The 72,089-nt window shown below is 46.3% G+C and overlaps 2 protein-coding genes across 5 annotated transcripts in view; both read right to left on the bottom strand.

The window, feature by feature from the left end:
- Positions 1-20,825: 20,825 nt before the first annotated feature.
- LOC141224290 (uncharacterized) lies at positions 20,826-53,710 on the bottom strand. Of its 3 annotated transcripts, none has more exons than XM_073666899.1 (7): positions 53,629-53,710; positions 31,568-31,717; positions 31,262-31,438; positions 31,060-31,180; positions 30,879-30,976; positions 29,032-29,122; positions 20,826-22,733 (listed from the first exon to the last, which is right to left on the bottom strand). In XM_073666899.1, the coding sequence occupies exons 2-7, from the start codon at positions 31,643-31,645 to the stop codon at positions 21,148-21,150; spliced, it is 2,151 nt and encodes a 716-aa protein (XP_073523000.1). In that variant the 5' UTR covers positions 31,646-31,717; positions 53,629-53,710; the 3' UTR covers positions 20,826-21,147. The 3 variants fall into 3 exon arrangements, with proteins under 3 accessions (XP_073523000.1, XP_073523002.1, XP_073522999.1); XM_073666901.1 differs by lacking the exon at positions 53,629-53,710 and adding an exon at positions 53,453-53,506; XM_073666898.1 differs by lacking the exon at positions 53,629-53,710 and adding an exon at positions 39,101-41,325 and having other exon boundaries at positions 20,827-22,733.
- Positions 53,711-70,163: 16,453 nt separating this feature from the next.
- Positions 70,164-72,089, bottom strand: part of LOC141224288 (uncharacterized) — a 24,743-nt gene continuing 22,817 nt past the window's right edge. Inside the window, exon 9 of one of the 2 annotated variants that reach the window (XM_073666896.1) lies at positions 70,164-70,639. In XM_073666896.1, the coding sequence (XP_073522997.1) occupies positions 70,294-70,639 (346 nt within the window). In that variant the 3' untranslated portion in view covers positions 70,164-70,293. The remainder of the gene's footprint in view (positions 70,640-72,089) is intronic. The other variant, XM_073666897.1, reaches the window with a different exon arrangement.

Here is a 72,089-nt window from a genome sequence, read left to right as displayed (position 1 = left end):
TGAGTGTACTTTAATGAGAAAAAAAATAAACTTTTTAGAATTTACCAAATGGCTGCAGTGAAACAAAGAGTGAAAAATTTAAAGGGGTCTGAATACTTTCCGTACTCACTGTAAATGTAGGCCAATATTTTCCACGTTCACTACAAATTTCTGGATTTTTATCGATGTAATATGGAAAGGATCTGGCTGTATTCTGCAGTGCCAACAAGCAAATGGAGCAGAAAAATGGGGTTCTCTGGATTGCTTTTTAAGCAAATAACCAGGATTAAGCTAAAAAAAAAAATTCCCTGGCCTCTGATATCTGGGGCTATGTCTACAAATATCTGTAAGAACAGCAGCAGCAGGAACATTCAATGGACCCTCTTGCACTATATGCACTGCAGTTTGCCACATAACTGCCTGCCTGCCTAGCACTGATTATATGCAACTGGATTAGTCCTCAGAAGGACTGTTAGTTCAGATGGGTATATATATATATACACACTGCTCAAAAAAATAAAGGGAACACTTAAACAACACAATGTGACTCCAAGTCAATAACACTTCTGTGAAATCTACCTGTCCAGTTATGAAGCAACACTGATTGTGAATCAATTTCTCCTGCTGTTGTGCAAATGGAACAAACAACTGGTAGAAATGATCGGCAATTAGCAAGATACCTCCTATAAAGGAATGGTTCTGCAGGTGGTGACCACAGACCATTTCTCTGTTCTCATCCGTTTTGGCTGTTGTTTTGGTCACTTTTTCATTTTGCCATTGCTCTCACCCCTAGAGGTACAGTAGCATGAGGCGGTGTCTACAGTACAACCCACCCACAGAAGTTGCTCAGGTAGTGCAGTTTATCCAGGATGGCACATCAGTGCGAGCTGTGCAAGAAGGTTAGCTGTGTCTGCCAGCACAGTGTCCAGAGCATGGAGCAGATACCAGGAGACAGGCCAGTACACCAGGAGATGTGGAGGGAGCCATAGGAGGGCAACAACCCAGCAGCAGGACCGTTACCTCCTCCTTTGTGCAAGGAGGAACACTGCCAGAGCCCTGCAAAATTACCTCCGGCAGGCCACAAATGTGCATGTGTCTGCAGAAATGGTTAGAAACCGACTCCATGAGGGTAGTATGAGGGCCCGATGTCCACAGATGGGGGTTGTGCTCACAGCCCAACACCATGCAGGACGCTTGGCATTTGCCACAGAACACCAGGATTGGCAAAGTCGCCACTGGCGCCCTGTTCTCTTCACAGATGAAAGCAGGTTCACACTGAGCACATGTGACAGAGTCTGGAGACGCCGTGGAGAGCGATCTGCTGCCTGCAACATCCTTCAGCATGACCGGTTTGGCAGTGGGTCAGTAATGGTGTGGGGTGGCATTTCTTTGGAGGGCCGCACAGTCTTCCATGTGCTCACCAGAGGTAGCCTGACTGCCATTAGGTGCCGAGATGAGATCCTCAGGCCCCTTGTGAGACCATATGCTGGTGCGGTTGGCCCTGGGTTCCTCCTAATGCAGGACAATGCCAGACCTCATGTGGTTGGAGTGTGTCAGCAGTTCCTGCAAGATGAAGGTATTGAAGCTATGGACTGGCCCGTTCCCCAGACCTGAATCCAATTGAGCACATCTGGGACATCATGTTTCACTCCATCCACCAACGTCACGTTGCACCACAGACTGTCCAGGAGTTGGCGGATGCTTTAGTCCAGGTCTGGGAGGAGATCCCACAGGAGACCATCCGCAACCTCATCAGGAGCAAGCCCAGGCATTGTAGGGAGGTCATACAGGCACGTGGAGGCCACACACCATACTGAGCCTCATTTTAACTTGTTTTAAGGACATTACATCAAAGTTGGATCAGCCTGTAGTGTGTTTTTCCACTTTAATTTTGGAGGTGACTCCAAATCCAGGCCTCCATTGGTTAATAAATTTGATTTCCATTGATGATTTTTGTGTGATTTTGTTGTCAACACATTCAACTTTGTACAGAACAAAGTATTCAATGAAAATATTTCATTCACTCAGATCTAGGATGCGTTATTTGAGTGTTCCCTTTATTTTTTTAGCAGTGTATATATACAACCCCTGGCAAAAATTATGGAATCACCGGGCTCAGAGGATGTTCATTCAGCTGTTTAATGTTGTTGAAAAAAGCAGATCACAGACATGGCACAAAACTAAAGTAATTTCAAATGGCAACTTTAAGGCTTTAAGAAACACTAAAAGAAATCAAGATTAAAAATGTGTTACTCAGTAAGGGTAATTTTTTTCAGACCAAGCAGAGGGAAAAATTATGGAATCACTCAATTCTGAGGAAAAAATTCTGGAATCACATTTACATTTCTAAAACTAACACCTGCATCAAATTAGATCTGCTCATTAGTATGCATCTAAAAAGGAGTTATCACACCTTGGAGAGCTATTGCACCAAGTGGACTGACATGAATCATGGCTCCAACACAAGAGATGTCAATTGAAATAAAGGAGAGGATTATCAAACTCTTAAAAGAAGGTAAATCATCACACAATGTTGCAAAAGATGTTGGTTGTTCACAGTCAGCTGTGTCTAAAATCTGGACCAAATACAAACAACATGGGAAGGTGTAACATACCTGGCGGCGTCCTTGCATAGTGGTCCATCTCCCACTGTGCAAGAGCGCGCACTTGATCTCCAGTCCAGAATGTCTCTCTGGCTTCCCTCCATGCTGTCTGTTTGTGTCTGTTTCTGCTGCTTAAAGGCGGCGCCCGATCACTTCCTGCTTTTTGTACCTGCTGCAGGCACACCCCTTGTGCGTCCTCAGCCTATTGCTATCTGTCACCTGGTATTTAACCCAGCTGCTCCAATGAATCCCTGCCTGAGCATTGTGTTTCATTCAGTGTGGTCTTTCACTCTGAATGTGCCAGGTCCCCTTCTGTGTTTGCTTGTCTGCCTATCCTGGAGGCTGTATTTCCAGGCCTGTCTGAACACGCTCCTTGCCTGTTCGTTTCGCCTTCTAGGGGCCGCATACCTAGACCCGCTCCTGTATCTTGTCTGTCCTGTCTGAACACGCTCCTAGCCTGTTCCTCCCGCCTTCTAGGGGCTGCATACCTAGACCCGTTCCTGTATCTTGCCTGTTCCTGTCTGAACACGCTCCTAGCCTGTTCCTTCCGCCTTCTAGGGGCCGCATACCTAGACCTCCTCCTGTATCTTGCTACTGTGTCTGTTCTTGTCTGTATATTCTTCTAGCCTGTTTCCTGTGTTTCTCTATGTCCGTACCTTTCCTTTTTCTGCAGAGTCTGAACTCGTACCTAACTCCTGCTCGTTGTCACGGTACTCCCGTTTGTGAGTTTGTGGTCCACTCGCTACTTCACTGCAAGTACCCTGTGGGTATCTGGTTCTGCCTTTCCCTTCCTGTCTGTTCCATGTGAACAGAGCCCTGTCCCCCCTGCTCTGCCTTTGCTCACCGCTCCGGCGGTTCTAGCCTGCTCTGCCTTTGCTCACCGCTCCGGCGGTTCTAGCCTGCTCTGCCTTTGCTCACCGCTCCGGCGGTTCTAGCCTGCTCTGCCTTTGCTCACCGCTCCGGCGGTTCTAGCCTGCTCTGCCTTTGCTCACCGCTCCGGCGGTTCTAGCCTGATCTGCCTTTGCTCACCGCTCCAGCGGTTCTAGCCTGCTCTGCCTTGCTCACCGCTCCGGCGGTTATAGCCTGCTCTGCCTTTGCTCACCGCTCCAGACGGCCTTGTCCTGCTCTACTCTTGCTCACCGCTCCAGGCGGCCTCGTCCTGCTCTACTCTTGCTCACCGCTCCAGGTGGCCTCGTCCTGCTCTACTCTTGCTCACTGCTCCAGGCGGCCTCGTCCTGCTCTACTCTTGCTCACCACTCCAGGCGGCCTCGTCCTGCTCTACTCTTGCTCACCGCTCCAGGCGGCCTCGTCCTGCTCTACTCTTGCTCACCGCTCCAGGCGGCCTCGTCCTGCTCTACTCTCGCTCACCGCTCCAGGCGGTCTCGTCCTGCTCTGCTCTCGCTCACCACTCTGGGCGGCCTTACTCTGCTGTGTTTGTCCGCCACATCTGTGGTTCTGTTCCTGAGTCCCAGTGTGTACTGGGTCCTATCCCGCCTGTGTTCCTACCTGCTAGTGCCTCCCTGTCTGCACTCTAGCCGTGCTTGCCTGTACCCCCCTGCCTGCATACCCGCCTGCCTGCATACCAGTCGTGCCTGCCTATACCCACCAGTCTGTGTGCTAGCCTAACCTGTCTGTTCCTGTATTCCCCTGTGTGGGTCAACAGCCGTGTCCGGGGTCTGTCCTGGAGTAGCACCTGGTCCCTCTGCTCGGTTCCTCCTTGGTGCACTGGCGTCGTATGCCGTCGTGCGACCCTGGTCGGATCGGGTGAATACCTAGTTACGCCCCTCCAGGCATTCACTCTCCGGCACGGTCCAGTGGAATCACACGCACACGCCGCTCAGCCCGGGCGTGTGCATTACAGCATGCTCAGGCCATGGTTCCCGTTGAGCCCCACGGCCTTCGCTCTCTGAGACGTTTTCCAGCGAACACGTGCATTAAAAATAAATAAATAATTTTTTTTTTCCTTAGCTGAGTTCCAGGCGAATTACGCACCCGTCCAGATGGATCTATCAGCTCTCGTTCCTGCGGATCCGCCACGTTACTATGGGGATCCAAGACAGAGTCGTGCATTTGTGGAGCAATGCATGCTACACTTCAAGTTCTACCCTGTATGTTTTCCCACAGATCGGGCTAAGGTGGGATTCATGATGTCTTACCTAGCGGGTGATGCCTTGAATTGGATCAACCCCCTATGGGAAGCACAGGATCCTATCGTCCTGGACATAATGGCCTTCCTGGTGGCCTTTCTAATGGTCTTCGATGATCCTAACCCAGAGGCTCCTGCTGAAGCTTCACTTCCCAATATCCCAGAGCAGCCCCGATGGGTAATGTGTGTGGGTAGCGCAATAGTCCTCCAGCCCAATGAGACTACTGCCCACCCAGAATCCTCACAGGGTGACTACGCTCTCTGGAATACTTCTCCCAACCTCAAGAGGCAGTCCAGATGTGCTAGACGTAGAGGCAAGCCGTCACGCCAGGGTCTGCCCTCCCTGAGACCTCCTGACCCCAACCTTGAAGTCCCTACTGAAGCTTCATCTCCCTGTATCCCGGAGAAGCCCCAACGGGTAATGTGCGTAGGTAGTGCACCAGTTCTCCTGCCCGAAGAGACTGCTGCCCACCCAGAATCCACACCGGAGGACCCCCTGTTGCCTCCTGAATCCCCCGGGTTACCACTTGATGACAATTGGAGAGCGACTTCCCTATACTCTGCACCTGATACCTCGCCCGCTTCGTCCAGTGAGTCCGACCTAGTGTTCTCCGAAGCAGAGGTTACCCCCGAGTCTCTACACCCCTCCGATCAGGCGGAGGATCTCCAGTTGTCTCCTGAACCGTTCTGGGTGCTACCTGGTAGCGAATGGACAGAGACTTTCCTATACTCGGTACCTGATACCTCGGCTGCTTCATCCAGTGAGTCAGACCTAGTGTACTTCGAAGCAGAGGTTACCCATGAGTCTCTTCACCCCTCCGACCTGGCGGAGGACCTCCAGTTGTCTCCTGAGCCCTTCGGAGTGCTACCTGGTAGCGAAAGGTCAGAGACTCTCCTATACTCTGTACCTGATACCTTGCTCGCTTCGTCCAGTGAGTCCAACCTAGTGTACTCCGAAGCAGAGGTTACTTCCGAGTCTCTACACCCCTCCGACCAGGCGGAGGACCTCCAGTTGTCTTCAGAACCCTTTGGGGTGCCACCTGGTGGTGAATGGACAGAGACTTTCCTATATCCTGGATCTGATACCTCGCTCGCTTCGCCTAGTGAGTCTAACCTAGTGTACTCTGAAGCAGAGGTTATTCATGAGTCTCTACACTCCTCCGACCAGGCGGAGGACCTCCAGTTGCCTCCAGAACCCTTCGGGGTGCCACCTGGTGGTGAATGGACAGAGACTTTCCTATACTCGGCACCCGATACCTCGCCTGCTTTGTCCAGTGAGTCCGACTTAGTGTTTTCTGAAGCAGAGGTTACCCCCGAGTCTCTGCACTCCTCTGACCCGGCAGAGGACCTCCAGGTGTCTCCTGAACCCTTCAGGGTGCTACTTGATAGCGAATGGACAGAGACTCTCCTATACTCGGTACCTGATACCTCGCCTGCTTCATCCAGTGAGTCTGAACAAGTGTACTCCGAAGTGGAGGTTACCCCCGAGTCTCTGCCCCCCTCCAACCTGGCGGAGGACTTCCAGTTGTCTCCTGAACCCTCTGGGGTGCTACCTGATAATAAGTGGAGAGAGACTTCCTTGTGTGCTGTTCCTGGTACTCCACCCGTTTCGTCTGTTGCTGAAGATGGCTGGATAGGAGGTAGCATCCTAGCTAACCAGATGAGACCAGTTTTTCCTGTGGACAGTGGAAGTGATCTCCTTGAAGTGAAGGATTGGCCCTCGAATTCCCTGCGGAAGATTCTGGCAGGCCTGAAGAAGAGGGGGGCGTAAGGGGGGGGGTACTGTAACATACCTGGCGGCGTCCTTGCATAGTGGTCCATCTCCCACTGTGCAAGAGCGCGCACTTGATCTCCAGTCCAGAATGTCTCTCTGGCTTCCCTCCATGCTGTCTGTTTGTGTCTGTTTCTGCTGCTTAAAGGCGGCGCCCGATCACTTCCTGCTTTTTGTACCTGCTGCAGGCACACCCCTTGTGCGTCCTCAGCCTATTGCTGTCTGTCACCTGGTATTTAACCCAGCTGCTCCAATGAATCCCTGCCTGAGCATTGTGTTTCATTCAGTGTGGTCTTTCACTCTGAATGTGCCAGGTCCCCTTCTGTGTTTGCTTGTCTGCCTATCCTGGAGGCTGTATTTCCAGGCCTGTCTGAACACGCTCCTTGCCTGTTCGTTTCGCCTTCTAGGGGCCGCATACCTATACCCGCTCCTGTATCTTGTCTGTCCTGTCTGAACACGCTCCTAGCCTGTTCCTCCCGCCTTCTAGGGGCTGCATACCTAGACCCGTTCCTGTATCTTGCCTGTTCCTGTCTGAACACGCTCCTAGCCTGTTCCTTCCGCCTTCTAGGGGCCGCATACCTAGACCTGCTCCTGTATCTTGCTACTGTGTCTGTTCTTATCTGTATATTCTTCTAGCCTGTTTCCTGTGTTTCTCTATGTCCGTACCTTTCCTTTTTCTGCAGAGTCTGAACTCGTACCTAACTCCTGCTCGTTGTCACGGTACTCCCGTTTGTGAGTTTGTGGTCCACTCGCTACTTCACTGCAAGTACCCTGTGGGTATCTGGTTCTGCCTTTCCCTTCCTGTCTGTTCCGTGTGAACAGAGCCCTGTCCCCCCTGCTCTGCCTTTGCTCACCGCTCCGGCGGTTCTAGCCTGCTCTGCCTTTTCTCACCGCTCCGGCGGTTCTAGCCTGCTCTGCCTTTGCTCACCGCTCCAGCGGTTCTAGCCTGCTCTGCCTTTGCTCACCGCTCCGGCGGTTCTAGCCTGCTCTGCCTTTGCTCACCGCTCCGGCGGTTCTAGCCTGCTCTGCCTTTGCTCACCGCTCCGGCGGTTCTACCCTGCTCTGCCTTTGCTCACCGCTCCGGCGGTTATAGCCTGCTCTGCCTTTGCTCACCGCTCCAGGCGGCCTCGTCCTGCTCTACTCTTGCTCACCGCTCCAGGCGGCCTCGTCCTGCTCTACTCTTGCTCACTGCTCCAGGCGGCCTCGTCCTGCTCTACTCTTGCTCACTGCTCCAGGCGGCCTCGTCCTGCTCTACTCTTGCTCACCGCTCCAGGCGGCCTAGTCCTGCTCTACTCTTGCTCACCGCTCCAGGCGGCCTCGTCCTGCTCTACTCTCGCTCACCGCTCCAGGCGGTCTCGTCCTGCTCTGCTCTCGCTCACCACTCTGGGCGGCCTTACTCTGCTGTGTTTGTCCGCCACATCTGTGGTTCTGTTCCTGAGTCCCAGTGTGTACTGGGTCCTATCCCGCCTGTGTTCCTACCTGCTAGTGCCTCCCTGTCTGCACTCTAGCCGTGCTTGCCTGTACCCCCCTGCCTACATACCCGCCTGCCTGCATACCAGTCGTGCCTGCCTATACCCACCAGTCTGTGTGCCAGCCTAACCTGTCTGTTCCTGTATTCCCCTGTGTGGGTCAACAGCCGTGTCCGGGGTCTGTCCTGGAGTAGCACCTGGTCCCTCTGCTCGGTTCCTCCTTGGTGCACTGGCGTCGTAGGCCGTCGTGCGACCCTGGTCGGATCGGGTGAATACCTAGTTACGCCCCTCCAGGCATTCACTCTCCGGCACGGTCCAGTGGAATCACACGCACACGCCGCTCAGCCCGGGCGTGTGCATTACAGAAGGTTGTTAAAGGCAAACATACTGGTAGACCAAGGAAGACATCAAAGCATCAAGACCGGAAACTTAAAGCAATATGTCTCCAAAACAGGAAATGCACAACAAAACAAATGAGGAACGAATGGGCTGAAACTGGAGTCAATGTCTGTGACCGAACTGTAAGAAACCGCCTAAAGGAACTGGGATTTACATACAGAAAAGCTAAACATAAGCCATCATTAACACCTAAACAGAAAAAAAACAAGGTTACAATGGGCTAAGGAAAAGCAATCGTGGACTGTGGATGACAGGATGAAAGTGATATTCAGTGATGAATCGTGAATCTGCATTGGGATGCGACCAATCAACAACTGGCGCAGCCCGGCCGCGAATTGGCGCCGGATTTGAAACACGCAGGCCACCGTCGGGAGATCAGCGGTGACGCAGCCGGGAGATGACCAGTGCTAGCCAGTCATCTCCCGGCTGCTCGCAGCAGAAGTACCCCGACCGGCGGCCTCGCTCCCTGGTTCTCCTTTCACATTTACCGTCGGGAGGGGCCCCAGGGGGATACGTTGGGGGATTAATTTAAAGTAGTGCACAACCCATTTAAACACTGCTTCGCTGATTAGTCGCGCCCGGTCGGCAGCATACATATTCTAGAATACCCGATGCGTTAGAATCGGGCCACCATCTAGTATATATATATATATATATACAGTACAGACCAAAAGTTTGGATACACCTTCTCATTTAAAGATTTTTCTGTATTTTCATGACTATGAAAATTGTACATTCACACTGAAGGCATCAAAACTATTGTTTACTTAACAAAAAAGTGTGAAACAACTGAAAATATGTCTTATATTCTAGGTTCTTCAAAGTAGCCACCTTTTGCTTTGATGACTGCTTTGCACACTCTTGGCATTCTCTTGGTGAGCTTCAAGAGGTAGTCACCAGAAATGGTTTTCACTTCACAGGTGTGCCCTGTCAGGTTTAATAAGTGGGATTTCTTGCCTTATAAATGGGATTGGGACCATCAGTTGTGCTGTGCAGAAGTCTGGTGGATACACAGCTGATAGTCCTACTGAATAGACTGTTAGGATTTGTATTATGGCAAGAAAAAAGCAGCTAAGTAAAGAAAAACGAGTGGCCATCATTACTTTAAGAAATGAAGGTCAGTCAGTCCGAAAAATTGGGAAAACTTTGAAAGTGTCCCCAAGTGCAGTTGCAAAAACCATCTAGCGCTACAAAGAAACTGGCTCACATGAGGACCGCCCCAGGAGAGGAAGAGCAAGAGTCACCTCTGCTTCTGAGGATAAGTGTAGCGTCGGCGTCCCTGCCTCCTGCTAGGCAGGGACGCTGTTCCCCTCACCTCTCCGCTCCGTGCCCGGCGTCCTCCTCCCGCTCTGCTGGCAGCGCGCGCTCCTTCCCGGCCACGGTGCTTAGGGCGCGCACGCGCGCGCTCCCCCTCTCTTACAGGGGCCGCGCGCGCCGTCCTAAGGAGTCCCCGGCCAATGGCCGGAGGACTTCACCATATATAAGGCATCTCCTCCAAAATGGAGGTGCCCGAGCAATGTTGTAGCACATTTCATCACTCTGCTTCAGCCCTCAGGTCCCGTTTCCAGTTACCTGCCAGTTTCCTGTCTGATACCTGCCAGTCTCGTGTCTACCTGCTACTATTCCTGCGGTCCGACAGTCTGCCTACCTGCTCTGCCAGTCTGTCTATGGATCCTTCTGCCCGCTCACCTGGGAGCGCATATCTGCTACCTGCCTGCTAGCCAACCTGGAGGCTCCGCCGTCACGTGCTGTGACCACCTGCCTGTCCAGAGACTCTTGCCCGCTCACCTGGGAGCGCTCACCTGCTACCTGTCTGCTAGCCTACCTGGAGGCTCCGCCGTCACGTGCTGTGACCACCTGCCTGCCCAGAGACTCTTGCCCGCTCACCTGGGAGCGCTCATCTGCTACCTGCCTGTTAGCCTACCTGGAGGCTTTGCCGTCACGTGCTGTGACCACCTGCCTGTCCAGAGACTCTTGCCCGCTCACCTGGGAGCGCTCACCTGCTACCTGCCTGTTAGCCTACCTGGAGGCTCTGCCGTCACGTGCTGTGATCACCTGCCTGTCCAGAGACTCTTGCTCGCTCACCTGGGAGCGTCCACCTGCTACCAGCCTGCTAGCCTACCTGGAGGCTCTGCCGTCACTTGCCGTGACCACCCGCCTGTCAAGAGACTGTCCCGGTCACTTGCTGTGACTCCCTGCCCGTTTACCCAGAGACTGTCCCGGTCACTTGCCGTGACCACCTGCCCGTTTACCCAGAGACTGTCCCGGTCACTTGCCGTGACCACCTGCCCGTTTACCCAGAGACTGTCCCTGTCACTTGCTGTGACTACCTGCCCGTCTTCCCTGGGTGCCACCCGCTTCCTTACAAGGACCGCCCCCTTGTATAGTTGCTCAGAGGTTCCGCCTCCCAGACCCGTTACAATAAGTTTATCTGAGTCACCAGCCTCAGAAATCGCAGGTTAACAGCAGCTCAGATTAGAGACCAGGTCAATGCCACACAGAGTTCTAGCAGCAGACACATCTCTACAACAACTGTTAAGAGGAGACTTTGTGCAGCAGGCCTTTATGGTAAAATAGCTGCTAGGAAACCACTGCTAAGGACAGACAACAGAAGAGACTTGTATGGGCTAAAGAACACAAGGGATGGACATTAGACCAGTAGAAATCTGTGATTTGGTCTGATGAGTCCGAATTTGAGATCTTTGGTTCCAACCACCGTGTCTTTGTGCGACGCAGAAAAGGTGAATGGATGGACTCTACATGCCTGGTTCCCACCGTGAAGCATGGAGAAGGAGGTGTGATGGTGTGGGGGTGCTTTGCTGGTGAAACTGTTGGGGATTTATTCAAAATTGAAGGCATGCTGAACCAGCATGGCTACCACAGCATCTTGTAGCGGCATGCTATTCCATCCGGTTTGCGTTTAGTTGGACCATCATTTATTTTTCAACAGGACAACGACCACAAACACACCTCCAGGCTGTGTAAGGGCTATTTGACCAAGAAGGAGAGTGATGGGGTGCTACGCCAGATGACCTGGCCTCCACAGTCACCAGACCTGAACCCAGTTGAGATGGTTTGGGGTGAGCTGGACCGCAGAGTGAAGGCAAAAGGGCCAACAAGTGCTAAGCATCTCTGGGAACTCCTTCAAGATTATTGGAAGACCATTTCCGGTGACTACCTCTTGAAACTCATCAAGAGAATGCCAAGAGTGTGCAAAGCAGTCATCAAAGCAAAAGGTGGCTACTTTGAAGAACCTAGAATATAAGACATATTTTCAGTTGTTTCACAGTTTTTTGTTAAGTATATAATTCCACATGTGTTAATTCATAGTTTTGATGCCTTCAGTGTGAATGTACAATTTTCATAGTCATGAAAAAACAGAAAAATCTTTAAATGAGAAGGTGTGTCCAAACTTTTGGTCTGCACTGTGTATATATATGTATGTTGTGGAATACCTATACTAACTCTAAACAAGCAAATCTCTCCCTGACACCTCTCCCTACTCTGCCTGATTCCGGAGTGACTGTGACGAGCATAACGGCGCCCGGTGTTATATACTGCTGATGACGCTGTGTGGCCAGTCAATCAGTGTAATGCCCACAACCAACATGGCTACGGCATTACAGTGTGTGGCAGGCAATCCCTGCATGTTCATTGGCTCTCTAAAGAGCGCCAAACATGCAGGGAGGAGACCCGAGCTCCCGCCCGAGCAACCCGGAAATACTTGTCGAGTTCCGAGCATCTCGAGCAGTGAGATGCTCGGGCGAGTACCGAGCAGTGGCGAACACGTTCGCTCATCACTATTAATAATATTTATTTATGGGTACAGTATATTTTTATTTATTTTTTTATTATTTTTTCATTATTTTTTTTTATATTTTTTTCACTTTCTTACACTTTTACATTTTGTCCCACTATGGGACTTTCATTTTTTGCAGGCTGATCACTTGCATAGCATAGTGATGCAGCAGCAGCATCCTTATGCTATGCAGGCTGTCAGCCCTGAAGACACAAGTTAGGTAGATCCTGCACTGTGCATGATATATCTAACTTCCTGATGCCTGGTGACCCGGAAGTCATCATGATGACATCGGGTCACCATGGCACGGGGTCTCCGATCCAAGGTAAGAGGGGGCTCTGCAGTATTTCCAGGTTAATGTACCGGGAGCGGTGCGGGACAGCTCCTGAAACATAGTACCGGATGTCCACTGTCACAATCAGCTGACACCTGGCGGCAATCGCTCCCACACAGCGGGCGATCGCCGGGGCATAATAATATGTACCTGATCAATAACGCCCAAGGCGCAGATACATATTATTACGCCCCACATCAGAAAGGGGTTAAAGCTTGCTTAAAAATGTGGGGGCTAGGTATCAGATTGTCTGGGGTAGTGCATTCCAGAGAACGGCGCAGCACGGGAGAAGTATTTAAGACTGAGGTGCGATGTTTGGATTATGGAGGAACGGAGGGCATGTGTAGAGTGATAGACAGATAGCCCCGTACACCTCGTACACACACTGCTATGCTCTGTACATTTCGTACACGCACGGCTCCGCTCCGTACACCTTGTTATAGCAGAAGATGAGGCCCCTCAAATTCAAAGACCCCATCTATGCTATATAAGTCTGAAAGTTACTTTAGGTCAAAATAACACAAGCTGTGAATGTTCCTGCTTGAATCAATAATGCGTCCTTGCTAGTCATCAGAATGTATCTGATTAAATGTGTCCGATTGAATGTTTCAACACAAGCACGAGAATAGAAATCAGTCTTTGTGTGCTAAAATTGTATAATCAAACCATATATGGTAAATCCGTTTCCTGCCTTCAGAGTGGATATAAAACCCATGCTTTGTAATAAAGTTTAGAGCTTGTTTGACACACATCCTGTCCTGTGTCTCAGTCTCTCCGAGCTCGTAATCCAAAGGATAGAAGACTCAGAATGCAGTGACCACAGCTGGCGCCCGAACAGGGACCTTGAGTTAATCTACCCAGGGGTGCTCGACCGGTCCGAGACGTGGGACGAGTGAAGCTCTCTGTTGGTGATATATACAGCGCTGAGGTAAGAATAACTGTTATATTCTACCTAATTATATCACTGCATAGAAGAGACTCCCTCACCCCCGAGCGGTCGGCTCCCCAGGTAATTCACAGATTGTTGTCTGGCTCAGGTCCCTTTGAACCAGTAGAATTCCCTCAGTTAAATTGACAGTCCTGCCTTCTATCCTTTGGAAAAACTTAAGAATGAAAGTATGGATCTGATGATTGTGTTGTGGGTGTGTCTCGGGATTGGTGTTTTTGGTCTGTTTTTCTGGTTGGCGTATAAGTCCTGGAAGGCTAGTAGTGGAATGGTTCAGAAACCTTTGTGGCCCATTGTCTAAGTGACCATTGTCTAAGTGACTGAGGAGTCTACTCTAAGTGAGGAGAACCCAAAAAAATGGGGAACCAAAATGCCAAGGAAGGCATTATAGCCAAAGACTTAGTGGTACGCAGAGAAGGGAAACAGGCACTGATTGGAATTGACAAAATATTGTGTAAAGCGGGAATGAATGAGAATGGAGAGATGAATGGAGAGAAATGGAAATCCTTCTTTAACTGCTATCATGGATGGCTGAAAGATAAGGGTCTGTTGAAGACAGTGGATGTATGGATGATTGCATGCGCTCATTTTAAAGGAAAAATTGAAGAATTAGGAGACGGACGTTACAGACTGACAAAAACCGGAGTGACAGATTTTTCTCTCTGTCCGCTCCCGACGTCACCCAGCTCACCCCCACCCCAGTACCAGAATTCTCAGGAACCCAATTGTTGGGTTTGCCCCAGATGTGGACAGCAGAACCCCTTGACAGTAGACATCTGTGTGCCATGTGGAGGACCGAGACCCCACCAAGCTAGTCTATTCCCAATGAGGACGGTAGTTGTGCCAGGAGCACCGGGAGCAGCAGCAGCAGCGGGGGGGGGGGGACGCAGTTGTTCCAGGTCAGGAAGCTCGCACAATGTTAATGTATAGACCATGGAGTCCTTCAGAGCAGTTGGCGTTGATCTCCCAGCTGCCAGACCCATCCCAGTCCCCTATGGGTTTCGCTAGAATGATCACCACCATACAGGATACGTACCATGCCACTAGAATAGATCTGCAAGGGGTAATTAAGGGGAAATTGGCAGATGAAGCTCAGTATGACAGACTGACGGACAAAACTTATAAACAATATGACAATAGAACAGGCCCTGATGTAGCGGAGGCTAATGATGCAGCAGCCGGGGTTCTGTACGTAAAAGCGTTGGTAAAAGCATGTAAAGACAGGCAAGCAGAAAAGCAAGTTACACTAGAAGATAGAGTGCAGGGGAAGGAGGAAGATCCTAAGGATTATTTCTATGCATTAAAGAAAACCTGGTCAGAAATGGGGTTCAACCCCAGAAATAAGACTAGTGAGAGGGTATTAGCAAGTGCTTTCATGAAGGAGAAGGAGATTGCAGAGAAGGTAAAAGCAAGAAGACCGGACTGGAGATCAGTGAAGGCAGAAGATTTAGCTAGAATAGCTCAGGGGGCACAGCATGACATAGGGCAGGCAAAAAGAGCTGCCAAAATACACATAGTAGAGACGACCCCCAGAAACAACAGAGGCAGAGGACGGACTGAAGGAGGAGGACAGAAACTGTGTTACGGATGTAAAAAGCCTGGACATTTTAGAAAGGACTGTAGGACCAACCCGTATCCAAATGCTCAGAGTACAGGTCCTCCAGCCAACCAAACAACGCCCCCATAGGATGAGGGTAGCTTGCACATGAACCCCTCATCTCCTTACCCCCAACTCCCAGTTGTATAGTGCAGGTGAACCTACCAGGGGGACATGAAATCGATTTCCAAGTAGATACGGGGGCCGACAATTCAGTAATAACGCAAGGTGATTGGCCATACACTGACACTGATTTTTCACATCATGTCATTGCCACCCCCTTCAATTCCCCATCTGTCCTGCTCCCTGTCACTAAGAGAATTCCCCTGCAAATTCAAGGAGCTACTGTACATAGCCAGCTCATGGTATCGCCCCGAGGCCAATGTAATCTATTGGGAAATGATGTGTTGTCCCAATTACAAGCACATATTGAGTATCATCCCGATGGCACTGTCACGATGACCCCAGGTTTAAAACCAAGTACCCTTTGCAAAATTATGTCACTAGATCTTGCCAGCATAGAAGAGACAAATGAGTTTCCCCCGATATTGGAGCATGCTGTGCCACATGATTTTTGGGCCTCAGACCAAACAGATGTTGGTAGGTTAAGAGTTCAACCAGTAATGGTAAAATTAAAACCAGGAGCAATCTTGCCTCAACAGAAGCAGTATCCCCTTAGCTCGGCTCAGGATAATGCCATAGCCCAGCAAGTCCAAAAATTACTACAGAGGGGAGTCCTAGTCAAAACCCAGTCCCCTTGCAACACTCCCCTGTTCCCAGTAAAGAAAAAGAGCGTGCCAGGACAACCAGCCGCATATAGAATGGTCCATGACCTCCGGTTGGTTAACAAAGCCACAGAACTTCTAACCCAGTTGTGCCCAACCCGCATACTCTTCTGTCACAGATACCTTCTAACTCTCTTTGCTTTTCAGTGGTCGATTTGGCAAATGCATTTTTCAGTGTACCATTACATCCTGACTGCCAGTACTTGTTTGCTTTCACATTCCAGGGCAGTCAATATACATGGACAGTGTTGCCACAGGGTGCCCAGAATTCACCCACAATGTACACTGCAAGTCTGCAGGAAATACTGGAGGGATGGTCTGAACCACATATCGTTGTTCTGCAATATGTCGATGACCTGCTCATTTGTGCCCCCTCCAGGAAACAATGTCATAGAGAAACAACATAAGCGATATAGTTGCACTATCACGCTGGCTGCAAGGCATCGAAAGAGAAGCTTCAGTTTTGTAAATCTTCAGTCACCTTTTTGGGACATTGCATTACACCAGGAGCCCGTCATTTAACAAATGCACGTAAACAAGCAGTACAGGCATTCACCATCCCCATTAATGTTGCAGCCCTCAGAACTTTTCTTGGACTGGTCTCCTATTGCAGACAGTGGATTCATGCCGTCTCTGTTTTAATGCAGCCCCTCTATGACTGTCTTACTCCAACACCTTTTGTACTAACACCAGAGGCAATAGACTGTTTTTATTCTCTCAAAAACCGTATGTTGGCCGCTCCAGCTTTGGGTACCCCTAATTATGAGCTCCCATTTACTCTGTATCTTCATGAACAAGCTGGACATGCAGCAGGAGTTTTAACTCAAACACACGGTGATAATCAGAGACCTGTTGCCTACTTTAGTGGCAGATTAGATGCGGTAGCCAGAGGTGCACCATCCTGTGTACGTGCTCTGCATGCTGTTGGACTATTACTCCATAAATCCGCAGACATTGTTCTTGACCACCCGCTCACCGTTCTAACACCTCATGATGTCTACACTATATTGAACCAAGTGCAACCCGCTCACCTCTCAGCAGCACGTCATCTCAGGTTACAATGTGCACTGTTAATGCCTCCCAATGTTTCTTTACAGAGGTGTACTACCCTGAATCCAGCAACTTTGTTACCTCTCTCGGATCTAAAGGAGGAGTCAGGCACTGTGCTTTATAAGGAAGATCCAAGAGAGGAAGTTCCTCATGACTGTGTACAAATGATGGCACAAGAAACGGCAGGTTTACCTACTGTATTTGAACATAAATTACAAAATGCAGATTTTGAATTTTTTGTAGATGGATCCCGTCATCAGGACGATTCAGGTACCTTCCATACTGGATATGCAGTTGTCTCCCTCAATGCAGTAATCAAGGCAGAACCAATGCTCCCACACCAATCGGCTCAAGAAGCTGAACTTAGGGCCCTAACCGAGGCCTGTAGACTAGCGGAAGGTAGTATTGTTAACATTTACACAGATTCTAGGTACGCATTCGGTATATCGCATGATTTTGGTCCAATATGGAAGTCAAGAGGTTTCCTGACAGCAGCAGGACACCCCATTAAGAATGCTGATGCGGTCCAGCAGTTAATTGATGCGCTACAACTACCCAAACAAGTAGCTGTCATAAAGGTAAGAGCACATACCAGACGCACCGACTAGGTAAGCAGAGGTAACGCGATGGCAGATGCAGCGGCAAAAACAGCAGCCTGTAAGCCGCAACAAGGGTCAACAGTACGTCAGTTAAGTGCCCCTAAAAACCCCTTTGTGTCGGAGGACATCTTATCCCAAATGCAGGCTCAGGCTCAAAAGGAGGAGGTTGATAAGTGGTTAAAGGAAGGTGCATGCCTGAATGAAGCAAATGGGGTATGGGGGAAAGGGACACGACGATGCCTTCCAAGGGCACTGTACCCAGCAGCAGCCCAGATACTACATGGGCCGACACACCAATCTAAAACGGGTGTGATGAGTGTGATGCAGAAACATTGGGTGGCACCAGGATTCTCCACCTGTATTGAAAGCCTGATACAAGGGTGCATGATATGTGCTACACATAATCAGGGTAGAGTAGTTAAAACACCACCCAAACACACCCCCCGGCCCCTCTATCCATTCCAGAGACTGCAAATTGATTATATTCAGCTGCCAAAGTCAGGATCATGGGAATATGTGTTAGTCTGTATTGATTTGTTCTCAGGATGGCCAGAGGCTTTCCTGATTGCCAATGCCACGGCTGCGGCAACTGCAAAGAAACTGCCTGCGGAGGTGGTCTGCAGGTATGGGGTACCAGAGGTAATTGAGAGTGACAGAGGTACACACTTCACAGGTGAAATAATGAATGAAGTTATGTCAGCTCTAGGAATTCAACAAGCATTCCACACCCCATATCACCCACAAAGTAGTGGTAAAGTGGAAAGACTGAATGAGACATTGAAATTAAAAATTCAGAAAGCCATGGCTGAGACAGGAAAACCATGGCCGGACTGTTTACCGCTTGCTCTGTTTTCAGTAAGATACACACCTAATAAAAATACTGGACTCTCTCCATATGAGATATTGTTTGGCAACGTACCCAGCCTAGGGTGTTTCTATCCGCAAGCATTAGAAATGAACAACCATGTGCTAAGTTCCTATGTGAGGGCTTTACACAAAAAGATTAAGCAAGTACATGATAATGTCTTCAGTTCTCTTCCAGATCAAGACTCTAGCAGCCATACGCTGCAACCTGGAGACTGGGTGGTTATAAAAAGACACGTGAGGAAAAGCCTAGATCCACGGTTTGACGGACCCTTTCAAGTTCTGCTGACCACAAGTACAGCCGTTAAGCTAGAGGGAAAAGAGACCTGGATCCACGCGTCCCATTGCAAAAAGATACTAGGAGAACCAGCGGACAAAGAATGAAGACATTGTTTATACTTACCTGCATCCTTACAACCACAGGTGCATGGACTAGGTTGAGCGCCACAGATGGAGACGACAATAGATTCATTAAACACCATCTTGCTCTAATCGATGGACTAAAGGAGCAAAACCAGACCATTGCTAACTGTTGGATATGTACACATGCCCCTGTGACGTCCACTAGCATACCCTTTCTCGCTGTCCCAGTCTCATGGGAAGAGATAAACTTTTGGGTGAACTGTTCAGATATTTGGGCCAATAATGCCACACAGAGACTGTGGAATACCACTGTTGGGATTCCCGTAGTAGGATGGACAGAATTTCTGTGGTGGCAAGGGAACCTGACGGGTCAAATAATTCCCAGGTTGTATTTAGCATTTAAAGGAGGGGAGTGGGTACCCCGAAACAAAACAAAAATTACTGATTTTGGTAAGATACCACAACAAGGGTTAAAAGTAAGTTTCAAGCCCACCTCAGACAGTAGTGATGCCTTTAAACCTTCCCTGTTAGAAAGATATCTACACACTTCTTATTGGGTGAATAATGTCCATTTTAAAAACGGGACAAGTGAAACCTGTGCCAAAATACCTGGCAATCTACAGTGTAATGAAAGCTCAAGTTATCAGAAAGGTGCACCTACGTGTGGCAATCCTGATGCTGGCTATTGTTCTCCCTTAGGTCAGCAGCCTGGATGGTGTATGATGTCAAATGTTTCTAAGTTTGTTGATTTAGTTCACCGTCTAATACTGCAACATTCAGCATTATGGAATCTCCCCGCATCCATGTATTGGGTATGTGGAGACAAGGCTTTCAAGTGGCTCCCAGTAGGAGTAACAGGAACTTGTACCTTAGCCAGATTGACCCCCGCAACTTATATTGTTACTCCAGACCAGCTAGATCCTTTGTCTATCCCAAAACATACACTGCATAAGCAATCAGCAGACAATAAAGAAAGACCAAGTGGGAGACTCCATATAGTTCAAATGGGAGGGGTAAACAAATTTTTCAGTGCATTGTTTATATACCCTATGTTGACACAAACGTGGGATAAATTAGTAGAAGCTACAGACTATCTTGATGACCAGATTTGGGATGTTTTAGAAGTAGTTAACGGATCTCTTGCAGTACAGAATCAATTGATTATTGTCACGAACCAACATACCCTTGTACTAGATTATTTAACAGCAGCACAAGGAGGGATGTGCCAGATAATAGGGCCCGCATGCTGTCATTACATAGACAATTCTAGTGTACTGACGCTGAAGCATAAGTTGGAAGATGTGGTAAAATTAAGGAGACTTTATGATGAGGCCAACCTCAAGAATCAGGATTTCTGGTGGGCAAACACCTTTTCCTTTCTAAATCCCGCAAATTGGTTTAAAGGTATTGGTGGGTGGTTGGCTGGTATAGTACAAGCTATTTTACAGGTTTTGCTAATGTGTCTTGCGGTTTATTTGGTTTTTAAGCTTTTTTTTAATGTGTATTCAGCGTTGTACTAAAAGAAAACATAGAGATTCGTATTGATAAATAAAGGAACAAAAGGATGGAATGTTATAGCAGAAGATGGAGTCCCTCAAGTTTAAAGGCCCCATCTATGCTATATAAGTCTGACAGTTATTTTAGGTGAAAACAACAGCTATGAATGTTCCTTCTTGTATTAATAGCGTGTCCTTGGGAGAAGATAAAGTATACTCCCTGGCCAGATGTTTCTTCTTGTAGCAATAATGTGTTCTTGCAGAAAGATGAAATGACCTTGCTAACTAGATAAGTCTAATTAAATATTTTAAAGCATACAGAAACTAGCTTTTTTCGCTTGTTCAGCTAATATATATGGCAAATCCGTTTCCTGCCTTTTAGGGTGTATATTAGCCCTGTGTTTTGTAATAAAGTTTTTAGAGTATGTTTAGACACAAACATCCTGTCCTGTGTCTTCATTCTCTCCGAGCTCTCCGAGCTCGTAATCCAAAGGATAGAAGACCCAAAATTCAGTGACGACAAGAGCATCCATGAAGGAGGATCTGACGGAGGCAATACTTTTTCTGAGGACAAATTTATAGTTTTCTTCTTATTAAATGCATAGCAGTGTTTATTGCATATTTACTTACAAGAGTTTAGAAAAGTTTATAAAAGTTATTGGCTATATTCTAATTGTATTCTAATAAATATAGATTTTGCTCTAAGTGGTCTGATTACTTATATGATGGTGAGAAACTGAATAAGCATGATGTTAATATTTTACAACAGTAAATTTATTGTTACGAATTGGCCATTTATGAAGGATTCGGAGTCGGAACCTGATAAAATCCAGGAGTCGGAGTCGCAACTGTGGCTTACCGACTCCACAGCCCTGTGTTCTCATGAGCTTAACCAAAACTGATTCACGGTAAAAACATTTCCCACATTGTGAACATGAAAAAGGCTTCTACCCTGTGTGAATTCTCTGGTGGTGAACAATAGCTGGTTTATTGTTAAAACATTTCCCACATTCAGAACATGAAAATGGCTTCTCCCCTGTGTGAGCTCTCTGGTGTCTAACAAGATCTGATTTCTGGTTAAAACATTTCTCACATTCAGAACAGGAAAAAGGCTTCTCCCCTGTGTGAATTCTCTGATGTCTAACAAGATCGAATTTCCGGTTAAAACATTTCCCACATTCTGAACATGAAAAAGGCTTCTCCCCTGTGTGGGTTCTCTGGTGAATAACCAAAGCTGATTTATGGTTAAAACATCTCCCACATTCTGAACATGAAAAAGGCTTCTTCCCTGTGTGGGTTCTCAGGTGCTTAACCAAAACTGATTTATGGTTAAAACATTTCCCACATTCTGAACATGAAAAAGGCTTCTTCTCCCCTGTGTGAATTATCTGATGTCTAACAAGATCGAATTTCCGGTTAAAACATTTCCCACATTCTGAACATGAAAAAGGCTTCTCCCCGGTGTGGATTCTCTGGTGAATAACCAAAACTGATTTATGGTTAAAACATCTCCCACATTCTGAACATGAAAAAGGCTTCTTCCCTGTGTGGGTTCTCAGGTGCTTAACCAAAACTGATTTATGGTTAAAACATTTCCCACATTCTGAACATGAGAAAGGCTTCTTCTCCCCAGTGTGAATTCTCTGATGTCTAACAAGATCGAATTTCCGGTTAAAACATTTCCCACATTCTGAACATGAAAAAGGCTTCTCCCCGGTGTGGGTTCTCTGGTGAATAACCAAAGCTGATTTATGGTTAAAACATCTCCCACATTCTGAACATGAAAAAGGCTTCTTCTCCCCTGTGTGAGATCTCTGGTGAATAACAAAATATGATTTCTGGTTAAAACATTTCCCACATTCTGAACATGAAAAAGGCTTCTTCTCTCCTGTGTGAATTATCTGATGTCTAACAAGATCGAATTTCTGGTTAAAACATTTCCCACATTCTGGACAGGAAAAAGGCTTCTCCCCGGTGTGGGTTCTCTGGTGAATAACCAAAACTGATTTATGGCTAAAACATCTCCCACATTCTGAACATGAAAAAGGCTTCTTCCCTGTGTGGGTTCTCAGGTGCTTAACCAGAACTGATTCATGGTTAAAACATTTCCCACATTCTGAACAGGAAAAAGGCTTCTCCCCGGTGTGGGTTCTCTGGTGAATAACCAAAGCTGATTTACAGTTAAAATATCTCCCACATTTGGAACAAGAAAATCTATTGTCCACTGTGTGTATTTTTTGACTTATAGACTTTTCGAGGGTAAAATTATTGCCATTTTCTGAAAGTGAAAATGTCTTCTTTGCTTTAGGAGCAGTTCGTTTTTCAATTCTTATTTTTTTATTTTGACTTTCCTTAGTAGTCGGTAATGAATCAGAAGACAGGACATGTTTCATAGGATCAGATGACAGATCTTTGCTGTGAAAGGATGATGGAATATCTGGAGTAATGGCATTCACTAAAATTGTATCCTGTGGGATCTCAAGATCATCTGATATAAAAATCTCCTGTCCCTCTGATCTCCTGGTACAGTCATCTGCCAAGAAAAAAAACAATTATTCATTTTAAATAAAACATCCTTGAAATTTATATTTTTGAACATTTCTACTTAAAATGTCTGTAGAAATCACAACTTATTGACAGAATGACAATTCACAGTCTAATAGAAAACTTCATAGGATGAACCATTGGATGGTGGTGTTCAACTGTTTGTGCATTCTGCCTCCAAAATATGGAATAAGAAGCCACCAAACAATGTTATGCAGATGAAAATGATACCAATAAAAACTTCTACTCATCCATAAACCAATCCAGCAATATCCGCTCTCCCAAAGTCAGATCTCCCCCTCTCTTCTGAGCCTTGCAGTGCGTCCAAACCACATTTATCATCCATGTATTTGGCATTACTATTGTGAGAAGAACCCTCTTCATTTACGGTGTGCGTCTCCCGGAGCACAATCTGGGCACTATGTGTTGGGCAATAAAATGGCCAATGGGCAATTTTTACTCTCCAACATCGACTGCGAGCTAATGTCCAGAAAGTGGCCGTGGAGTCAAAATAGTCACTACTCCTATAGATTAATTCATTGAGGGTTATAATTTCCAAAATGCAGTCACTTTATGGGGATTTCTATTGCTCTGGTTTTCTGCCATTTTGTCATGTTAAGGTTTCTGCAAATGTTGTGTCCCATCTCCTCTGGGATCTGCAAGATCTGCATTCAAATAGCTAAATGGTGCTCCTTCCCTTCTTACCCTGCCATGTGCCCAGACAGTAGTGTACAACCGTATAAAGGGGATTGTCACATTCAAGAGTAGTTGGAAATAATTTGTAAGGTCCATTTGTTTCCTATTATCCTTTGTGAAGAATTTCAAAGTTATCACCACATAAAGTGACACACGTCAGATTTGAAAAATGGAACCTGATTAGGAACATAAAACTGTCTGCGGGAAGAGGTTAAATCAGAGTATTTTGGGAACGAACTGCTGTAGTCAAAAACTGTGAGTATAGACAATAACACATCTACTGAAATGATCGAACTGAACAGTCTTCTCGGTAAATAGTGAGTAACTAGTGGTGAAGCCTCTCTGGGTAATTAGAGTCTGGGGCTCGGGGGCTCTTCATCATCTAAACTATCGTAAGGGACAATATTTTCTGTCAGATAAATTTCAAGAAGAAATATTAGACATTGAAGTAGAACTTTTTATAATAGTGCAGAGATGAGGGGTCTTAAATTTAGACCTCGGTATTGGGAAGACGTAATGGAGACCTTCTTTTAACCCCTTCAGGACCCAGCCTATTTTGACCCTAAAGACCTTGGCATTTTTGTCAATTCTGACCAGTGTCCCTTTACGAAGTAAAAACTCTGGAACACTTCAACGGATCCTAGCGATTCTGAGATTGTTTTTTCGTGACATATTGGGCTTCATGTTAGTATTAAATTTAGGTCGATAATATTTGCGTTTATTTGTGAAAAAATCAAAAATATGGGAAAAATTTTGAAAATTTTGCAATTTTCAAATTTTGAATTTTTATTCTGCTAAACTAGAGAGTGATGTGACACAAAATAGTTAATAAATAACATTTCCCACATGTCTACTTTACATCAGCACAATTTTTGAAAAAAAAAAAATTTTTGGTAGGAAGTTAGAAGGGTTCAAAGTTCATCAGCAAATTTTCTTTTTTCCAGCAAAATTTGCAAAGCCATTTTTTTTAGTGACCACATCACATTTGAAGTCCCTTTGAGGGGTGTACATGACAGAAAACACCCAAAAGTGACACCATTCCAAAAACTGCACCCCTCAAGCTACTCAAAACTACATTCAAGAAGATTATTAACCCTTCAGGTGCATCACAGGAACTAAAGCCACATGGAAGAAAAAAATGAACATTTTTATTTTTCTAACAAAAATTTTCTTTTAGCCTAAATTTTTTAATTTTCACATGGGTAACAGGATAAAATGCATCCTAAAATTTGTTGGTCAATTTCTCCTTAGTACACTGATACCTCATATGTGGTCATAAACCACTGTTTGGGCACACGGCAGGGCTCAGAAGGGAAGGAGCGCCATTTTACTTTTTGAATGGAAAATTAGCTCCAAAAGTCAAATTGCGCTCCTTCTCTTCTGAGCCCTGTCATGTGCCCAAACAGTGGTTTACGACCACATATGAGGTATCAGTGTACTCAGGAGAAATTGACCAATACATTTTAGGATGCATTTTATCCTGTTACCCATGTGAAAATTAAAAAATTTAGGCTAAAAGAAAATTTTTGTGAAAAAAAAAGTACTTTTTTGTTTTCACAGATCATTTTGTGAAGCACCTGGGGGTTCCAAGTGCTCACTATGCATCTAGATAGGTGCCTTGGGGGGTCTAGTTTCCAAAGTGGGGTCACTTGTGGGGGAGCTCCACTGTTTAGGCACATTAGGGGCTCTCCAAACGCAACATGGTGTCCGCTAACAATTTGAGCCGATTTTCCATTCAATTTGTTAGCGGACACCATGTCGCGTTTGGAGAGCCGCTGTGTGGCCAAACATTGGAGCTCCCCCACAAGTGACCCCATTTTGGAAACTAGACCCCCCAAGGCACCTATCTAGATGCACAGTGAGCACTTGGAACCCCCAGGTCATTCACAAATTAATCCGTAAAAATAAAAAAGTGTTTTTTTTTCCACTTTTTCATTTTTATGAATCAATTTGTGAAGCACCTGGGGGTTCCAAGTGCTCACTATGCATCTAGATAGGTGCCTTGGGGGGTCTAGTTTCCAAAATGGGGTCACTTGTGGGGGAGCTCCAATGTTTGGGCACACAGCGGCTCTCCAAAAGCAACATGGTGTCCGCTAACAAATTGTCGGCTCAAATTGTTAGAAGACACCATGTTGCGTTTGGAGAGCCGCTGTGTGGCCAAACATTGGAGCTCCCCCACAAGTGACCCCATTTTGGAAACTAGACCCCCCAAGGCACCTATCTAGATGCATAGTGAGCACTTGGAACCCCCAGGTCCTTCACAAATTAATCCGTAAAAATAAAAAAGTGTTTTTTTTTCCACTTTTTCATTTTTATGAATCAATTTGTGAAGCACCTGGGGGTTCCAAGTGCTCACTATGCATCTAGATAGGTGCCTTGGGGGGTCTAGTTTCCAAAATGGGGTCACTTGTTGGGGAGCTCCAATGTTTGGGCACACAGCGGCTCTCCAAAAGCAACATGGTGTCCGCTAACAAATTGTCGGCTCAAATTGTTAGAAGACACCATGTTGCGTTTGGAGAGCCGCTGTGTGGCCAAACATTGGAGCTCCCCCACAAGTGACCCCATTTTGGAAACTAGACCCCCCAAGGCACCTATCTAGATGCATAGTGAGCACTTGGAACCCCCAGGTCCTTCACAAATTAATCCGTAAAAATAAAAAAGTGTTTTTTTTTCCACTTTTTCATTTTTATGAATCAATTTGTGAAGCACCTGGGGGTTTCAAGTGCTCACTATGCATCTAGATAGGTGCCTTGGGGGGTCTAGTTTCCAAAATGGGGTCACTTGTTGGGGAGCTCCAATGTTTGGGCACACAGGGACTCTCCAAACGCAACATGGTTCCAATTTGTTAGTGGACACCATTGTGTAGTGTATGTCAGGTTGGTGTGCGGTGTGGTATATTGTAGTGTATACACCACACACACACACACACACTACAACACACACACCAACCTGACATAGCCTACTAAGCTGAGTACGCCCTAGACTGGGATGAGTGGGACGGGCGGGACATTTTGTGTGCTGTGTGCGTGTGTAAAAAAAAAAAAAAAAAATCGAAACTTTATTATAGTGTGAGTGTACGTGTGTGTGTGTGTGTGCTTGGTGTAACCTTCTGCAGTCACGTGTGGGGGCTGTCAGGCGTAGGGGGCTGTCAGGTGTAGGGGGCTGTCAGGCGTAGGGGGCTGTCAGGCGTAGGGGGGCTGTCAGGCGTAGGGGGGCTGTCAGGTGTACGGGGGCTGTCAGGCGTAGGGGGGGGGCTGAAGAGATGGAGGAGCCAGCAGCTGCAGCAAGGGGGGTGATCACTGGGGCAGGAGCCGGCAGTAGCAAGGGGGGTGATCACTGGGGCAGGAGCCGGCAGCAGCAAGGGGGGTGATCACTGGGGCAGGAGCCGGCAGCAGCAAGGGGGGTGATCACTGGGTTTGCGGGGGGGGGGATGATCACTGGGATGGGGGGGTGCACACTGGGGATGGGGAGTGAACACTGGAGACAGGGGGGGTGAACACTGGGGACAGGGGGGGTGAACACTGGGGGGGTGAACACTGGGGTCAGGGGGGGTGAACACTGGGGACAGGGGGGTGAACACTGGGGACAGGGGGGGTGAACACTGGGGACAGGGGGGGTGAACACTGGGGACAGGGGGGGTGAACACTGGGGGAGGGGTGATTATTGGGAGGTGGGGGGTGATATCACTGGGACTGGGGGATGGTGGGTTTGATCACAGGAGCAGGGCATTTACACTGAGCCTGCTGCTGCTGTGATCACAGTCCACCGGCTGTCAGAAGGAGAGCAGCAGCCGGTGGATGAAGACGTGGGAGAGGGAGCAGAGGGAGCGGAGGTCGGGGTGCAGGTATGAAAGTGGAGGGGGGGTCGGGGGTGGAGGGGGGGGCAGGGTGGAGTGGAGGGGGGGTCGGGGGGGAGCGGGGGCAATACTACCTGATGCAGATCAGCGGCGGCAGCAGGCGATCAGCGGCGGCAGCAGGCGATCCACGGGGGGGCAGCTGCAGAGGGTCCACGGGGGGGCAGCAGCAGAGGGTCCACAGGAGGCAGCAGCAGAGGGTCCACAACGGCCGGCACCCGATCCATGGACGGGCAGTTGCGGCCATCATTAAAAACTCCCTCCACATCTGATTGGGGCTAGTATCCATGTGACGCTAGCCCCCCAATCAGATCTGGGGGGAGGGGGGGACAGAGGTGACACTCCCCCCAGCCAATGGCTGATGCTGTAAGCATCAGGCCATGCCCAGATTTAAATATTACACCAATTTTCATTGGTGAAATATTTAATTCATACCGATTGGCAGTTTCATTAAAAGTGAAAATGAAACAGCCAATCGGAGGGGTCCCAGGCACGGGGGGGTTAATCCACCCCCCGGGGGGTCGACTTCAGGATGTCCAGTTGCAGTAGCAACTGTGACACCTGAGCGACCCCGCTCGCAGGCGCTGCAGGGGGTCTTTCCCTCCATGTCACAGACGCTGTGACATGGGTCGGGAACGAACTGTTTTCCATGTCACAAACGGTGTGACACGGGTCGGGAAGGGGTTAAAGACCACCATGGAGTTACAGAGACACATAAGTGAGTCAGGCCGATCCCACCACAATCAAACTATCATACAGAATGAACCTGTAAAAAAGACAGAATAAAAGATATGTTACATCCCCAACAACAACGTATATAAGGGAGACCTCCAACACTAAACCGGAGTCGCACTCATTTATGGTGGACCATTGGAGGTATGATGAGTCCTGACCAGAAGAGTAGAGAAAGTATTAGTGCCCCCATTTCAGGAGAGATTGTGCAGTAATCTGAATTCTTTAGGATTGAAAACATAATGGAATTTATGATGTGGAGTGAATCCAAGAAACCAGGGTTCGAGCCATGCCACCACATCTCCTGCAGGTGTGAATAGATGTATATTACAGCCATCAGCCACGCACAGCTTAGAGACATATCACCGCACAGGAGTAATGTTTTTTATGTAGTTTATCAAAATCCTGTTTGAAGATAGTTTGAAAAGTCGGGATAAAGGGAAACTCTGTTGTTATTGTACAAAAATTCACACTTGGCCCTCACTGCACATTTAATGTTGTCGATCATAAAAGTGAAGTTTGGCCAGAAAGACTGGACCTGGTCTTGTAGGGACCCTATGAGAACATTCAGCCGCACAGAAGGGAGAGAAGGTAGATTCATCCAATAAGATATCAGGGATCTAGGAAGCCAACAGCATCATTACCCTCCGCTTTCTCTTACAGGCTCATCAGAATATTTTTCTTCAAGTGATTTTCTCACTTGTCAGCACTTTCTACGTACGCTGTCATTTGGCTTTGTAATTTACAGATCTGGGCAGGTGACGGTCAGCGTCTACTAATCCCAGGGGGTAGGTGGATCCTCCAGGTTGTGAGTTCTATAGAAAAGGGCTTTTACAATTACACAAAGTAATGTGAACATTTTCAGATGGAGGAAAATGTTGTGGTCTAGCGGGAAAATGGTGATCACACGATTGTGATACGGCCAAACTACATGACCGGTAAACCAGCCACAGCCGGTGACTGAGAAGAATCTGTGACTTCTCTGCATTTAGTGGTCACTACTCACCTGGGTAGTCATATGTAGGAATCTCCTCTTTACACCACTCATCACCCCTCACATATGTCTCTGTAGTATTAGTATGGGTCAGATCTTCACCCTGAAACAAATATTATAAAAGTCACAGACAGATGGAGAAGTCACATCTATGATCAGCTCTAATCTTGTCATCTCCACCGTTCTCATTACACAAGTATAAAACATATAATACTGGTGGATAAAACAAGACCTTCACAGCCATCTACAGTCATGGCCAAAAGTATTGAGAATGAGACAAATAGTAATTTTTCCAAAGTTTACTGCTTCATTTTTTGTAATGGCAATTTGCATATACTCCTGAATGTCAAAGAGTGATCAGCTTAACAGCAATTACTGTACTTGCAAAGTCAATATTTGCCCAGAAAATGAACTTTAACCCCCAAAACACATTTCAACATCATTGCAGTCCTGCCTTAAAAGGAGCAGCTAACATCGTTTTAGTGATTGATCCATTAACACAGGTGTGGGTGTTGATGAGGACAGGGCTGGCGATCAATCAGTCATGATTAAGTAAGAATGACATCACTGGACACTTTAAAAGGAGGCTGGTTCTTGGTATCATTGTTTCTCTTCAGTTAACCATGGTTATCTCTAAAGAAACACGTGCAGCCATCATTGCACTGCACAAAAATGGCCTAACAGGGAAGAGTATCGCAGCTACAAAGATTGCACCTCAGACAACAATCTATCGCATCATCAAGAACTTCAAGGAGAGAGCTTCCATTGTTGTCAAAAAGGCTCCAGGGCACCCAAGAAAGACCAGCAAGCGCCAGGACCGTATCTTAAAACTGTTTCAGCTGCGGGATCGGACTACCAGCAGTGCCGAGCTTGCTTAGGAATGGCAGCAGGCTGGTGTGAGTGCTTCTGCACGTACTGTGAGGCGGAGACTCTTTGAGCAAGGGCTGGTTTCAAGGAGGGCAGCAAAGAAGCCACTTCTCTCCAGAAAAAACATCAGGGACCGACTGATATTCTGCAAAAGGTACAGGGAGTGGACGGCTGAGGACTGAGGCAAAGTCATTTTCTCTGATGAATCCCCTTTTCGATTGTTTGGGACATCTGGAAAACAGCTTATTCGGAGAAGAAGAGGTGAGCGCTACCACCAGTCTTGTCTCATGCCAACTGTAAAGCATCCTGAAACCATTCATGTGTGGGGTTGCTTCTCAGCCAAGGGAATCGGCTCACTCACAGTCTTGCCTAAAAACACAGCCATGAATAAAGAATGGTACCAGAATGTCCTCCAAGAGCAACTTCTCCCAACCGTCCAAGAGCAGTTTGGCGCCCAACAATGCCTTTTCCAGCATGATGGAGCACCATGCCATAAAGCAGAGGTGATAACTAAATGGCTCATGGAACAAAACAGAGATTTTGGGTCCATGGCCTGGAAACTCCCCAGATCTTAATCCCATTGAGAACTTGTGGTCAATCATCAAGAGACGGGTGGACAAACAAAAACCAACAAATTCTGGCAAAATGCAAGCATTGATTATGCAAGAATGGACTGCTATCAGTCAGGATTTGGTCCAAAAGTTGATTGAGAGCATGCCAGGGAGAATTACAGAGGTCTTGAAGAAGAAGGGGCAACACTGCAAATATTGACTTGCTGCATTAACTCATTCTAACTGTCAATATAACCTCTTGGTACTCATAATATGATTGCAATTATATTTCTGTATGTGATATAAACATCAGACAAACACTAATAAAAACCAGAGGCCAGCAGATCATGTGAAAATATAATTTTGGTGTCATTCTCAATACTTTTGGCCATGACTGTACACATCATAGGGGAGATCTCATGACACCTTCTCTCCATCTACCTGATGATCCTGAGGAACATTGGGATCTTCTTGTTTACAGTCCTGTGGAAGAAGAGGATGGGGACATCTCTCTGGTGTTGTCCTCTTACTGGATAGATCTGGAGGAAACACATACAGGGGCTGAATTCATTCTTTAAATACAGATAATTAGAGGCCGTGGGTATTTAGTCCTGACTATTACCTGGTGATGTGAGGGGCTGGGGAACCTCCATCATGATCTTGAACAGATCTTTGTGTCCTTCTAAATACTCCCACTCCTCCATGGAGAAATAGACGGCGACATCCTGACACCTTATAGGAACCTGACACAACAATGATACCGTCACCCCCCGATCCCTCCATAGCGTTACTGTATAATGTCCCAGCATTCCCAGCAGTGTCACCTCTCCAGTCAGCAGCTCAATCATCTTGTAGGCGAGTTCTAGGATCTGGTCATTGATGTCCTCGTGTATCAGGGGGTGAGGTGGAGGTCCTGTGATTGGGCTCAGGGGTCTGCCCCATCCCTCAGACACAGGGTCCTGACAGCGCTCACTAGAGGTCTTCTTTATTACTGTGTAATCCTGGTTATGGAGAGACACATTAATAAATCTCACTACAGACATTTCCAGAGTCCTCACCTCTCCAGTTCTGTCCATCTGTTATTCCTATAGATAAGAATGATGTAATGTGACGTCATCAGAATCTCTCACCTCTCCAGTAAGCCGGAAGAGGATCTCTAGGGTGAGGTGTAATATCCTCTCCGCCATCTTGTCTCTGTCCATGCCCATCCTTGATAGGAGATTCAAAAAATTCTCTTAATATAGAAGATCTTCACTGAGAGGATCTGATATTGTAGAAACCTGAATGAGAAGAAGATGAGCCGATGCAACATCATAAAGAATTCTGTGTAATAATACAATTACTGGAGACAATAAGGGAAATATATCAGGAGATAGAACGTGTAGATGTTGTGTTCTCTAGTTTTTTATGGACTGGAACATAAGTTGAATTGCTGACTTAGACATCTCCTCCATACTTCCAATCACTGGCTAAGTTGGCCACTGCTTCAGTAAGAATCACCCAGAAACCCAAGCAGCAATGGTATTTTTATTATTTTACAACATTCTGCTTTTGTCCCTGACGTACTAATAAAACCTTTATATTTTAGGCCACAGACAACAAGCAGTTTCTTCCTCGGAGTCGGCAGCTGAATACGTTTCTTATAGACTCATCTTCCATAACGCTAATTCTCGTCATATACATTACACATGGCATGAGAAATAACAACTTCATGATGAGGACGACATCTTCATCTTCTAATACGGCTCTAGAAACAAATTTGGCCAGAGTCCGTCACTGACTACATCATCACCGACCGTCTGTATGAATGTTTCCCGTCTTCCCCAGGTTGTAATCTTTTATCACGTTAGATCTCATTTATAAGAGCGTGTTTGTAAGAACAAGACAGTTATTTGATGCTAATGTCTCCATGTACAGTGGTTTTTTCCTGGATATTATGTTTCTTTTAGCATTTTCCTGTAGGCTTCCATATATTACATGAAAAACACCAAAAAAAGAAAACCAAGTGTTATACTGTATGTGGGGGGATGGTGGTAATGTGGGAATATTATACTGTATGTGGGGGGATGGTGGCACTGTGGGAACATTATACTGTATGTGGGGGGGATGGTGGTAATGTGGGAATATTATATTGAATGTGGGGGGATGGCGGTACTGTGGGAACATTATACTGTATGTGGGGGGGATGGCGGTACTGTGACAACATTATACTGTATGTGGGAAGATTGCAGAACTGTGAGAACATTATACTGTATGTGGGGGGGATGGTGGTACTGTGGGAACATTATACTGTATGTGGGAAGATTGCGGAACTGTGGGAACATTATACTGTATGTGGGGGGATGGTGGCACTGTGGGAACATTATACTGTATGTGGGGGGATGGCGGTACTGTGACAACATTATACTGTATGTGGGAAGATGGCGGTACTGTGGGAACATTATACTGTATGTGGGGGGATGGCGGTACTGTGAGAACATTATACTGTATGTGGGAAGATGGCGGTACTGTGAGAACATTATACTGTATGTGGGAAGATGGTGGTACTGTGAGAACATTATACTGTATGTGGGGGGATGGCGGTACTGTGAGAACATTATACTGTATGTGGGAAGATGGCGCGGTACTGTGAGAACATTATACTGTATGTGGGAAGATGGTGGTACTGTGGGAACATTATACTGTATGTGGGAAGATGGCGGTACTGTGGGAACATTATACTGTATGTGGAGGGATGGCGGTACTGTGAGAACATTATACTGTATGTGGGAAGATGGCGGTACTGTGGGAACATTATACTGTATGTGGGGGGATGGCGGTACTGTGACAATATTATACTGTATGTGGGAAGATGGCGGTACTGTGGGAACATTATACTGTATGTGGGGGGATGGCGGTACTGTGAGAACATTATACTGTATGTGGGAAGATGGCGGTACTGTGAGAACATTATACTGTATGTGGGGGGATGGCGGTACTGTGAGAACATTATACTGTATGTGGGGGGATGGTGGTAATGTGGGAACATTATACTGTATGTGGGGGGGATGATGGCACTGTGAGAACATTATACTGTATGTGGGGGGATGGTGGTAATGTGAGAACATTATACTGTATGTGGGGGGATGGCGGTACTGTGGGAACATTATACTGTATGTGGGGGGATGGCGGTACTGTGGGAACATTATACTGTATGTGGGGGGATGGCGGTACTGTGGGAACATTATACTGTATGTGGGGGGATGGCGGTACTGTGGGAACATTATACTGTATGTGGGGGGATGGCGGTACTGTGGGAACATTATACTGTATGTGGGGGGATGGCGGTACTGTGAGAACATTATACTGTATGTGGGAAGATGGCGGTACTGTGAGAACATTATACTGTATGTGGGGGGATGGCGGTACTGTGAGAACATTATACTGTATGTGGGGGGATGGTGGTAATGTGGGAACATTATACTGTATGTGGGGGGGATGATGGCACTGTGAGAACATTATACTGTATGTGGGGGGATGGTGGTAATGTGAGAACATTATACTGTATGTGGGGGGATGGCGGTACTGTGGGAACATTATACTGTATGTGGGGGGATGGCGGTACTGTGGGAACATTATACTGTATGTGGGGGGGATGATGGCACTGTGAGAACATTATACTGTATGTGGGGGGATGGTGGTAATGTGAGAACATTATACTGTATGTGGGGGGATGGCGGTACTGTGGGAACATTATACTGTATGTGGGGGGATGGCGGTACTGTGGGAACATTATACTGTATGTGGGGGGATGGCGGTACTGTGGGAACATTATACTGTATGTGGGGGGATGGCGGTACTGTGGGAACATTATACTGTATGTGGGGGGATGGCGGTACTGTGGGAACATTATACTGTATGTGGGGGGATGGCGGTACTGTGAGAACATTATACTGTATGTGGGAAGATGGCGGTACTGTGAGAACATTATACTGTATGTGGGGGGATGGCGGTACTGTGAGAACATTATACTGTATGTGGGGGGATGGTGGTAATGTGGGAACATTATACTGTATGTGGGGGGGATGATGGCACTGTGAGAACATTATACTGTATGTGGGGGGATGGTGGTAATGTGAGAACATTATACTGTATGTGGGGGGATGGCGGTACTGTGGGAACATTATACTGTATGTGGGGGGATGGCAGTACTGTGGGAACATTATACTGTATGTGGGGGGATGGTGGTACTGTGGGAACATTATACTGTATGTGGGGGGATGGCGGTACTGTGGGAACATTATACTGTATGTGGGGGGATGGCGGTACTGTGGGAACATTATACTGTATGTGGGGGGATGGCGGTACTGTGGGAACATTATACTGTATGTGGGGGGATGGCGGTACTGTGAGAACATTATACGGTGTGGGGAAATAGAGGTACTATGAGAGCATTATATTGAGAGGCTTAATGACCGCAGTGGCTCCTGCGACCGACCCCTACTTCAGCTGGATGTGTTCTCGGACTGACATTCAGCTGAAGTGCCACAATACACGCTGCTGACCAATCAGAGGCCAGCAGCTGACATCGGCATGTACGCCATTAGGGGGCGCATGGAAGTAACATCATGCTCTCCTGTCACTTGTAGCTGAAGTCAGCGGCAGCTCCAGAAAAAAGACACCGAGCGGCGAGGGAGCAGAGAGAAGGCGAGTATAATGTTCTGGTTTCTCTAAATCAGCGAGTACACGGTGCCCTTGGCCATAATACTACATGTAAGAGTGTGGGCTGTGCATTATACTACATGTATGAGTATGGGCTGTGCATTATACTACATGTATGAGTGTGGGCTGTGCATTATACTACATGTAAGAGTGTGGGCTGTGCATTATACTACATGTAAGAGTGTGGGCTGTGCATTATACTACATGTATGAGTATGGGCTGTGCATTATACTACATGTATGAGTGTGGGCTGTGCATTATACTACATGTATGGACTATGGGCTGTGCATTATACTACATGTATGACTGTGGGCTGTGCATTATACTACATGTATGAGTATGGGCTGTGCATTATACTACATGTATGAGTATGGGCTGTGCATTATACTACATGTATGAGTGTGGGCTGTGCATTATACTACATGTATGAGTATGGGCTGTGCATTATACTACATGTATGAGTGTGGGCTGTGCATTATACTACATGTATGGACTATGGGCTGTGCATTATACTACATGTATGACTGTGGGCTGTGCATTATACTACATGTATGGACTATGGGCTGTGCATTATACTACATGTATGTACTATGGGCTGTGCATTATACTACATGTATGACTATGGGCTGTGCATTATACTACATGTATGAGTGTGGGCTGTGCATTATACTACATGTAAGAGTATGGGCTGTGCATTATACTACATGGATTACTATGGGCTGTGCATTATACTACATGGATGGACTATGGGCTGTGCATTATACTACATGTATGACTATGGGCTGTGCATTATACTACATGTATGAGTGTGGGCTGTGCATTATACTACATGGATTACTATGGGCTGTGCATTATACTACATGGATGACTATGGGCTGTGCATTATACTACATGTATGACTATGGGCTGTGCATTATACTACATGTATGAGTGTGGGCTGTGCATTATACTACATGTAAGAGTGTGGGCTGTGCATTATACTACATGTAAGAGTGTGGGCTGTGCATTATACTACATGTAAGAGTGTGGGCTGTGCATTATACTACATGTATGGACTATGGGCTGTGCATTATCCTACATGTATGGACTATGGGCTGTGCATTATACTACATGTATGACTATGGGCTGTGCATTATACTACATGGATGACTATGCGCTGTGCATTATACTACATGTATGACTATGGGCTGTGCATTATACTACATGTATGACTATGGGCTGTGCATTATACTACATGTAAGAGTATGGGCTGTGCATTATACTACATGGATGACTATGGGCTGTGCATTATACTACATGGATGACTATGGGCTGTGCATTATATTACATGTACAGACTATGGGCTGTGCATTATACTACATGTATGAGTATGGGCTGTGCATTATACTACATGTATGAGTATGGGCTGTGCATTATACTACATGGATGACTATGGGCTGTGCATTATACTACATGTATGAGTATGGGCTGTGCATTATACTACATGGATGACTATGGGCTGTGCATTATACTACATGGATGACTATGGGCTGTGCATTATATTACATGTACAGACTATGGGCTGTGCATTATACTACATGGATGACTATGGGCTGTGCATTATACTACATGTATGAGTATGGGCTGTGCATTATACTACATGGATGACTATGGACTGTGCATTATACTACATGGATGACTATGGGCTGTGCATTATACTACATGGATGACTATGGGCTGTGCATTATACTACATGGATGACTATGGGCTGTGCATTATACTACATGTAAGAGTGTGGGCTGTGCATTATACTACATGTATGGACTATGCGCTGTGCATTATACTACATGGATGACTATGGGCTGTGCATTATACTGCATGTATGGACTATGGGCTGTGCATTATACTACATGTATGGACTATGGGCTGTGCATTATACTACATGTATGGACTATGGGCTGTGCATTATACTACATGGATGACTATGGGCTGTGCATTATACTACATGTATGGACTATGGACAGTGCATTATACTACATGTATGGACTATGGGCTGTGCATTATACTACATGGATGACTATAGGCTGTGCATTATACTACATGTATGACTATGGGCTGTGCATTATACTACATGGATGACTATGGGCTGTGCATTATACTACATGGATGACTATGGGCTGTGCATTATACTACATGGATGACTATGGGCTGTGCATTATACTACATGTATGACTATGGGCTGTGCATTATACTACATGTATGACTATGGGCTGTGCATTATACTACATGGATGACTATGGGCTGTGCATTATACTACATGGATGACTATGGGCTGTGCATTATACTACATGTAAGAGTGTGGGCTGTGCATTATACTACATGGATGACTATGGGCTGTGCATTATACTACATGGATGACTATGGGCTGTGCATTATACTACATGTAAGAGTGTGGGCTGTGCATTATACTACATGGATGAGTATGGGCTGTGCATTATACTACATGTATGGACTATGGGCTGTGCATTATACTACATGTATGGACTACGCGCTGTGCATTATACTACATGGATGACTATGGGCTGTGCATTATACTATATGTATGACTATGGGCTGTGCATTATACTACATGTATGAGTATGGGCTGTGCATTATACTACATGTAAGAGTGTGGGCTGTGCATTATACTACATGGATGAGTATGGGCTGTGCATTATACTACATGTATGACTATGGGCTGTGCATTATACTACATGTAAGAGTGTGGGCTGTGCATTATACTACATGTAAGAGTGTGGGCTGTGCATTATACTACATGTATGACTATGGGCTGTGCATTATACTACATGTATGAGTGTGAGCTGTGCATTATACTACATGTATGAGTGTGGGCTGTGCATTATACTACATGTACGGACTATGGGCTGTGCATTATACTACATGTATGAGTGTGAGCTGTGCATTATACTACATGTATGAGTATGGGCTGTGCATTATACTACATGGATGACTATGGACTGTGCATTATACTACATGGATGACTATGGGCTGTGCATTATACTACATGGATGACTATGGGCTGTGCATTATACTACATGTAAGAGTGTGGGCTGTGCATTATACTACATGTATGTCTATGGGCTGTGCATTATACTACATGTACGGACTATGGGCGGTGCATTATACTACATGGATGACTGTGGGCTGTGCAGGGCGGCACGGTGGCGCAGTGGTTAGCACTGCAGCCTTGCAGCGCTGGGGTCCTGGGTTCAAATCCCACCAAGGACAACATCTGCAAGGAGTTTGTATGTTCTCCCCATGTTTGCTTGGGTTTCCTCCGGGTTCTCCGGTTTCCTCCCACACTCCAAAGACATACTGATAGGGAATCTAGATTGTGAGCCCCGATGGGGACAGCGACGATAATGTATGTAAAGCGCTGCAGAATATGCTAGCGCTATATAAAAATAAAGATTATTATTTATTATTATGTATGAGTATGGGCAGTGCATTATACTACATGTATGACTATGGGCTGTGCATTATACTACATGTACAGACTATGGGCTGTGCATTATACTACATGTACGGACTATGGGCTGTGCATTATACTACATGTATGTGACTCGCCCCCTGGGCCGTGGGGCACTCGGAACCGGGCGATAGGGAGACGATGGGGGTAGTAGTGGCGACCCGGTCCCGTGGCTCAGGGTGGTCAGACCAGTGGCAGTCTTTTAGATGTTTTAAGTGATGTCTGACTACGCCACCCGTGGATTGCGGTTATTAGGAACCGCCGCTGCAGGGCAGACCGCTGGGGCCGATGATGTATGCAGCTGGGATGGTGTGACTCCCCACGGGAAGAGTGCGGCCCCAGGTCAGTGTAGTGGATGGTGGGGGTGATGATGCCGGGAGTCCCAGCACCGGTAGTGCTGGAGGAGCGAAAGAGCACACAGACCACGTACTGCAGTCCAGTGTCTTTTACTCACAGTTCAGGTGCTCCGGGTCACTTCTGCGCAAGCAGTGTCCACCAGGTGAGGGGCTCGGTCAACCCCCAGGCAGTTCAGGAGCATGGCACAGGACCCCTTTCAATCCTTTCTCTGGCCTGCCTCACCAGTGACCCACTTTTGTCCAGCTCCGCGGACTTGTGCGGGTAAACGTGGGCCCCATTCTCCGCTGTCCTATATGGTGCCTTCCTAGCAGGTTTGATGAGGTGCTGCACCAATAAATGGTCACAGCCTCCGGTCTTTGGCTGAGGGTTGTTTCTCCTCCACCAACTTGGGATCCGGTACCCTTAATCTGCCTGACCCTGCACCCTGGATTCTCATGGGTTCTTAGGGTCCCTTCCACCTTCTTGTTCCTGAGCCCTTCTGTTCCTCTGTCTCTTCTTCTCCTTTTCTGTTCTGTCTTCTCCTCCTTCCCTTGGCCTCTTCTCCAGGCCCACTTCTCCTTCTCCTCTCAGGCTCCGGCCTTTTCTCTAGGCCTGCCTCTGAGCAGAGCTCCTACAGAGCCTCTGCTCCCTGTCTTCTCTGACTGGACTTCTCTTCTTCTACTCCCAGAACTAAGATGGTGCCCACCTTTTATACCTCCCTCTGACCATGAGCCCAGGTGACCAGCAACCAATGGGCTCCTACCTACGCTCAGGAACCAACCCCTATCTGCCCCTACAGCACTGGGTGTTCCACCCCCCTCCCCACTCCAGTCAGGGACATGGTCGGTCGTGCCTGCACTTCTGTCTAGTGGGAGCACCGTTGAGCTGTCCCTCGGAAATGGGGTGTGTGTGCTGTATGCAGCTAACTGAGCCCTGGTCCATACTCCATCCTTACCTGGGAGTGGAATACCACACCTCTGGCAGAGGTGCAATACCCCTGTAGCGGCCGAACCCTCGGGGCGCTACATATGGACCATGGGCTGTGCATTATACTACATGCATGGACTATGGGCTGTGCATTATACCACATGTATGGACTATGGGCTGTGCATTATACTGCATGGATGACTGTGGGCTGTGCATTATACTACATGTATGGACTACGGGCTGTGCATTATATGTGTGGACTATGCGCTGTGCATTACGCTACATGTGCGGACTATGGGCTGTGCATTACTCTACATGTACAGACTATGGGCTGTGCATACATGTACGGACTATGGGCTGTGCATACAGGTACGGACTATGGGCTGTGCATACATGTACGGACTATGGGCTGTGCATACATGTACGGACTATGGGCTGTGCATACATGTACGGACTATGGGCTGTGCATACATGTACGGACTATGGGCTGTGCATTATACTACATGTACGGACTATGGGCTGTGCATTATGCTACATGTACGGACTATGGGCTGTGCATTATGCTACATGTACGGACTATGGGTTGTGCATTATACTACATGTACGGACTATGGGCTGTGCATTATGCTACATGTACGGACTATGGGCTGTGCATTATGCTACATGTACGGACTATGGGCTGTGCATTATACTACATGTACGGACTATGGGCTGTGCATTATGCTACATGTACGGACTATGGGCTGTGCATTATGCTACATGTATGGACTATGGGCTGTGCATTATACTACATGTGTGGACTATGGGCTGTGCATTATACTACATGTATGGACTATGGGCTGTGCATTATACTACATGTATGGACTATGGGCTGTGCAATATACTACATGTATGGACTATGGGCTGTGCATTATACTACATGTATGGACTATGGGCTGTGCAATATGCTACATGTATGGACTATGGGCTGTGCGTTATACTACTTGTATGGACTATGGGCTGTGCAATATACTACATGTATGGACTATGGGCTGTGCATTATACTTCTGTTATGGGGCCCCATCACTTCTATGTTCGCCCCTGGTGAGTGTAATAGTTTATCTTTTTCTATACACTAAAGTACAGAGGCAGAACGGGGGACATATACTAGGTTGAGGCCCAGGATAAGGGACATACATATACAGGGGGTACGGAAAGTATTCAGACCCCTTTAAATTTTTGACTCTTTTTTTTTTTTCAACATCATTTTTATTTGCTTTTTCAAAACATAAATACATAACATACATCTAATCTGGTGCATAGAGAGGTCAGAGTGCCCATACGCAGACTGGGTCTATAACAACTCTATTCACATATTTAATTGGTATAACAGTACATTTCTCACTCTTTGTTTCATTGTAGCCATTTGGTAAATTCCAAAAAGTTCATTTTTTTCTCATTAAAATACACTCTGCACCCCATCTTCACTGAAAAAAAACTGAAATGTAGACATTTTTGCAAATTTATTAAAAAAGAAAAACTGAAATATCACATGGTCATAAGTATTCAGACCCTTTGCTCAGTATTGAGTAGAAACACCCTTTTGAGCTAGTACAGCCATGAGTCTTCTTGGGAATGATACAAGTTTTTCACACCTGGATTTGAGGATCCTCTGCCATTCTTCCTTGCAGATCCTCTCCAGTTCCGTCAGGTTGGATTGTGAACGTTGGTGGACAGCCATTTTCAGGTCTCTCCAGAGATGCTCAATTGGGTTTAGGTCAGGGCTCTGGCTGGGCCAGTCAAGAATGGTCACAGAGTTGTTCTGAAGCCACTCCTTTGTTATTTTAGCTGTGTGCTTAGGGTCATTGTCTTGTTGGAAGGTGAACCTTCGGCCTAGTCTGAGGTCCAGAGCACTCTGGAAGAGGTTTTCATCCTTGATATCTCTGTACTTGGCCGCATTCATGTTTCCTTCAATTACAACCAGTCGTCCTGTCCCTGCAGCTGAAAAACACCCCCATAGCATGATGCTGCCACCACCATGTTTCAATGTTGGGATTGTATTGGGCAGATGATGAGCAGTGCCTGGTTTTCTCCACACATACCGCTTAGAATTATCACCAAAAAGTTCTATCTTCGTCTCATCAGACCAGAGAATTTTATTTCTCACAGTCTGGGAGCTGTAGGGCGGCGGTGTTCACACCGTGCAGTAACTGAAGCAGTGATCCAAACAAGTCCAACATAAACAGCTTTTATTCAGCAACTCACGGGTAAACAGAAAGTCCTCCGGTTCGGAGCCGGGTTAACATGAGTCCATAAACAATGGTTGCCGGGGGCAACGGCTGCGCCGGGCTGCTCAAAGCCTGACAGGTGCAGAGTCTTCCCAGGCGTGGGTTCAGCCACACTCAATCCTGCTGAGCTTTCCTGCTATCCTCCTAGCAGGTTCCAACATAGAACAACACTAATCCTTAGTGCAGGGATTTTAAAGGACCTGTGGCAAGAGCCACTGGAAAACCCGGGTTGGAGGGAGGAGGCCGCCCCACTGCCTCCTGTGACCTCCTCCAAGAAATGAAGGCCCTGCCAGGTTTTACTTAATCTGCCTTAGCCAGGTAGTCTGACCAGGTCATGGCTCACCTTCATTCCTGCATTGCAGCCGCAGCTGTGTCTGTGACTGCAATGCACTCCAATATATTTAATAGGTCTCTGTGCACATTCTGGGGGATATATAACGTCCCTCGTATACGATCCCGGTCACTGCCTCACATATCCCCCCCCCCTCTGTTCAAACTTGTGGGGTTGAACATTTGCCACCATACAGGGTGCCCGGGACAGGGCATCGGCGTTTGCTTGCAACTTCCCAGGGCAATGTTCTACAGAAAGACTGAAATTTTGCAGTGACAGGAACCACCTAGTGACTCGCGCATTCCTCTCCTTGGCATTCCTCATCCATACCAAGGGTGAGTGGTCCGTCACCAAGCGGAACTGACGCCTGAGTAAATAATAACGTAGTGATTCCAAGGCCCACTTAATAGCCAAACACTACTTCAATACCACGCTATAGTTTTTCTCTGCAGGGACAAGTTTTCTACTCAAGTAGGTGACCGGGTGCTCTTCACCATTCTGTTAGAACCTTGCTCTTAGGTTTTTTTTCCTTTGCTGGTCACATGACCTTGTTGGCCTATTTAATCCTGCTCCGCCCTTCTGGCTTTGCTGGACTTCATTGTATATCTACTTTCTAGCTAGCCTGTGCTCTGTGTCTTGCTCTGTTAGTTTGCTTGGTCTACTGACCTCTATGTTCTATATATTTTGTTTGTTCGTCTGTCTGCTACTATTTCTGTTAGGAGGTGTCCCATATTCCTCCCAGTCCTTAGTACTTGTAGGGATTCCTTCCCCACATCTATAGGTCTCCGTACAGACTAGCTTAGGACTTTAGCAGGTCTGATCGCAGGATCAGGTTCCCTGTTACATCGTAGGGATTAAGCTGAGTTCTATCGTAGGGACAGATCTCCTCTCTTTCCTTAGCTCTGGTAGCAGAACAGAACAGTAAGTCCAGCCAGCAAATTCTCTAAGGAAAGATTTTTCTGTTCCATCATGGTGTCGGTTCAGGATTTGGTTCATCGCCTGCAGGGACTCTCTCTGGAGGTGGCCGAGCTCCGTCAGCACGTGAGTAACTGTCCTGAAGCACATTTCTTGGAGCCTAAGGTATGTTTGCCGGATTTATTTTTTGGTGAACACCGAGAATTTTTTTCATTCAAAAATGCTTGCTTATTGTATTTTCGTTTGAGACCTAAGTCCTCTGGGGATGAATCCCAGCGCGTAGGGTTCATAATGTCACTTTTGCGCAAAGAGCCTCAGGAGTGGGCCTTTTCTTTGCAACCTAGTGATACATGCTTCAGATCAGTGGATAGTTTTTTTTCTGCTTTGGGACTATTATATGATGATCCTGACCATGTCGCATCAGCTGAGACTGAGTTGAGACGTTTAAAACAGGGATCAGGCAATGTGGAAAAATATTGTACTCATTTCCGTCGTTGGTCTACTCAAACAGGGTGGAACGATTCTGCTCTGAAAAGTCTATTTCTTGCTGGGCTCAGTGAAAGGGTTAAAGACCTGCTAATTGCTTATCCTACACCTGAAGATTTGCAACAGGCTATGCAATTAGCTATACGGGTGGATAGAAGACTGCGTGCAAGGGTTAATGAGAGCAAATCCTCTATGTCAGTTTCTGGTTATGAGAATGTGTGTACTAACAGTGGTGAACCGATGGAGATTGGATCGGTGGCACCTCGCTCTCAAGAAAAAGACCGTCGATTTTTTGAAGGCTTGTGTTTCTATTGCGGAAAATCTGGTCATTTGATTAAAGGCTGTGAGCTTCGTATGAAGAAAGAAAAAAAAATGGTCAGTCATGCCCGTATTGCCTGTTTAAATTCCAAGGGTATATTTTTAGCTGCTTCCACGATTGCTCAGGAAAAATTAATGGAATTTCGGGTGTTTGTCGATTGTGGGTCTACTCTGAATGTTATTGATGGGGGATTCGTGGAAAGACTCAATTCAAAACCTGAACCTTTATCATCCCCCATTGCTGTGGTTTCTGTGGATGGTTCCCCTTTGAAGAATATTACTCTCAAGGTCTGTGAATTTCCTCTCACTATTAATGGTGTTCACCATGAGAAATTGGATTTGGTAGTGTTGAATAACTTGCCTTCTCCAGTAATATTGGGATTGCCCTGGTTAAAATTTCACAATCCTGTACTGGATTGGTCTACCAGTGAAATTAAATCCTGGAGCCATAAATGTTATGACAAGTGTTGTAACGGGCGTATTGCAGCTTTGGATAGGGGAGAATTGCCTGTTCCTATTCAGGATTTTTGGAGAGTTTTTTCTGAGAAGGAATCGCAGGTTTTGCCTCCCCATAGAGACTATGATTGTTCTATTGAATTTGTCCCTGGAGCGACTCTTCCTAAAAGTCGTTTATTTAACCTTACTATTCCTGAGAGGAAGGCTTTGGAGGAATACATACAGACAAGCTTGGCCGCCGGTCACATTAGGCCCTCTAAGTCTCCTGTGGCGGTTGGATTTTTTTTTGTAAAAAAAAAAGGACGGCGATTTACGTCCTTGTCTGGATTTTCGTGAGATTAACAAAATTACTGTACGCAATCCTTACCCACTGCCATTGATTCCTGATCTGTTTAACCAGTTAATGGGGGCCAAGTGGTTCTCTAAAATTGACCTTAAGGGGGCATACAATCTGTTGCGCATGAAGGAGGGTGACGAATGGAAGACTGCTTTTAACACTCCTGTGGGTCATTTTGAGAATCTGGTTATGCCTTTTGGTCTTACTAATGCTCCTGCATTTTTTCAGAATCTGATTAATGACATCCTTAGACCTTTGATCGGTAAAAATGTGGTTGTGTATTTGGATGACATTTTGATTTATTCGCCGGATCTGGAGTCTCATTGGCGGAGCGTGCGTGAGGTATTACAGTTATTAATGGACAATTCGCTTTTTGCTAAGCTGGAGAAATGTGAGTTCGCTGTACAGAGAATTAGTTTTTTTGGGCTACATTATCTCCAGCAAAGGTTTTGAGATGGATCCGGTTAAGGTTCAGGCTGTGCAGGAATGGCCTAGGCCTATTGGTTTGAAATCGATACAGAGGTTTTTGGGTTTCGCCAATTACTATAGAAAATTCATAAAAAAATTTTCTAGTATTGTCAAACCTCTGACTGATCTCACCAGGAAAGGTGCTGATGCGGTTCAGTGGTCTTCTGAGGCCATTGAAGCTTTTGTGTATCTCAAGGAGAGGTTCACCTCTGCTCCCATCCTTATGCAGCCTGATGTTACTAGGCCGTTTTTGGTTGAGGTTGATGCTTCCTCTGTGGGGGTTGGCGCAGTATTGTCTCAGGATAACGGGGATGGATTACATCCCTGTGCCTTTTTTTTCAAAAAAATTTTCGGAGACTGAACTGAATTACGATATTGGTAATCGGGAATTATTGGCTATTAAACTCGCATTTGAACACTGGCGCCACTTCTTGGAAGGTGCGGAATTTCCCGTTCAGGTTCTTACGGATCATAAAAATCTGATATATCTTGATGCTGCCAAGCGCCTGAATGCCCGTCAGGCTAGGTGGGCACTGTTTTTCTCGCGGTTTAATTTCTCCGTTACTTACATCCCTGGTACTAAGAATGTTAAGGCGGATGCCTTGTCTCGCAGTTTTTCTCCCATAGTCGGTGCTGAGAAAGAGGAGAACATTTTACAAGAAGGTGTTGTGATAGCTGCTTTGGACTCCGTTTTGGAAAATGAGATTCTTAAAGCACAGGAGAATGCCCCTTCTAACACTCCTCATGGGAGGTTGTTTGTGCCTGGGACCTTTAGGAGAGATTTGTTTGTTGAGTGTCACGAATCTCGGTTGGCAGGTCATCCCGGAATCTCTGAGACCAAGAGACTGGTGGGTCGCAGTTTTTGGTGGCCTGGATGGCAGAAGGAAGTCATTAAGTGGGTGCGTCAATGTACTATATGTGCTAGATCTAAGTCCTCACATACTCCTGCTGCGGGGTTGCTTTGTCCTTTGGAGGTTCCCAGTGCTCCTTGGACACATTTGGCTATGGACTTTATAACTGACCTTCCCCCCTCTGAGGGTTTTACTGTCATCTGGGTGGTCGTGGACCGTTTTAGCAAGATGTGTCACTTGGTTCCTTTCGTCAAACTGCCCTGCGCTAAAACTCTCGCTAAGGCCTTTGTCAAGGAAATTGTCAGACTTCATGGCGTTCCTACTGACATTGTTTCTGATAGGGGTCCTCAGTTCGTGGCTCGTTTTTGGCGTGCCTTTTGTGATAGGTTGGGAGTTCATTTGTCGTTCTCGTCCGGATATCATCCTGAATCTAATGGCCAGACAGAAAGGAAAAACCAGGATGTTGAGCAGTTCTTGCGTTGTTTTGTGGCAGACAATCAAGAGGGGTGGTCTGAGTTTCTGCCACTTGCTGAATTTGCTCTGAACAATCATACATCTTCTTCAGCTGGTTGTTCGCCTTTTTTTTGTTGTTCTGGGAGACATCCGTCGTTTGGGTCGTTCTCCAAGTTGGGATCTGCCGTGCCTGAGGAGGAGAATTTTTCCGGTGATTTGGAGAGAGTTTGGACGGATGTGCGTGGTAATCTTCAGGAGGCCAACAGAAAATCTAAAGACTACTTTGATAGGAAACGACAGGAGGTTTTGTTCGCTGTTGGTGACATGGTTTGGTTGTCCTCTAGGAATCTGCGGTTGAGGATTCCTTCAAAGAAATTGGGTCCCAAGTTTGTAGGGCCCTTTAAGGTGCTTCAGGTTGTCAACCAATCTGCTGTTAGGTTGGAGGTTCCTACCTCCTGGAGAATTAATCCGGTATTTCATGTCTCTCTGTTGAAAAAAGCTGTTGTATCGGATTGTGACGCCTCTGCCTCTGTTCCTCCGGTGGTGGAGGACGGGGAATATGAAATTTCTCGCATCCTTAACTCTAGACTGTATAGAGGTAGTTTGCAGTATCTTGTGGCCTGGAAAGGTTTCGGTCCCGAGGATAACTCTTGGGTGAGGTCGGATGATGTTTCCGCGTCCAGACTTATCAGAGCGTTTCACAGGAGATTTCCTGATAAGCCTGGTCCTAGGGGATCCGGAGGATCCTATTAGAAGGGGGGGTACTGTTAGAACCTTGCTCTTAGGTTTTTTTTCCTTTGCTGGTCACATGACCTTGTTGGCCTATTTAATCCTGCTCCGCCCTTCTGGCTTTGCTGGACTTCATTGTATATCTACTTTCTAGCTAGCCTGTGCTCTGTGTCTTGCTCTGTTAGTTTGCTTGGTCTACTGACCTCTATGTTCTATATATTTTGTTTGTTCGTCTGTCTGCTACTATTTCTGTTAGGAGGTGTCCCATATTCCTCCCAGTCCTTAGTACTTGTAGGGATTCCTTCCCCACATCTATAGGTCTCCGTACAGACTAGCTTAGGACTTTAGCAGGTCTGATCGCAGGATCAGGTTCCCTGTTACATCGTAGGGATTAAGCTGAGTTCTATCGTAGGGACAGATCTCCTCTCTTTCCTTAGCTCTGGTAGCAGAACATAACACATTCACTTTTTGTGACAATACCGCCCCTAGGCCTACCTCCGAGGCATCTGTCTGTATAATGAAGGTTACCTTGAAGTTGGGGCTGATGAGGACCGGCTGTCCACACAGAGTCAACTTCATGGACTGAAAAGCTTCTTCTGCCTGAGGGTTCCACCGAACCATTACTGATTTTTTCCCTTTCAAGAGATCGGTCAGGGCCGCCGTTCGCCCAGCAAAATTAGGTATGAACCGGCGGTAATACCCAAGGATGCCAAGGAACGCCCTCACCTGTTTTGTACTTGACGGTTTAGGCCAGATTTTATGGCCTCAACTTTATTGATTTGGGGCTTGATAGCTCCTCGGCCTATCACATACCCCAAATATCGGGCTTCCTCTAGCCCTATCGCACATTTTTGGGGGTTTGCCGTTAACCCCACGGCTCTGTGGGAATCCAGCACCGCTTGTACCTGTGATAGGTGCGTATGCCAGTCGGTGCTAAGATGATAATATCATCTAGATACGTGGACGCGTACTCCTGATGAGGCTTGAGCACTATGTCCATCAACCTCTGGAATGTAGCCGGGGCCCCATGTAACCCGAAAGGTAAGACCACATAGTAGTATAGACCCTCCGGAGTTACGAAGGCAGTCTTTTCCTTCGCCGAATCTGCGAGAGGTACCTGCCAGCAACCCTTGGCGAGATCGAGCGTGGCAAAGCACTGGGCCTGCCCCAGTCCCTCAATCAGCTCGTCCACCCTGGGCACTGGATAAAGGTCAAACTTTGACACTTCATTCAATTTCCGGAAATCGTTACAGAAGCGTAACGATCCGTCTGGTTTCAGAATCAGTACGATGGAGCTAGCCCACTCACTCCGTGAGTCCTCTATGACGCCTAACTGAAGCATTTGTTTTACCTCAGCTGTGATGGCTTGCCTCCGGGCATCGGGTACCCGGTACGGTCTTATTCGCACCCTTACCCCAGGTTCGGTGACAATGTCATGTTGGATATCCGTAGTCCTACCTGGTAGCTCTGAGAACACGTCGGTATTGTGCTGCACCAGCGAGCGAGCCTCCCGTCGCTGCTGTTTAGTGAGGGCATCACTTATCCTGACCTCCTCCTCGAACGCTTCCCTGGCTGAAGGTAGAGAACTCTCTGGTGATATGCCCGGGGTGACGTCTGTAACTAAACACTCTCGATCTTTCCAAGGCTTTAGCAGGTTTACATGGTAAAGCTGCTCAGGTTTCCTCCTTCCGGGCTGATACACCCGGTAATTTACCTCCCCCACTTTTTCTCAAATCTCATATGGCCCTTGCCACTTGGCCATGAGCTTACTCTCGGCTGTGGATACCAGTACTAACACCCGATCGCCCTTGTTAAAAGACCTGACTCTGGCTCTTTTATTATATGTGCGCCTCTGGGCTGCCTGGGCATCTAACAGATGTTCTTTCACGATGGGCATGACCGCCGCGATCCGGTCCTGCATACTAGCCACGTGTTCAATTATACTCCTATGTGGAGTCGGCTCTTGTTCCCATGTTTCTTTGGCTACGTCCAACAGACCCCTAGGGTGTCTGCCGTACAATAACTCAAAGGGAGAGAACCCTGTGGAAGCCTGGGGTACCTCACGGACGGCGAACATCAAATAGGGTAGCAACATGTCCCAATCCCTTCCGTCCTTAGAAACCACCTTTTTTAACATGGACTTGAGGGTTTTATTGAACCGTTCTACTAGCCCGTCGGTTTGAGGGTGATACACCGAGGTGCGCAATTGTTTAATTTTTAGCAATTTGCACAGTTCCCTTGTCACTTTGGATATAAAAGGGGTCCCCTGATCCATCAGGATCTCCTTAGGTAGTCCAAGGCGACAGAACATGGCAAACAGCTCCCGTGCAATCAGTTTTGCCAAGGTGCGGCGTAGTGGTATAGCCTCCGGGTACCGGGTTGCATAGTCGACAACCACCAGTATATGTTGGTGGCCACGGGTGGATTTTACAATGGGTCCTACCAAATCCATTGCAATCCGTTCAAAAGGTACCTCTATCACTGGTAGGGGTACCAATGGGCTACGGAAACTTGCGGTGGGTGAGGTCAACTGACATTCGGGGCAGGATTCGCAGTACCTTTTGACCTCCGCATAAACCCCAGGCCAAAAGAACCGCTGCAAGATACGTTCTTGCGTTTCTTTTACCCCTAAGTGTCCACCCAGCAAGTGTGTGTGTGCCAAATCTAGAACCACCCGACGGTACGACTGAGGTACTACCAACTGTTCCACGACCTCGTCCCTGATCTTATCTATCCTATAGAGCAACTCACCCTTGACTACCATGCGTGGAAATACAGTATCTGCATTGGGCTGTTGGGCTACGCCGTTTACCTCTACCACCCTTTCCCGCACCTGAGTCAGGGTGGGATCCTGTAGCTGAGCCGTCCCAAACGTGTCCCGGGACACTTCCAGCTTGGGGATCGATGGGGTCTCCGCGACCTCTCCTGCCAGCACCTCTAAGGGAAACATATCGGGGTCACACTCTGTCCCTAGGTTGGACACTCCTACGGCAGGTTCGTCGGGTACAGCGTCTGTAATACATTTTACCGGGGTAGAGTGGATTTTGTTTTTCCACAGAGTCCAGAACAGGGGCAAGTCTCTTCCCAACACAGTCCCATAGGGAAGAGTTTTTACCACTCCCACCACATGTTTTATGTCTCCACATGGCGTGGACAAAACTACCTCCGCAGTTGGGTACTCTCGGAGGTCCCCATGGATACACACAACCCCGACTGGCCGTCCACTGGGGTTGTCTCCTGCCACCAGCGACCCATGTACCAGAGTCACGAGGCTCCCCGAGTCCAGGAGGGCCTCCGTGGAGTACCCATTAACCAGTACCTGGCATAGTTGGAGTTCACTGTCCCGGGGGTCGGCGCTCACTGTGCAGACGGTTTGGGCATACATTGAGACCCGGCGGCTATATCCGCAGTCCATGGGTTCCGTAGTCAGGGGACAATTAGCAACCACATGTCCCGGCCCCTGACACCGCCAGCACCTAAGGGTGGAGGTACTGTTAGGTTTTATGACAGTTTGGGAGGGAATCGGTCTCCTGCCACTCTCACTCAGAGGTTCCCCTTCAGCAGGGGTACGGTGCAGACTGTCCCCAGCAGAGGGACGCGTCCCCTTTCCCGACTCCTGTGTTGGCAGAGATCGGCGTGACAGCCGCGAGGGGGCAGAGTCCCGGATAAAGTCCTGAGTGGCTGAGTAACGCTCGATCAGGCTGACCACCTGGTCGAGTGTGCCAGGGTCCCCTTGCCCCACCCAATGTTGGATAGCGGCTGGCAGAGTCCTCACCAGTCGGTCAACCACCACCCTCTCCACCATCTGGGCTGGAGACAAAGTCTCAGGCTGGAGCCACCTCTTTACCAGCTGCAGGAGGTCATAAGCCTGAGACCAGGCGGGTCGGGTCTCCACATAGGCCCACGAAAACACACGCTGAGCCCTCCCTATGTATTGACCCCCAGCCGGGCAAGGATCTCACCTTTGAGCCTCTGGTAGTCCTGGGCGTCCTCTCGACTTAGGTCGAAGTAGGCCTTTTGGGCATCGCCGACGAGAAACAGAGCCACCACTTCTGCCCACTGTCTGGCTGGTAGGTTTTCCCGCTCTGCTGTGCGCTCATAGATGGTCAGGAAGGCTTCCACGTCGTCCTCCGGTCCCATCTTCCTCAACGCTGAGCGAACCTTGTCCCGGGCCTCTCGACGTTCCAGGGCTGGCACCGTCGGTGTCTCCCGCAGGGCAGCCATCTGTTGCAGCAACAGTTCGTTTGTTTTTTGCTGCTGCTGCAGGGCGAGTCCCAGATGCTTTAACAGCTCCTCCATTTTGTTCACGGGGTGGAACTGAAAGGTGGCAGGCCAGATTGTGGTCATGCAGCTGCCGGTGGGGTATGCCTCAGTCACAATTCCCGCATTCTCCACCAAGCTGTAGGGCGGCGGTGTTCACACCGTGCAGTAACTGAGACAGTGACCCAAACAAGTCCAACTTAAACAGCTTTTATTCAGCAACTCACGGGTAATCAGAAAGTCCTCCGGTTCGCAGCCGGGTTAACGTGAGTCCATAAACAATGGTTGCCGGGGGCAACGGCGGCGCCAGGCTGCTCAAACCCTGACAGGTGCAGAGTCTTCCCAGGCGTGGGTTCAGCCACACTCAATCCTGCTTTCCTGCTATCCTCCTAGCAGGTTCCAACATAGAACAACACTAATCCTTAGTGCAGGGATTTTAAAGGACCTGTGGCAAGAGCCACTGGAAAACTCGGGTTGGAGGGAGGAGTCCGCCCCACTGCCTCCTGTGACCTCCTCCAAGAAATGAAGGCCCTGCCGGGTTTTACTTAATCTGCCTTAGCCAGGTAGTCTGACCAGGTCATTGCTCGCCTTCATTCCTGCATTGCAGTCGCAGCTGGGTATGTGACTGCAATGCATTCCAATGCATTTAATAGGTCTCTATACACATTCTGGGGGACATATAACGTCCCTCGTATACGATCCCGGTCACTGCCTCACAGAGTCCTTCATGTGTTTTTGAGCAAACTCTATGCAGGCTTTCATAAGTTTGCACTGAGGAGAGGCTTCCGTCGGGCCACTCTGCCATAAAGGCCCGACTGGTGGAGGGCTGCAGTGATAGTTGACTTTGTGGAACTTTCTCCCATCTCCCTACTGCATCTCTGGAGCTCAGCCACAGTGATCTTGGGGTTCTTATTTACCTCTCTCATCAAGGCTCTTCTCCCACAATTGCTCAGTTTGGCTGGACAGCCAGGACTAGGAAAACTTCTGGTGGTCTCAAACTTCTTCCATTTAAGGATTATGGAGGCCACTGTGCTCTTAGGAACCTTGAGTACAGCAGAAATTCTTTTGTAACCTTGTCCAGATCTGTGCCTTGCCACAATTCTGTCTCTGAGCTCCTTGGGCAGTTCCTTTGAGCTCATGATTCTCATTTGGTCTGACATGCACTGTGAGCTGTGAGGTCTTATATAGACAGGTGTGTGCCTTTCCAAATCAAGTCCTATCCGTTTAATTAAACACAGCTGGACTCCAATGAAGGAGTAGAACCATCTCAAGGAGGATCACAAGGAAATGGACAGCATGTGACTTAAATATGAGTGTCTGAGCAAAGGGTCTGAATACTTAAGACCATGTGATATTTCAGTTTTCCCTTTTCAATAAATTTGCAAAAATTTACATTTCTGTTTTTTTCAGTCAAGATGGGGTGCAGAGTGTACATTAATGAGAAAAAAATGAACTTTTTAGAATTTACCAAATGGCTGCAATGAAACAAAGAGTGAAAAATTTAAAGTGGTCTGAATGCTTTCCGTACCCACTGTATGTATCAGGATGGGGGGAGGTCGAAATCTCGCAACGGGTCCCATCAGACCCTAGTTATGCCTCTGATTGTACTGTGTGGGGGGATGGCGGTACTATGGGAACATTACACTGTGGGGCCAGTAAAGGGGCCCTGTACCATGAGAACAATATGTTTCCTCCCTTCCTGTCTCCATAGTTGGGTCGTATGTATCTATTACAGAAAACAGAACAAAACATTATGATTCTTATATAGGGGCAACACAAGATCCCAGAAGAGCCTCCGTGCTGAAGGGGTTAATGCCCCCTGCGCCCAGTAATGGGGTCTCCACATACCTCCACCTGCAGAGCCGCCACCACATATATGGCTGTTGTGTGCGCACAGGACCTGTGATGAGGTCACAGGAGGGGAGGAGTCAGGGGTCACATGATCAGGGGCCTCAGTGGATGCAGGACTCTGCTGTGCTGGTTGTCATGGTGCTGGATGAGCTGAAGCTTATGTGTGGGGTCAGGAGGGGTTTACAGTGTGGATGTAGCAGAGCCGCGCGTGTACGAGGCGTACGGAGCGGAGCCGCGCGTGTACGAGGCGTACGGAGCGGAGCCGCGCGTGTACGAGGCGTACGGAGCGGAGCCGCGCGTGTACGAGGCGTACGGAGCGGAGCCGCGCGTGTACGAGGCGTACGGAGCGGAGCCGCGCGTGTACGAGGCGTACGGAGCGGAGCCGCGCGTGTACGCGGCGTACGGAGCGGAGCCGCGCGTGTACGCGGCGTACGGAGCGGAGCCGCGCGTGTACGAGGCGTACGGTGCGGAGCCGCGCGTGTACGAGGCGTACGGAGCGGAGCCGCGCGTGTACGATGTGTACGAGGCGTACGGGGCAGAGCCGTGCGTGTACGAGGTGTACGGTGCTGAGGTTATATTCGATAATCTTCTCCTGCTCTTTGGATTCTCCAATGCACCAACAGGATTTCACCACTTTCTGAATGATATTTCTCTGATTACATCGGGAGATTTCTTGTGATTTATCTTGATGATAGAATTTTCTCTCCTGATTTGGATTCTCACCAGGAACATGTCCGTCTTGTATTAGAAAGGTTGAGGGAAAATTCTTTCTTAGTTACAATTGAGAAATGTTTTTTTTTCTGTTCAGGAAGTTTTATTCCCTGGGTAATTTCATAATAGATTGGGTCCAACCTAGTGACCTGAAAGTGTTGCAACGTTTTGTAGGATTCGCCAACTATTATAGGAAATTCTTTAGTTTTTTTTTCTCAGATTAATGACCTCACACTCAAGGGGGCAGATCTCAAGGTTTGGTCACCGGATGCTATTGGGGCTTTTGAAAAATTGAAGGAGTGTTTTATGTCTGCTCCTGTTCTAATCCAACACGATCTCCGAGAACCATTCATTGTGGAGGTGGATGTTTCGGAGGTCGGGGTCGGGGCCGTTTTATGTCAATGTTCTAAGACTCTGACCAATTTGCGGCCATGTGCTTTTTTATCAAGAAAATTTTCATCTGCTGAAATAAATTTTGTGGTTGGGAATTGTGAGTTACTGTTAAATTAGCCTTTAAGGTTTGAAGACATTTTCTGGAGGGAGAAGTTCATCCAATCACTGTGGTCACTGACCAGAAGAATTTAGCGTATATTGAATCAGCTAAATGGCTAACTCCTAGACAGGCCAGAGGGTCCCTATTTTTCTCTAGATTCAATTTCTCTATCACTTTCAGGCCGGGATCCAAGCAGTTTTAGTTCTGTTTCTTCCCCAAAACCTCCATTCTCCCTGAGGGCATTGTGGTTTCTGTGATATCCTTGGAGGTTGAAGCTGAGATTCGTAAAGTCCTATCTGTTCTGTCTACTCATGAGCAGCTAAGGGAATGTTCATAGAGTTATTCTAGTTGCGACCTGTAGAGGTCACCAGTTGTCTGTTTACGTTGTTTAGAAGCTGAACATCATCTAGTAATACTCTGAGGCTGCGTGCCCACTATGCGTTTTTCAAGCGTTTCTGCCGCGAAATTTCCGCAGTGAAAACGCTTAAAAAGCAATAGGTAATCCATCCCCCATGGTCCCCAATGACAAGCCGCAATGTCAATGCCCATGCTGCGGATTTTTCCGCAGAGTTTGTGCTGCGCTCAAAAATCCGCAGCATGTCCATTCATTTTGCGGACACGCAGCGTAATCGCCGCCATTGAGTTGCATTGAACCGCGTGACATCCGCACCACTGCATCTGCAAATGCAGATATCACACGGTTCAATGTGCGGATGGTACCCAGGTCTGGAGGGGAGGAGACTCTCATCCAGACCTGGGTACCATAGAACCTGTAAAAAAAAAGAATTTAAAATAAAAAATAAAGATTATACTTACCTTCCGATGTCCTCCCGGTGTTTTCTCCCTTCCGTCTGGTCTACTGTATGGGTCGCGGTGTTGTGAAGGACCTGCCATGACGTCATTGAGTCATGTGACCCGTCGCGCATGCGCCGTGAAACACCATATCCCTGCGATCATGTGATGCCGGTGACGCATTTCCGGTTGCCGCGGCCGCGCTTCCGGTGTTCCCGGGCACACATGCACATCTACGCTGTGTATATATAGATGGGCCTAATCTCCTTTCATCATATATTCTCTGCCCTTGATAAAGTGGACTGCTGTACCGCGAAACGCGCGTCGTGCGCTGTTCCACCCTCACCACCTTTCCTCCATCCCTGGTAAGCAATATGCTAAATGGGTTTATAGGTACTAAGGGGTTTTTTTTGATGTCCATACAACTCAGCTCAGTTTTTCCATCTGTGCATTGTTTGTCCAATTTTGGATTTTACATCCATTGCATTATGCCTTTTCTATTACCATAAAAATTATGGGGCCACTGGGCTCTTAAAAATTGGCCACTAACACGATTGTATGAGTTACCTATGGATAGGTTAGGCGCTTTTTGGCCACAGGGCAAATTGCAATAATTAGTGACTATGAACATATCTCAGAGCTAGTAGGTCATTATACTTCTCCCCTGATATTAGCCCATACATTGGGTGATATATATTGTTTCATGAATTGATATTGTACCCACCCTGCCTATTGTCTTTTTATTACCCTCTATAATATGTTCTAATAAAATGAATTTGCATATTTATACCAGTCTATCTGTCTGTTCCTCCTAGTAAAGTGGCTTGGAAGCGAGTCCGCTGAACACGCCAAAAGAATCAGAGACATTAATATAAAGCATCCACACACAGGTCTACGCAAGGTGTGGGAAAGACTTGATGAGTGTTATGGGTCTATAGAAGCAATAGAAAATGCTTTATATAAGAGAATTCATGATTTTCCCAAAATAGTGTCTAAGGGTTACCAAAAGCTCAGGGAACTAAGCGATTTGTTAGCGGAGCTTCAGGTGGCTCAGGCGGAAGGAGATTTACCTGGAGTGGCATTCCTGGACACCGCCAGGGGTGTCAATCCGATTGTTCAAAAACTTTCTGACAACCTACGAGATAAGTGCGTCACATATGGTTCGCGTTATAAACAGACTCATAATGTACCGTTCCCCCCTTTTACAGTGTTTGTCGATTTTGTCGCCCTACAAGCTAAAATCAGAAACGACCCTAGCTTCGACTTCACTTTGTCATGTCCCACTGCCCCCGGTGTCAAAGCTAGTAGAACACCAGTGGCAGTCCACAAAACTAACATTACTTCCACAGGTCCTCCTCACAAGGCGAATAGGTCCCCTCCAGAAGAGAATAAACCTCAAGATGTCAGTAAGCAGTGTACTCTACACAGGAAACCACATCCTCTCCCAAAATGCAGAGCCTTCAGGGAGAAGTCTTTAGAGGAGCGCAAAGGGTTTCTTAAGGAAAACAACATCTGCTTCATATGTTGTGCCATAACCTCTCACCTTGCCAGGAACTGTGAAGTTAGCATGAAATGTGCAGAATGCAGCAGCACGGATCACAATACAGCCTTGCACCCTGGACCACCCCCTCGAGTGCTGTCGCAGCCAGAGAAGCACGAACAAAGGCTTGACCTTGGTTGGGTCATAATAGGAGACGTCTGTCTAGGAGGAGCACACAAGCCGACTTCAGTCAACAGTATGCTCACCAGCGTGCTAGAAAATGGACGTCCATCTCTCTTCCAGCCATGTCCAAATAGTCTGCTGGTAAAGGAGTTACCGAGCAGCACTCACCTGCCTTGCCCTTTCTCATCTCCTTTCAACGAAGACCACGCCTGTGAAGGTGAACAAGACCACATAGGATATGCAGTTTTCCGCAGGACAAAGGAAGACAACAAGACAGCGGAGTCCATAGAAGACAGGATATTCTTGGACGTCATGGATTGAGAGATAGTCAAATAAAAGTCAAACAGTTGGGTCACACCTCTAGCATTCCGACCCCGGAGAAGACGTCTACCCAACAACAGAGAACTGGCCTACAGTCGATTCATCTCCCTCGGACACAAGCTTCGGAAGTCACCTGAGACGAAGGAACATTTCTTTACCTGCATGGGGAAGATATTCCAGAACAACCACGCGGAGATTGCACCTGCACTTCGGCATTCAGAGGAATGTTGGTACTTACCCATCTTTAGAGTGTACCATCCTAAGAAGCCAGGTCAGGTAAGAGTGGTATTCGACTCAAGCGCAAAATGTGAAGACGTCTCGTTGAAAGATGTCCTACTGTCAGGCCCAGACTTCAACAACAGGCTCCTAGAGGTGCTACTCTGTTTCCGCAGAGATACGGTGGCATTTATGGCTGACATACAACAGATGTTCCACTGTTTCCTCATCAAGGAGGACCACAGAAACTACTTGAGGTTCTTCTGGTACCGCGATAATGACCCCGATAAGGACATCAAAGAGTACCGGATGAGGGTCCACATCTTTGGGAACAGTTCCTCCCCAGCAGTCGCTATCTAAGGCCTCCGAAATTCTGCCAAAGAGGGCGCAGAAAGGTACGGATCAGGGAAGGGAAGTTTGATTGGGACGATCCACTCCCAGCAGAAAAGGCAGACTTGTGGACAGAGTGGAGGAAGTCTCTTGAAGCCTTGACCGACCTTTGTGTGAAACGGCCCTATACTCTCGTGCCATCCACAGAAGTCAAGACTCAGAGACTTTGTATCTTCTGTGACGCATCAGTCAAAGCGATAGCAGCAGTAGCGTATCTAAAGACCACAGACGTGAATGAACAAAGCCATATCGAGTTCGTCATGGGTCGGACAAAGCTGGCGCCACTCCGTGAACACACGATACCCAGACTGGAATTCTGTGCTGCCGTCCTTGCAGTTGAGTTGGCCAAACTTATCTTGTATGGGTTGAATCTGCAGATCAAAAATGCCAAATTCTACACGGATAACAAGGTGGTACTGGGATACATCTGCAACGAGACGCGACGCTTCTACGTCTACGTTAGCATTCGGGTACTGAGGATAAGAAGATCCACTTGCCCTAATCAGTGGCACTACGTGTCTACTCACCACAATCCTGCAGACTATGCGACTAGATCCGTCGCACCCAGTCATCTTAAGGACACTACGTGGTATGGGCCCTTCCTTGTACTATTCGGCGCCCCATAGCAGCAAGCCTGATACATTCGAACTAGTGGATCTGGATGCAGACAAAGAACTTCGTCCTCAAGTGTTTGCCCTACATACAGTGATTTCAGGTCATTGCCTCAAATCTCATCGGTTCAGCAGGTTCTCAACCTGGAAGTCACTCGTTCGAGCCATCGCTTGCCTACTTCACGTGGCTCAGTCCTACAAGTCTGCAATACCTACGAGTCAGAGACCTTGTTAAGGTTGGCATCACTGCAAACATGCGTTCACCGCCCCCAACCTAGAAAAGGCCAAGATTACGATACTTTGTGTAGTACAAAAGGAAGTCTATGACAAAGAAATAGACAACCTCAACAAGGGACAACCTGTTTTTAGAGACAATGTGGTGAAGAAGCTCGACCGGATAGTCGACCAAAACGGACTGTTGAGAATAGGTGGCCGCCTTCAAGAAGCCAAAGTAGAAGTTTCAGAGAAACACCCAGTAATAGTTCCGGGACGTCATCATGTCACAACTATTCTCATACAACATCATCACGTCCTAGTGAGACACCAAGGACGTTTTTTTACCGAAGGGAACTTACGTACCGGACTATGGATAATTGGAGCAAAGAGAAGAGTAAGCAAACTCATCTTTAACTGTTTTATGTGCCGCAAACTTCGTGGCATGTTTCAAAAGCAGAAGATGGCCAATTTTACACCCGACAGACTTAGTACTGAACCCCCCTTCACCAACGTCAGACTAGACGTGTTCGGCCCTTGGTCCGTGGCTACACGACGCACTAGGAAAGTCCATGCCAAAGAAAAGTGTTGGGCAGTTCTATTCACATGTCTGCTCATCAGAGCTGTCCATATTGAAGTAATCGAATCTATGGACACATCGAGCTTCATAAATGTACTTCGACGCTTCATCGCGATCAGACGCCCTGTGAAGCATATTCGCTCTGACAGAGGCGCGAACTTCATTGGAGCAGCCAGAGAACTCCAAATCCCTTCCAATCTACTAATGTAGAAAGGTACTTAGGTGAGCAAAGATGCACTTGGACTTTCAACCTACCACATTCTTCGCACATGAGAGGCGCCTGGGAAAGGATGATAGGGATAGCACGCAAAATACTAGACTATCTTCTTGCAAGCGAACACCAGACTCACACATGAGAGTTTGATTACATTCTTGGCTGAGGTCTCAGCTATCATAAATGCCAGGCCGCTGACAGCACTTTCCAGCGATTCCGGAGACCCGATAGTCCTTACTCCTGCAGTATTGCTCACACAGAAAACCTGTGCTCCACTTGGAGAGTTCAACGACAAAGACCTCTACAGAAGACAATGGAGGCAAGTACAAAGCATGTCTAATGCCTTTTGGGACAGATGGAGAAAACAGTATCTCTCCACTCTACAAACCAGGATGAAGTGGCAGAAAGACCATCCTAACATCAAACCCGATGATGTTGTACTCGTGAAAAACAGTCAATCGCATTGAAACGAGTGGCCACTCGACCTAGTCACCAAATCCTTTCCCAGCAAGGATGGGAAAGGACGCAAAGTGGAGGTTAGAGTGGGTAAGCTTGGAGAGAACAAACTGTTCCTCAGGCCAGTTACCGAACTCGTGTTGCTGCTTTCCCCAAAAGAGTCAAATGGTGGCATCCATTGATTCCAAGCGGGGAGTGTTCTGTCTACTCATGAGCAGCTAAGGGAATGTTCATAGAGTTATTCTAGTTGTGACCTGTAGTGGTCACCAGTTGTCTGTTTATGTTGTTTAGAAGCTGCACAACATCTAGTAATACTCTTATAGTCACAAGAGTCTGTCCCCTTTAAGAATAATGTGTGCTGAGGGACCGCCCCCCTCCTTCCTCAGGGTGAAAGAGTTCCTGTAATCAGTTTTCCCGGGCTTTCAGGGAAGCAGATAAGATGTGTGACTGGCTCTACACTCTCTACAACTTTTCCCTTGTCAGATAATTCCGGTAAGAGCAAATACAATCACATGTTTGGTGTGAAATACTGTAAAGTGAAGTGTATTGTGCTCTGAGATACACCATTTAGTTAATGCCTCTTGCACTGTACTCAGGTTGATGCATTCTGTATAGAATAGAGCCTGTGGCTGTGATCTTTACCTCATTTATTCCTGTTTACTGTAACCTGTATTATCACTATGTTAGTGCTAGTTTCTTTAATGTACCCAGTACTGACTGTCATCATTTTGTATTGTGTTATAGTTTTTACCACACTATCAAGTTCATACCATCACCATTAAATCAAGATTACAGAATGCTATTTAATTGAGTATGAATGAGGGTTAAGCTGTATGCTAAATCCCCCACAGCATCATACGCGGAGGAAGGCCGAACACTATCGTTTGCTCTTTTCACCAAATTATTTGTAGCTGTGTACCTAAGATTGTGTCTGTTGCAGGAGTTTCATGATTTAATCATGAGTGGTCATCTGCGGTTCACAGCTATGCAGAAAGCTAGTACTAGCCTTTTTTGGTGGCCATCTATGTATAATTATAATTATATTAAAAATTTTGTATCTGCTTGTGAAGTTTGCGCACACGCTAAAGTCTATCATAGCAGTCCGGTTGGAGTATTGGCTCCATTGCAATTCCAGAAAGACAGTGGACTCATCTGTCCATGGATTTCATCACAGATTTGCCTCTGTCTGGTGGGAAGACTGTCTTTGGGTGGTCGTTGACTGATTCATTAAACGGGCTCATTTTATTCCTTTGTCAGAGGATTACCTAATGCAGAGACGTTCTCCAGGTTTTTTATTTCTCATACAGTAAGGGTACATGGGATCCCTCTTAACACTGTGTTTGATAGGGGAGTGCAATTTGTCTACAAATTCTGCAGAGATTTTTGTAATAAACTGGGAATTCATTTATTTTCCTGCGCCTACCACCCTGAAGCCAATGGTCAGACAGAAAGGACTAATCAATCTCTATAACAAATTTTAAGGTGTTTTGTTGAAGCTCAGTGTTTTGTTGTGAGTGGTAACTTCATTCTTACTTCTTGCTGAGTTTGCCTTTAAGGCCACCGCCCCACTATTAGTATTTGGCCAGTATTTTTTCTCAGGAGTGGTAGCCAAAACCGGGAGGGGGTGATAAATGTAGAATTGGTGACTTTTTTTCTATTATACCTTTTCTCTGATTGTTCTTCACCTGGTTTTGGCTTCCACTCCCGAGGAAAAATACTGACCAAATACTGACAGTGGAGTTGTGGCCTAACAGTCGTATCAGTCAGTCTGCTGGAACTTCGCCATTTTATTGTAATTATCGTGATCATCCCCATTTTTTTGAATTTTCCTTTCTCTTTCCTGTTTGCCCGAATGGCCATTTCTCCACCCTTATTAATTGCTCCCTAGTCCTTAGTATGGTCTTTGGAAGGAATAAGTCAGCTAGAGATAGTTGCCATCATGCTCTCCAGAGACCTCCGAGCATCCCCAAGGAATAATCATAAATCATCGGCAAACAATGCCACCTTCTCTTCCTTGGTCCCATATTTAAATCCATTTATCTCAGACATTTTACTAATTTCTGCCGCAAGAGGTTCAGTTGCTATTGAAAACAATGAGAGACAGGGGGCACCCTTGTCTTTTACTTCTGTGCAACAAAAATCGATTAGCCATAGAGCCATTCGCCCGTATTTTGGCCTTTGAGTCCGAATAAAGCAGTTGCACCCATCATATAAATTTGTCCATCTGCCGCAATGTAGCTCACAAATATTGCCATTCTACACTGTCTAAGGCCTTAGCTGCGTCCAAAGACAGGATCCCCCTTTGACCAATATTATCAGCCCTTGCTTGTATATTAATATAAAGCCTTCTGAGATTGATCGTGGTGGACATATCAGGCATAAACCCAGACTGATCGGGGTGTATTATTCAGGTTACTTTTGAGAGTCTGTTAGCAAGAAGTTTGATGTCTACTGTTAAAAGAGAGATGAGTCTATAGGATGCCAGCAAGCTGGGGGCCTTGCCTTGTTTAGGTAACACTGTAATTATGGCTTCATGCATGGATGTGGCAATGATCCTCCTTCGAATTGTATACCTCCAATAATACTGGTAGTAATACTTCCTTATATCTCTTATATACTTCCACTGGAAGACTGTCCATTCTCGATGCTTTATCGTTGGCCATTGAGCTCAGTGCCCATTCTAACTCTTCTATATCAAGTAGTTCATCTAATAAATTCTGAGAGTCTAAGGAAAGGAGCGGGAGCTGAGCTTTATCTAGGAAGGTCAGGGTCTGTTCTTCTGAGAGTTGAGCCTGAGAAGTATACAACTTTGCATAGTATTCCTCCAACATTTTCAGTATGTCCACTGTGGACTGTACACATTATCCTCCCTAGTCTCCAGACTGGATATAAAGGCCGAGTCCCTCTGGGCAGCAGCTATCACAGATATAAGTGACCAGCTTTCCCCCCTCTTCACATTATTGCACCTTGTGAAGCAGCTTCTTCCTTCCTGCAGCTGCAATGTTCCCGGATTCAGCAGGTCCTGAGCTGCTTTCTGTATTGCGCAGCCGGCGTTGGATCTGTAATCATCGCACTCTCTGCAGCTCCCAATTCCTGAAACACCAACTGATCCTGCTGCTTAGTCCGGGATTTAGCTGCTGAGATTTCTTTTATAAATATTCCTCTAAGGTCGGCCTTCATGGCTTCCCATACATATAAAAAATAAATTGTATTTTTATTAATCACAAGATACTCCTTTAGTTCCCCTTCAATTTTCCCCTTAAGATCTATAACCTGCAACCAAAAGGGTTTTAATTTCCCTGTGGGTCTGTACTGCATTGGGAGATTAAGTTTAGGAAGACACAGAGGATTGGGGCCATGGACGCCGGAAGGATGATGATGGAGGCCATGCACGCCCGGAGGAAGAGGATGGTGGCCATACATGCTGGGTGGAAAATGGAGGCCATACACGCAGGGAGGAGGAGGATGGAGGCCATACACGCAGGGAAGAGGAGGATGGGGGCCATACACGCAGGGAGGAGGAGGATGGAGGCCATACACACAGGGAGGAGGATGATGGGGGCCATACACGCCGGGAGGTGGATGGTGGGGGCCATACACGCAGGGAGGTGGATGATGGGGACCACACATGCTGGGAGAAAGATGATGGGGGCCATATACACCAGGATGCACTTTATGGGGCACATTCTACTGTGGGGCACTATATGACAACATTACACTGTGGAGCAATATGTGAGGCACATTATAGTATGGTGCACTATATGGGGCCATTATACTGTAGTGCACTATATGGGGCCATTATAGTGTAGGTCACTATATGGCGCCATTATTATGTAGGGCTCTATATGGGGCCATTATACTGTATGGGGGACTATATGGGGCCATTAGACTGTGGGGCACTGTAAGGGGCCATTATACTGTGGGGCACTATATGGGGCCATTATGCAAAGGGCTCTGCGACTCTGATGAGCGGTGTAGTTACTGACGCCACTGCTCATCACAGCCGCCGGGTCTCGTGCAGCGCAGTGGGCCTCGGATGGGCTGCTGCTACGGCCTATAAACCCTCGTTCTCTGAAAAAGGCTCCATAGCCTTTTGACGTCGGATTCAGGGATCGTCATGGGAACACTATGGACTATGTCGGACCTGCTTGGGATTTTTTTTTTTTTCAAAAATAAATTGGTGAACCAGGGTAAGTATCGGGGAGTCTTTATTCAAATAACATTTATCTTTCTGTTTTTTTTTCCATTAGTGGGTTAGTAGTCGGAGTGTCTGATAGATGCCTCTCCGTTACTGGTGTTGATGGCAGCTATGATTTTTGACAAATCACAGCTGTCATCATCCCCAACTACCATTACCCTGATTGCCACCCCACCATGGCAATCAGGAAGAGGCGGACAAAGCGCCAGAATTCTCTCATCTAATGTGATGCGACACTTCTGGTGCGACTGCGGGCTGTTATTTTTAGGTTGGGTAGGGCCCAATAACCAGGTACCTTTCCAGCCTGATAATATAAACCCACAGCTGTCTGCTTTACCTTGGCTGGTTACCAAAAATAGGCGCTGTTTTTTTTCATTTATTAGGGTAAACACCTTTTAGTGCCACATGAAAGGCAAGTTTATTATATGTAGGGGCATGTGAAATTATATATTTACAGGACATTTATCTATTCTATCTTATTACACCCCTGCACCTATAGAAGTGGACGGAGCGGGGTCATGTATTACACCACATGTGTATTTTTCTGTGTGTATGAGCGTGCATGTGTTTTTTCCTGTGTGTATGAGAGTGCATGTGTATTTTTCTGTGTGTAAGCGTGCGTGTGCATTTTTCGGTGTGTGTGAGCCTGCGTATTTTCCTGTGTGTGAGAATTTTTCTGTTTTCCTGTGTGTATGAGCGCATGTGTATTTTGCTATGTATAGTAGAGATCAGATTATCACAACTTCAAGTAAGAAATACAGCATAAAGTGAAAAACTATCTAATCCCTGAATGTGTTATACTCCCCAGACCCGTGTATCTAATCACATCATCATGCACGATACTCCACAGACCAGTGTATCTAATCCCATCATCATGTGCGATGTTCCCCAGACCGGTGTACCTCATCCCATCATGTGCGTTGTTCCCCAGACCGATGTATCCAATTCCATCATCATGCGCGACACTCCCTATCGGCCCCCACAGAGTAGAATGCACTCCCCATCGGCCTCCAGAGTAGAATGCACTCCCCTTCGACCTCCACAGAGTAGAATGCACTCCCCATTGGCCTCCACAGAGTAGAATGCACTTTTTTTATCTGCCAGGGCGCAGCCAGGCCCATTAATGGTGACCTTGTGAGTTGGGGCTTTGCACCTCTGCGATGCACGGATAGGGTGCCGGGCATCCCGCCTAATCGAATAGCAGGGGCTTGTAATAGGATGCTGACTAGGCACGGTGCCGCATGTGTGTGAATTGCACCCTACTCCAAGTTTCATCTGTGTGCAGTTTTAGTGCTAGGCAGTTGCTCCTCCAGTGAGAGGGGATGAGAGTTATTGTTCATCAGCATTCCGCACCTGTGCTACCTACTTCTAACAAAAGGGGGCCGGCTGGTGTGCATTTTTATTGAAATCTTGGCTGGTAAGTACCATTGCCTTTTGCTATTTTTTATATAAAGTTATATACTTTTTCAATTTTTTTTTTTTAATAAACATCTCCTCAAATACCCCCATGAATAGATTTGCGTAGGTTGGTGCGACCTTTGAACCCATCGCAGTGCCTCGTGTCTAATGGTAATGTTCACCTTCAAATGTAAAATAATTATTTTTTTAAAATAAAGGATAGCCCTGTATAGATGAATTATTTTTGTCTACTGGACAATCTGACATCCGTCAATTTTTTTTTGAAACATGTCAATCTGATATGATATATTTGAATATAAAGATGATACATCTAAAGTGAGAAAAGCATAATTCGGTTCCCATTGTATCACTTGTAGAAGTGGAGTTAGATGTGTAGAATCTTTTAGATGGCTAGGTAATTTTGACACATGATCCTGCATTATTTTGTCAATATATTCTGACAGATTGCTAGTCAGAGATCCAATGCCTTATACTATAGGTCTCCCAGGGGGACTGGTAAGACTCTTATGGATTTTTGGAAGGTGATAAAAGAAGGGAGTAGTGGGATTTTTGATTGAGAAACTTTTTTTCTTTTAGATTTAATATATTTTCCTCCATTGCTCTGTTGATCAAATTATTATATATTACTATCACTTTAGGTAAAGGGTCTGAAGGAATTTTCTGATAGTATTATACTTCTGATATTATTCTGCATACTTCTTTGCAATAATCTGTGCAGTTTTGTATTACTATACCCCCTTTATCAGCAGCTCTAATGACTAAGTTGTCATTATTACATAAGGATTGTAGGGCTTTCTTCTCAGATATTGAAAGATTATTTTTATTTTTTGTGGTGGACCTCCTTTAATTGTAAGTTCTTTTAATTTATCAAGAACTATATCATGGAAGGTGCTAATGTGATGTCCCTTACTCTCTATTGGATAACAATTGGATTTTGTTTTTACATTCACATGAAATTGGAAAACAGTTTGTGATAAAGAAACAACAGGCTGTTCTCGCACTTTTATTGTAAAATGTCTTCTCAGTGTAATTTTCCTCGTAAATACCTAAAGATTTAAAAAAAAGATCAAAGTCTTTGGGTTTGTTTGTGGGACAAAAGGAAAGTTCTTTTGATAATATTAATTTCTCATCATTTGATAAAAGGTAGTCGACAGATTAAAACATTTGTGGGTATTATTGTTTGGGGCTTGGGGTAGGTTTATTTTCCCTCTTTTCTTTTTTTTTCTTCTTCCTCCTCACGTTCTTCTAGTAGTTTTTTTTCTTTTCCCTGGTTTGGGGGAGAAGTATTGGCTAATTGCCCTTTCTTGGGAGATATAGCCCGGGGTAAAAAAGATACCAGACCTTTAGTACCAGTTGTGGTATTTTCCACTATAAGGCTATGTGCCCACGATGCAGAAATGCTCAGGATTTTTTCCTGAGCGTTTCTGCATCTCCCTGGCAGAAAAAAATGCATGCGGATTGTACATGTGGATTGTGCATGTGGATTGTACATGCAGATTGTACATGCGGATTGTACATGCGGATTGTGCATGCGGATTGTACATGCGGATTGTACATGCGTTTTCCTGCCAGGGACATGCGGATGTGAAGCGTTCTTCACTTGCATTTCCGCTTGCGGGTTGACAAGCGCTTTCCAAGCGATCAGCATCACTTGGAAAGTGCTTGTCAACTTGGTCACACTATATAAATCCATACAAACAGCATGGATTTATATACTGTGACCCGAGAGAATGTCAAAAAATAAAAAAATAAATCTATACTTACCCTCCGATGGCCCGCGCTGGCTTGCTTCACCGTCCCGGCTGCGGTACACTGAAGGACCTGCCGACGTCAGCGTCACATGACCCGTCACATGACTCTGACGTCAGCGCGGGTCCTTTATTCCATCGCGAACTGCTGCCAAGCAAGGAGGAGCGCACCGCGGGCCGCCAGAAGGTAAGTATATATATTATTATTTTTTATTTTATTCTTTTTTTTACAGTTTTCAATGGTACCCACGTCCGGAGGAGAGTCTCCTCTTCTCTAGACCTGGGTACCATCCACACATTAGAACGCATGGAATGCGCATCTACTTATGCAGTGATGCGTAATCCATGCGGTCTAATGCAAGTCAATGGCGGCAAAAACGCAGCATTTCTGCAAAATAATTGGTAGTGCTGCGTTTTTTTCCGCAATGATAATCCGCAGCGAAAATTTTCACAGCATGTGCACAGCACATGCGGATTATCATTGGGGAACATGGCAGACCTTCTACCATGCATTTTTTAAGCGTTTTTGCCGCTGCGGAAACGCTTAAAAAACGCATTGTGGGCACACAGCCTAATAGTGTGACGATACAGAGTAAAATCTTAATAAGCCAGATTAGATTTGTTAAGTCAAGAGAATACACTATTGTGTTTACAGTACATTATTGTGTTTAAATTGTCTTGTACATGTTTGTGTATTTCTAAAGGTCAGATTAGTATTTGTCTAACCCTGATTGCGGTCTCCTCTTGGAAACAATGCTGTTTGCTAATATGCTAATTGTACTAAAAGCCAGCTTTTTACAACAGCCCAGTGATACCAACTATGTAAATAGATTAGCTCAATAATAACTGAGACCTGCACCATTACCTCTTACCTGTGCCTGATGACCTCACACAGAGATTAATATAAACAGGGATGTCTGTAGTCAGAAGCAAAGAGAAGCAGAAGGGACATGTGTTTTTTGTAGCAGTGAGTCTTGGGACAGAGAATCAAGGAACATCAGAAAGACTTTAGAAGGAGAATGAGAGACATCCTTCAGGACAATAGATGGATTGCATGGCATTATCCAAAGAGACACAGATTTGTATTCTACATGATTCTAGCCTAAGGGTACTGGCCCTGACTGAAAAGATTTGGATCTGCTCCATTAACCATTAGAGACCATGGATACTTTTGGGGAGTCTGGGAGAGTACGAAGAAGTCACTTGGCCCCATGGATATGTTGTTTTGGGGTTGCTAAGAGGGACCCACCGGTCGCTTAGAGCCCATGGAAACTCTCGGAGAGGCCAGGGTGGGACCCTTGGGTCTCCTGGTCCTGTACCTCGATGGACTGCTAGCTTTCTATGCTTGCCGCTACCTCCTCTCTGTGGTGACCCACCAGAAGCGGGGGGGGGGCAACTGGTTGAGGTAGTCGGCCCTGGAAGTCTCCAAAGTGGGAGCTGTTCAATCCCAAGCGGGCGGAGAAGGAAGGGTGAGACTGTGTAATGTTGTACCATCTTGGGTATATGCTGGGACTGTTCTGTGTGTTTATTGTCCACTTTGTGGTTCAATAAAGTATTGCCACGCTGTTTTACCATCACCCTGTGTTGTCTGAGTAGCGTTACACCCACGGAAGACCCCGGGTCTTCACAAATAGTATTGCTTGTTATTTTAGTAGAGGAAACAATGTCTGATGTAGTGTCATATATCGAGAGGTACAGTAGTGGAGTAGAAATGGGATCTGAGAATTTGATTAGAGCAAGAGATTCAATTTCCTTAGGTGGAATTAGACTTTTATTTAGTTTATTGCCACTAGTTGTCTCCGTTTTTCATTTTTACTTAGACAAGCTCTTTTCCTTTCTTCATTGATTCTATTTATATGTAGTCTAATGTTGTCTAGATGTTTTTTTGCATTAAAAACCAAAATGAAGGTAGAGGTTTTCCATTCAGAAGATGGAAGTAGTATATTTGAATTTTGTATAGGAGGAGTGTTTGTCTAATTTCTGCTCTTGCTCACTGTACTTTTTGTAGATTTAACTGTTGCAATTGATAAAGGTTCAATTCTTTGTGGTAGGACTATCTCAATTATTTTGTTATTTGTTATCTTCGGTTCAATCTTATTTTCATTTTTTTCAATATTTTTTTTTGTTTGTATCAATACATTCATTAGCCTTGTCCTTTAGTTGTATATGTAGAGAATTTTTAGATTTTTGCTCTATCACTCGGGGCACACTTTGTGTTTCTTTCTTTTTTATAATACGATAATCATCCCTGTCTCTTTGCCCACGGAAGACCCCGGGTCTTCACAGTCCTTAGCTAAAGATAGAACTTTTTCAGTTGCAGTTTCACACAATTGTGTTCTCTTTTTAGGGAAACATGTTAACATAATGTGCATACAATTATTTAAATTAGGGTCCCATTCAAGTGTAAACGTATTGTCATTAGGAAATGGAGAGGTATGTACCAACCTGAGGCCCCTCAGACATATTTTTTCATCCATATAGTTAAAAACCGGGCATCCAGACCAAAATGAAGTTCCTCTTTTAATGCATCTTTGAAGTGATAAAAAGTGTTTCTTAAAACATTTGTGTCCTCCTCACTAAATGAGTTTGTAGAACTGTCCATGTCCATAATGAATCCACCTGTTTGTCCAATAGTTTCTAACATGAGCCGTTCCCTTGATGATAGTCGATTGTAAAAATATTCCATGATGTAGATATATAGATAATTCCCTCTGCTGCCGGGCTCTCATTTGACAATTGCCAGACCGGGAGACGGTTCCAAGGTATTGCTGCTGTATCCAAGAAAAAACACAAAGAGGAAGGTAGCGCAAATAGGGTCTTATCCAACAAACATTTAAGAGTATTTGTATCAGATTGTGCTAACCTGATCCATATTCTTTTCTTTGGTGTTTTAAGTTTGATGTTCAGTTGCTGCGGATCCATAGGTTTGTCAAAATTGATGAATATCAGGATCTGGAGAAATTTGTGGATACTTCCCGTGCTGCTGGTTTATTGAAGACGTCAATTCAGAAAGGTTTATTAAATATAATAATTGAATATGGAACATGCAGATCTCTTAGATGTTTTTTGATATCAATGAATCTGGCTCTTTGTCTCTGCACTTCTATAGAATAATCTGGAAAGATCGAGATTTTGGACCCATTGATAGTTACATCTGGGTGATCCCTTGCCTGTCGCAGGATAATATCTCTGTCCCGGTAAAACTTTAGCCAGCGCAGGTCTTTGTGGAAGCCCAGGAGGAAGAGGATGGGTAGGCATCCTGTGAGCTTGTTCTACAGCTTATAGGGGGTTAAGGTTTCAAGCCTGATTATTAATTTCAGCCAGTTTTCAAAGAATTCAGTAGGAAAGGAGCCTTCTATTTTTCCAGGCACACCAATAAGTGGTATATCATTGAGCCTTGACCTATTTTCAAGATCATCTGTTTCTGCCAGCAGTGCTGATATTTGCTGTGCTGCAAGCTAGCTCTCATTGCTTGTATCGGCTATCTGATCATCAATGGTGCTGACTCTGACTTCCACTGCCCCTGCTCTATTTTCTGCAGTTTGTGTCATATACCTGCTATCTCATCTTTAACCCCTTAAAGACCCTGGGATTTTCTGTTTTTGCATTTTCGTTTTTTGCTCTCCTTGTTCCCAGAGCCATAGCGTTTTTATTTTTTGGTCAATATGGCCGTGTGAGGGCTTATTTTCCAAGTGCGGTGAAATTGCAAAAAAATTGCAATACCACAGATGTTTTTTTGTTTTTTTTACCACGTTCACTGAATGCTAAAACTGACCTGCCATCATTCTTATTCTCCAGCTCATTACGAGTTTGTAGATACCAAACATGTATAGGTTCTTTTTTATTTAAGTGGTGAAAAAAAATCCAAAGTTTGGTAAAAAAAAAAAAAAATGGCACCATTTTCCGAGACCCATAGCATCTCCATTTTTAGGAATCTGGGGCCCCATTTTGGGGTAGATCCGATGTTTTGATCGCCCCTTATTGCATTTTATTGCAATGTTGCAGCAACCAAAAAACGTAATTCTGGCATTTAGAATTTTTTTCTTGTTACGCCGTTTACTGTTCGGATTAATTCTTTTTTTTATATTGATAGATCGGGCAATTCTGAACGCGGCAATACCAAATATGTGTATGTGGGTTGTTTTTTTTTATTATTTTATTTTGAATGGGGCGAAAGGGGGGTGATTTAAACTTTTATATTTTTTAAATTTTTTTAAAAACATTTTTTTTTACACTTTTTGCTTGCTTTTATAGTCTCCATAAGAGACTAGAAGCAGCAACTGTCCGATCGCCTCTGCTACATAGAGGTGATGAACAGATCACCTTTATGTAGCAGAAATGCTCCTGTGCTATGACTGCCAACCACTAGGTGGCGCTCATAGCGATCATTACATGACAACCACTGGGGTCTGCTGCAGACCCAGGGTTGTCAT

Source organism: Phyllobates terribilis, unplaced genomic scaffold (assembly GCF_046119375.1).
Source record: "Phyllobates terribilis strain yellow unplaced genomic scaffold, ASM4611937v1 Scaffold_386__1_contigs__length_1829782, whole genome shotgun sequence".
Lineage (NCBI taxonomy): Eukaryota > Metazoa > Chordata > Amphibia > Anura > Dendrobatidae > Phyllobates > Phyllobates terribilis.
The sequence above is the reverse complement of the archived record's forward strand: the minus strand, read 5'-3'. Positions and strand labels throughout refer to the sequence as shown.

What these genes read in the sequence shown, in the direction of transcription:
- LOC141224290 (XM_073666899.1), bottom strand. Translation starts at nt 31,645, where the DNA reads ATGGGCATGGACAGAGACAAGATGGCGGAGAGGATATTACACCTCACC. An exon ending in TCTTCCGGCTTACTGGAGAG is followed by an intron (nt 31,439 to 31,567) that starts GTGAGAGATTCT and finishes CTCCATAACCAG; the next exon opens with GATTACACAGTAATAAAGAA. An exon ending in TCCTACATATGACTACCCAG is followed by an intron (nt 22,734 to 29,031) that starts GTGAGTAGTGAC and finishes TTTTCTTGGCAG; the next exon opens with ATGACTGTACCAGGAGATCA.